The sequence below is a fragment of the Phaseolus vulgaris genome, chromosome 6 (assembly GCF_051622355.1).
Source record: "Phaseolus vulgaris cultivar YP4 chromosome 6, ASM5162235v1, whole genome shotgun sequence".
Taxonomy (NCBI): Eukaryota; Viridiplantae; Streptophyta; class Magnoliopsida; order Fabales; family Fabaceae; genus Phaseolus; species Phaseolus vulgaris.
The window spans coordinates 32,332,296-32,404,384 of record NC_143503.1 but is presented as its reverse complement, the minus strand read 5'-3'; the positions used below and the strand labels follow the sequence as shown (position 1 = coordinate 32,404,384).

Below are 72,089 nucleotides of genomic sequence, written 5' to 3'. Positions count from 1 at the left end.
TATTTTACTTTTCTTGTTTATTACAACTTTATCCAAATGATATCTGAATATTTATTATTATTAAAATAAAAAGAACATATAAATAGAAAATTGAGTTATTGAGGTTTCATTTTAAAATAATCACTATCTCTTTAGAAGTTTCCTTTTTTCTTTTTCTGCATTCTCTCTAAGATTATAACCTCCTCGTTAATTAGTTTGACGATCGAAGTCCGTCATTAGACTCTTGACAGCAAAGACTACAAGACTTTCCGATCAGAATCTTTGATAAAGTAATTTCATTTTTGTTCTTCTCTTTGAGTCAAATTTTGAACTTGTTAAGCTTGTCTCACTCTAGGATTTGCATGTGATTCTTTTAGCTTCAGAATTAATCTATGTTAGCTTAAGATCCTAGTGATATATTTTTTTTTATGGTCACTAAAGGGGTGACCCAACCCTTATACACAAATTAAGAAGAGAGATAAGATAGGACCTCACACCCCCAACCTATTCTAAACTCCCAAAAAAGAACTACCAGTTATGCCTAATGATATAGTTAGATTTTTTATTAGGATATGTGATGCAGGTTAAACTTCCCTTAAACAATTTTAGGATTTGGAGCTCTTAGTGAGCATTTGTTCAAGTTCAGGTGAGGGAATCTAGTTTTAATTTTAAATAAAACCATAGGTTAGAAGATCTAGATGTGGGGGTGACGTGGTCACTAGTTCCAAATTTGGTTTGCAGAATTGAATTTTTTATCAGTAATGCAGGGTATTGTTTGAAATAAAATGTGAATATGTTGATTTTGATATGGATAATTTACGGTAGATGTTTTTGTTTGAATATGAAAAATAGGTTGATTTGTATAGTTGATATAGTGTAAGTTGCTCTTAAAGTGAATGAATTATTGAAATTGTTTTTGTTTGACAATTATGATTCTAGGCAAAATTATGCAGATTTGTCTGCATATCTCGCTCAAGCGAGAAATAATTCTCACTCAAGCGAGAAATAATTCTCACTCAAGCGAGAAATAATTCTCACTCAAGCGAGAAATAATTCTCACTCAAGCGAGAAATAATTCTCACTCAAGTGAGAATATAAAGAAAAGATGGTGTACTCTCGGGTCCGTTTTCGCTCAAGCGAGAAGGAATCTCACAGGCAAAAATGGGGCGAATTTTGGAGTGTTATTGGGTTTAATCTCACTCAAGCGAGAGAATTTTCTCTTAGACGAGACTCATTCTTGCTCAAATGAGCAAATTTTCGCCTAGACCAATAAAAAAAACTTAAAATTTTTATTTTTACTTTTGAAATCCTAGTTTATTATTTCTTATTGTTTTTTTAGTGAAAAATCTAAATTTTATATAAAAATATGATTAAAGAAACTTAGTTATGTGTTTAAGTGAATTTTGAGATATATTTAGATTGTTTACAAAGTTTAAAATATGATGTGATTGAATGGTGTATTGATGTGTTAAGTGAAGTATACAATGAGGTGAAAGTGTTATCAAGACATAGTATTTTCATAAAAGCAAATATCGTGTTGAGATTGTTATTGGGTGTCTTGATTTGTGAGTATCTTGTGAATGAGATGATCCTAACTCTACTGATATAATGGAATCACATAGATGAAGTTATTCCGTTGGTGAGAGTCGAAAGAGGTTCATATGACTTTGTTTGTGGTTAAAATATAATCTGTTTTTTCAGGTCATACGAATTTATCCTGTCATATGAAATGATGAGATATTGAAATAATTATGCGCATGACTGTTTGATTTCACAACGAGTAATATGATAGGGGTAGGTCTCTGGATGCTAATATAATAATTAATTATTTTTTATTTTTAAAATTAGTTTTTATTTAATTTTTTTTATAGTAGTTACTTGTAAAATCCAATTGAATTCTCTTTTATATTATATTTGTTATAAAAAAATTGATTTAATTAATTATATTGATAAAAAATAGATCTATCTTTCAACTCTTGGAATTAAAAAAGATTACTTTTATGAAATTTCTTGAGATTAATATAAGTTTTATGAATCACGGACTTAACAGTTTCAAATCCTAATTAGTATCTCCTCTACCTTATTCATTCAATGGATAACGCTATGTTTTGCAAAGTTGATGTGACTGTAATACAGTTAACTTTAGGCTGCATGATTACCTTGAAGAAATAGGCCAAAATTCTTTTGCATTTGTCGGCGGAGTCCTTTAAAAAAATTTCCAGAATTGGATTTTACTATTACTTCTTTTTAAACTCTGAAATATTTTACACCATCAACATTGAATTCAATATAGTTTTTTAAATATAAAGCAAACAAGTTCATCAAAATCAATTCAATCAAATTCAAAACAAATAAACCTTAATTCTCTTTCGATGGAAATTTGATCAAGGAGCTTGATAAATCCTCAACAGTGCCTATCATGGGTTGTTCCACTAATTTGATTGGGAAGCCGAGAATTGAGTTGATTCAAAGTTTTAAGTAAAATTATATTCAATATTCTAATTCGCTACATTTTCATTAAATTGGTTTCATTTTTTTTATTTTTGAAATGTTTATTTCTTTACAAATTTTCCAATATAATGTTTTCTGTTAATTTCTGTTAAATTAACCCATATACAACATAATAAAAAATATTTGATATATTACATAAAATCAAGGTTATTTGTAACATCCCACTAAGTACTAGATTAGTATTAATTATCATATGATATCAAGAATACACATTCCACAAATTTATTAAATATGTATAAGAAACCATTTGACTATCCTTCGTATCAAAATGCACATAAATTAATATTACAAACACTGCTGCATTCTACTCTTAAAATAGTGGTACGTTAAATTAGATTTAGATATATGCACATGTTATATTACATTCACTAAGTTGTCACCACAATAAAGTTACATAATAAGACATAATTCACTCATATGTCAGGATAAATCCATATGATTTACTAAATACAGTTTTTTTACACTATACCTTTTTCGACTCTCACCACCTAATATTTTCCTCTAAATAAATCCAATATCAGTAGAGTCAAGATATTTCATATACAATCTCAAATTTAATACACAATCTGCACATCTCAAAATAGTATTTTCTCCATATAAATAATCATGCTTACAATTCATCATAACTATAAAAAATCAAATAATCAATATATTGATTAACATTCACATCCAAATCATTTAAATCAACAAACAAATAAGTAACGAATAATTTTTTGGTTTCAACAAAAATTTGTTTGGTTGAACGAAAATCTAACTTAGAATAAGATTAAATTTATGCTTTATTTTCACTTTAACCAAAAAATAACTCAAGTTAACTTTTTACCTCATTTTTGTTTGAGTAAAAGTAAAGCTAAGAGAAAATACTAATTTCTTATTATATTTTTACTTGAGTAAAAAAAAAATGCTTTAAACATTTACCAAAAAATAATATAACAATTTTATGTTAAGTTTTAACTAGTAAAAAAAGGAGTAAAAAAAGAGTTGAAAAGAGAAAAAGGTTGATCATAATAATAAGCTGTTCATTTGGTGGCTTTGTTTTAGGCACAGTGATATGGTGTGATATTTGGTCTTTCACGTGCTTTAGGATCTCGAGAGATATAACACAAAACCAAATGATTGTAGCTAACTGCATAAAGTTGAAGCAACAAATGATGTTAGTTGAACCAGTTTAAATTTTTTTGAAAAAAGTCTTGAGAGGAAGCAAAGTTTGACTCCTTAGTTAGTCTTTTGGGATTGCTAAATGTTCAGCTATACTTTACTCACATGAGTGAAAAGCAGCAAGTTGTTCTTCTTGCTTGGTGTTCAGAAAAATGTTGACAATAGAGACAAAAGCAAGATAAAGTTCACACTGCTTTTGTGCTAATGTCAAATTCTTCCCTTCTACTCCAATCTCATCAATAATGTACTAAGGATATTAGTAAATTGATTTAACAGGGTTATTGAAATTATTATTAAAATAATAAACTTTGTATATTGATTGATTTTTTCTTCTATACTCTTTGATTTTTATTTTCTTAAAGTTTGTAAGATTTTTTTGGTTGATATTTATCAATGTTATTTATTAATTATAATTATTTTGATTGACATTATTAGTCTAAATTTTTTTTATTAACTTTTAGTTAATACTACGAGAAAATTATAAAATAAAAATTAATTTGTATGCACTAAAAATAATTAGTTGTTATAGTGACTAAATTAGAGACTATTTAATTATTATAACAATTAATTATTATTTTTTTTAAAATTAATTTTTATTTCATATTTTTCTTGTAGTAATATTAGTTAGCAAGGAAACCTAATTAACATTGAAAAAAATAGTATTGTAAATATGAGACACACATAATAACGTTTGAATATATTGTATAGTCATAACAAACTTAATTCTAGTTAAGTTTGTTAATATTATTTTATTAATTTTATTTATTAAAGTATTTATGAATTATTTATAAATATTTAATTTTATGTTTAAAATTTCAATAAATTTACCTGAATCTACATGAAAAGAATTTACAATTCTTGATTTAATTTTAAATCAAATATAAATTTCTATAATTGTAAATAATCTTATAACTTTTTAGAATTTTAATTTACTTTAAAATTTTATATTGAGAAGACATATTATGTTATACAAATTTTCAATAGCAATAAATTATTCCCAAGAGATTGATTATCTAAATATACTATAAAATTGTTAATATCATGAGTTTTTGGAAAGGTTAAAACTCCATGTTAAAATATTAGGAGACAATAGATGTATCAAGAAGTTGTATTTGAGTCTTCTTGTCGAAATACAAATAGTGAAATTTAGCTATTATTGTTTTAAAAGGAAAACAATAACAATGATGATGATGAGTAGATAACATATGTATTAACGAGTAAAAGAATTTTCTAAATAAACATATTTTGTATAAATGAATAATATAAGTTTAAGAACATTAATTATGCCAATTTTAATTAATATATAATATAATATAATAGAAGTTGTAAGTTTAATATAATAAATCCACAACATTATGTCAAAAAGTCACCTTAAAGTTCATTAGTGCTACTAAAAATTATTAAGGAATATTTGGACCATTTTTTCTACAAGAATTTGTATAAAAAAAGATGAAATACAAAAATTCAACAAATTAAAAAAAAACTATAAAGACTAATTTATATATAAACTAATTTTAGTTTTTGAAGAACTTAATTTTAATTTTTTAATATTATTTTATCTTAAAATTTATTCTAAAGGTCATCTCAATAAAAAAAATTGAGTTATCCAGAAAAAATGGTGTTAGATATCATACACTTAATTGCAAGACTTTTGAAAAGTTGATAAATTTTATATCCTAAGGGAATTGTCATTAGTAATTGTTATATATAAATTCAATGTTAAAGGGGGAGGGTTATAGAAGTATTAATTTAAGAAAGTGATCTTAATAGTAAATGAAGTCAAGGTATAAAAGCTGTAAAATAAGTGTAAAATGTTTATTTCTTAATTGAAGAATTGTTTGAAAAGTCAAAGTGAGGAACTCTTTAGTGCAAAACACGAGGTCAAGCAGTCGAGGTTGAGCAGTAGAATCACATGTGGCTAACAGTCCATGTTTTCGAGGCAATACCAATTCGAGAAACTTAGAATTATGTTCTTCATCATCTCTCTTATTCAATCAATTTAATTAAACTTATTTCAACCATTCTAGGTTTCTTACAAATATATTGTACAAGTATGTTTTGATTGTATAAGTTAATAGATTTTATTTGAGATGTTTCATTTCACAAATTTGGCAAAGTAAAAAATTCTTTATTTTGATTTGTATACATCATTAGATTTTGATAAGGTTAAATTCATGCTGAAGTAATTAGTATTGTTAAAAAATTTGATCTATTAAATATAAAGTTAAACTTGTATCAACAAAACACTATCAGGACAAGACTTAAAATAAGTTACTTGTGTAACAATTTGAATTAAAAATAATCAATAGCACGGATTGTTCTTAGATGATGAGACAATATGTTAAAGAATGTAGAAGGGTAATTTTTGTTTTTCTAATTTTTAACACTTAATTAATAAATTGAGATAATAGAAATGAATTGGAGATGTAGTTCTAGTAATTTTATAATTTATAATTTATAATAATATATAATCAGAATTCTCATGTTATTCTACTTTACTTAATATTTGAAAATTATAGTACAAAAGTTTGATTTTATTTAATTAAATTCTTTATTATAATATAACTTCAATACAATGTATAATAAATAATATATCTAATTATCTTATCTTCGTCAAATAAATAAATTTATACAAAATAAAATTTTTATATATATATATATTATTTATAGAAAATGATAAGTCGCAGACGGAATAAAAATTGTGTACATATATGTGCAAGAGTTGCGAGTTTATGTGAATGATAATTTATGTTAGATACTTGATTAATTTTAAGAAAATGTGTGCGAGTTGATGACTTTATGTTTGTAATTGAATTTTAAATTATATAATTTTTTTTATAACTAGCTTTCCCTGTATTTAGTTTTGTGTTTGTTTTATCTATCTACGATGATCGTGTATTTTCTACGGAAGTAGACGAGGCTTTCCGCGAGAGAACTTTCTGATGAGCAAATAAAAGATAAATAATTATTTTTTATTAATTTGAATTATTATATATATATTGAAAACTCGTGCACATTATAATTTTAGATGTAGAAAAAATATAAAAAATGTTACATATAGCTTATTTTTAAATAATTTTGAACAGTGTAAATGATTTTGAAGTTTTCTCTTTTACACAGTTGATTATATAAGATATTTTTAGTTAAAAACATGGTTATAAGAAATAAAAATAAGTGAGCTAGTATTGATTCAAAAATTGGTAAGGGGAAGGATTGATATCTTACAGTTTTGTTTTTGTTGATGATGGCATGTCTTTTAGCTGCAGTCATAAACTGCGGAAAAGTTTTTGTAGTTAGAAATTGAAAAGATTAGTATCAGTACTAATTACTCATTGTGTCTCTGTGCAAACCAAGGGAAGTTAACAAGTCCACACTCCACACAATAATACACTCTAAATTCCTAGTCTATGCTTCAAGTTCCAAGTAACTCAACCCTACTATTATAAATTAAATCAACATAATATTCTACTACTCCTTCTACACCAGACAAACTGCTTCATCCCTCACTGCACACCATCATTATTCAACTAATCACACAAACTAATAATGCTCTCATTAATATATCTTTTCTTTTTCTTCTCAAAAAACAAGATATTCTACAATCCATGTTAATCCCATACAAAATTTAATTATTACTACTTCCCTTTTAAATTAATATGTATTTATTCAACCATTTTTACCCCACTCTCCATTCATTTTTTATTTCTTTCTCATTTCTCATTCTCAACTTATTCTTTTCTATTTCCATCCTTTATCATTTGTTTCCTCATCATCATTTTTTTTGTTTCTAATTAATCTTCTTAATTTTAACAGAAGAAAATACAAGCATACATGTTTATTTTCTTCAAGTAAATAATTCAGAAAGGAAGTGGGCATTAAAGTTTTACAAATAAAAAAAAAAATCAGAAAACTTAACTACTTGAAATAAATTGATTGAACTGAATTGAAATAAAATTGAAAATTGAAGAGATGAAAAAAGTTGATTAAACTGAAAGGATGAGGAAACATGAGTAGTGAGGGACAAAGGCAGTGATGATTGTTGTGTAGTGTGATGAAGGTCAAATTCACATGGTCTCAGTTTTGTTGGATTGGGTGAATGAAAATGAATATGAATAGGAATATGAATATGGTAATACAATACAACCTTGGTTTTGGTGTAGTTGAGACTTGAGAGAGTCTTCTGACTTCTTGTCTCCTATAATAACCAAAATGGGCCTCCCAACTTCAAGTACTACCAACTTATCTTTCAATTTTTTTTATTTTATTTTATCAGTACACGATTTTGCCTATATATTATACCCAAAAGATTTCTTATTAGTACATAATTCACATGCATAAATTGTTTAAAATAAACTTTTCAATGTTACCCACTATCTTGAAGTTCATCTTTTAATTGATTATTATAATATGTTAAAATATATATTGGTCCGCTATATGCACAGTCTCTGGTTATTATAAAATAAATAGTCATTCCATCACAAAAACTAATGATGATTAGATCAGTTACGCGGCAATTATTCAAAAGAAAATCCAAAACAAACTCTTTGTTTATTTGAGTAAACTTTGAGTGGAAGAAAACAATAAGTAACACTCTCTTTGTGAATAGTGGCAGATGGATTCAAATCGGTCGGATGGGCCTGGGCCTGAGTCTAGTGATATGGTTTCGATGTCAAATTTCTCAACTCATAATATTTAGATTACATATTTAGATTACATAATTTAGAACTGTATTGTGCATTATAATGGAATAATTAGCAGGACAATGAAATTGTTGTTGGTGATCATTAAATAAAAAGATATTTCATAAACAATATATAAATATATAAATAAGTGTAAATTTTATTTTATAAGTCAGTTTTATAAAATTGAATTAAATTTAAAATTTACCTTTTAATAATGTATTAAAGTTGTTTTTCACACTCCCACTATTTCTTACATGATTCATGAATTTAAACATTATCTTATAAGTCAATTTTATAAGGTTGAGTGTGTTACTTAACAAAATGTTTCACTTTTTGAAAAATTCTTAGTTGTAATAAATTTGAATCGATAATAAATTGTGTATTAGAAAAGAAAGGTGTTTGAAGAATTACCATGGGAATCTTGTATTTTAAGTGCATTAATGAAAGGGTTTGAGGGGTGAAGTGTATTATTGAGTTGGAAAAGGTTAAAAAAAGTTTGGAAGGGAGTGAGTGGTCCCATAGGTTGAGTAGGTGTTGGATTTACTATCTCTTTTGATGAAATGCAATGTAATCAATGAACCAAAGTGGTCCTAATCCTACTATTCCTATTACCATCACATTATCATCAAATGCCTAATCAAACTTAATTCATACAAATTCAACAGATAAAACTATTAAATAAAATTATCAAACCATCTTCACTCCTCCCATTAATTCACTCACATTTTAATCACAGAATGTATATTATTAAACCTAACGGGATACTACCAAAGATACACTACATGTTTCTCAATTGATTAAGTAGTAAATTTTAAGAAAAGATAAATCTCATTCATCATCACTAGTGCAATAAAATCATTAAGTACTACCTAGACAAAAACAATTAACACTAAATTGAATAAATTATACACTATTTTATAAACTAAATAATTATTGGTATCTAAAATAGTTTATAATATTAATATAAATTTATGAAAAAAAAAATTAATTGGTAGATAACATTAATTAATAATCACTTTAAATTTTAAATTAATCTTTAATTAAAAATTAAGGATTAATTTAAAATATAAAATAATTAGTTTTAATTACTTTATACTTTTTATTAATAATAAAAATTACTTTACATATTATTAATTTTTTTAATTTATAAAATAGTGTTTTAATTATTTTATTATAGTAGAATTAATAAGTTTTTTTATACAGAGAAAGAGAAAGAGAGTGAGAATTATTATTTTTTATATTTTTTGAAATATATTTTTAATTAACCCCTCTATAATTCGTTCTTGAGAATGCACATATAATTCTCTATCTCGGAAAAACTTATTTTCCTTAACTAATAAAAAGATCTCATTTTCTCATAATTGTTTTTTCTGCCCATATTGCCCTAGTATTTGGACTTTAAAAATAAAAATGACCTCAGCTTGTGTTTTGATGTCCAGGATTTGACCCAAAGATCCAGATTCCGAATGGTGGATCCAGTGAACGTGGATAGTATTAGTAGAAAAGACAATAATTTACAAATAATTGTGCCTTTAATTGAACCTTTATGGTTTAATTTATTAGTTTCTAAATGTTTATTAATTATAGTGTGAGAACATTCCTTATTCAAAATTTTGTTAAAAGCATTTAAATTTATCTGTCATATATAAAATAAGAAAAAATAAATAAAATTCAAAAAATTCAAACATGTTTTAATCTTATTTAATATAAAATAAAATATCCATAATTATGAAAACATGATTTTGATTGTTATGAAAAAAAATTAATACCATGCCATGATAAATTAATTAACAGAAGTGTTCAAGTATCATTCTAAAATGTGTAGAAGCATAAGAAGCAATAAAATGTTACTTATTACTATTTACCACTAAAAAATAATTAAGGTTACGAGGTAGCAGATAATATGTGTAACAGATAATATGTGTAACGGCCTAAGCAAAAATAGAGGGCAGAAACTCTTTCTCTTTTTTTTTTTGTTTTTTAGTTTATTATTTTAAAATTTAATCTGTTTACTTAAAATTGTATTTTTTAAATATGTGGTTGCTTTCTTATTTTATATTTTGAGTTACATTTTATATTCTAATAAATACAGTATTTTTCAATCTAATTTTTATATTATCACCATTAAATATAATACTTTACTAGATATATTACCATTAAGTTTTATTTAAAAAACACTTTTAAAGTATTTAAAAAAATTAAATGTAGTGAAATTAAAAAGAAAACAAGATAAAACCATGACTACTGAAGAGTGAATAAATGTATTTTGACTTTCAAGAAAAATTGAAATAAAGGTAAAACTAAAACGGTTAAATAAAATTGAGAGTTAGAATGTGAATACTATACCACTGAATTATATGGAGTTATTATTATAATACATACACTTTCTCTTACTGATAAAAAAAAAAAAACTTTCTCTTACAATTTTGTTTTGTTTTATAGGGTTGTAACTATATTATATTATATATATATATATATATATATTTATTTTGGTCGCATCGATCCATGAAATAATGAAACAATTGAGTTCATGGACAAAGATAATGCATGTATATTACCAAATATAAAGCTGCAGAATATTTTCTGTCATGAAGTTTATGACAGCGGTTATGATATAATAACCCTAGTTTCTAGTTTAACTGAAGAAATGATTTTTGTGCATGTATATAACATGCCTATCTTTTATTAAAGAACGATAGAAAATTGGATCTCTTTTGATTTGTTATATCTTCACAGCATACTTATAGGCTCTGAGTAGAAGCTTTGTTGCACTTCTATTGCTAGTTCCTCCAGACTTAGTTGACATCCCAGTTCTATCTGCAATATCACGTAAAAAAATGTAATAAGAACTTAAGTTGTAAATAAAATCCATATAAATATTTTATTTGAACCAAACGAAAAATGATTGCAACTTTATTTTATAGTAACTATCGATATTATATCAGTGTTTTCTATGTTTAATTGAATAGGTACGATCACCTTCATCCAAATTTACGGATATTGTCTTGGTATTTATATTCCCTTAATTGAATTTCAGTTCGGAAATTTAACATAAATATTGGACAAAGTTTCAATAGAGGAATCTACAAGGTAGATTGCACGAAATCTGTGCTATTTGGTGAAAAACACATTAAGAAGGTGATAAATAAAAGTGAGAAAAAAAGGATAACTAAATTTCTCAGCATGAAGAAGTGCATAGAATATTTGTCAGACTGTATATGTTCTTTGATAAGTTTTAGAAGCTGGATCGCATTAGTAATATGGGTGCAACATCCCATGGCTAGTTGATCAAAATCAAGAAGTGTTAACACTTTGTGGATTAGATATCGAAAAGTTGTAAGATCTACCGATTTCTCAGAAAGCTAGGTGTTTAGATCATAGAAATGGTTTGAAACCCTAATTGAACTGGGCTATACATTCCAAGTGTTATGATCAATGATAAAAAAACTCCCAAGATTTGGGAATCTCACTGTTATTTTCCTTGATTTTTGTTGTGAGTGTATTTATGAATATATGATTATGTAACTACTATATTAGTGTTAAATATGAATTCATAAAACAATTATGACAGCAATAGTTATTGTTTCACCTTGACCACAAACTGGTAAAGGACAGTCTCCTCCATGCTGCTGATGTTCAGATGAAGAACTTCAAAGGAAAGACTTTCCAAAATAGTTATGATCCTTGCAACTTGACCAGGAATTCTTTGGGAAATGACTTTCAAGATCACATTTGAACCCGATATTTTCACTTCAACATCTGCAACAGAAGAGTTGCAGCTTGCTCCTAGTTCCTTGAAAGAATTGGTCCCAATTATGGAGGAGTTATCAAGTTGATGAAACGTTGGCTGCAGTGTTCGTGGACTCGGACCAGGGCTAGGGCTTAAACTCTTTCTTCTTTTCTGGGACTCCAAAGCCTGAAGAACTTGGTGTAACTCCTTGATGAATTCTATGACACCCCCGATTATAGATGCTTGATCTCCCTAAAACAAAAGGAAGAATAAAAAAAGAAACTCAATTCTAAAAATCAATAAATTGGCAGCATGTGAAATTGTTTTTCCCTCATTGAAATCAGAGTTTTGATGATGATTTTCTCTAGGAGTAACTCTAAAACCGAAGACATACACACAAATATTATGAAGAGGAAAAATAAAAGAAAGATATATAGAGGGAGAAAATACCCTTTTGATATAGAAACATGGGGTCAACGATCTTAAAACTTTGAGATGTTCATTCATCTGTCTTCTTCGGTTCCTCTCGACAGCTATGTGAGACATGATTTGGTTGTAGATAAGTATGGTTGAGCTCTATCTCTTGGTTTTAGCTAGTTAGTTATTTTCACTGCAGAAATCAAAGTGTGGTGTATTTATAGGAGGCAAATTAAGAGTTGAAGTGGTGAGAAAAGAAAAGGTAATAAATGCTATAGGTTGCTTTCCCGTGAAGTATTCTTTAACGTAGTTTACTGATAGACATACATAGACAGAATCACTCTTTCTCTCTCTTTCCTTGCTTATAAACATTACGCGTCTCACGTTTATGATCTTGCGTCAATTACGTGCCCTCGTGAGTTAAAACAGGGAGATGGTTATTTTCTCAGCTCTCCCATGCATTTTTATCTGTTCCATTTCCTTCATTCATGCATGCCTTGCCGAGGCCTTCATCGCTCAACTTAGAAGCATGTTGCAACCATGCAATTATTCCCAAACATTGTTGGGTGTACCAAAATCCTTTGCAATTCCAGTGATCGGTTGCAATGTGGTCACTGTGTACATTACACATTCTATTATTTTCTTTTAACTGCAGCTCTCCAAGACTCCAAGAAACAGGAAAATAATGTTTATATACACAGTTATAAATAACAACATTTTTTCACAATATCATTTAGCCCACTTAAAAGATAAAGTTTCAGAATCCTATAATTAATGGGTTATAAATTTTGGGCAAGTTATTAATTAATAACAGGTCGGAGAACGCATGTAATAACATATTATAACATGATTTAGGAATACAGATCACAGGTTTATTATGATAGATATAGTATAATATAAGAATTTTATGAAGTTGAATTATATTTTTTTTTAATATATATTAGAATCATATGATGTATTTTAAAAGGTGTTTGTTGACCTTATTAGGTCATCCCTTATCGATCCGTTCATATGTAATTGTACATCATCAGTGTGAAGATTGAGTTATACTTAAAATTTATTTCTTAAGAATTAAGAAATAATTATTAGTATAAGAATGCTAGATTGAAAGTATATTTTATTTTATAGAGGTGAAAAATACTTTCTGATAATAAAAAAGTTATAAAAAAATACAAAAATCCTTAAATAAGTGATGATATTTTGTGTAAGGGTCTAGAAAATAACCTTAGAGTAGAAGTGGTATATTTTAAATGATACCTGAATATTTTATTATTAAAATGAAAATGACATATAAATAGAAAATTCAGAATCACCATCTCTCTAAAAGTTTCCTTTTTCCTTTCTCTCCTTTCTCTCTAAGATTCTGATCTCCTCGCTTATCAGTTTGGCGATCAGAGTCTGCCATTGGACTCTTGGCAGTGAAGACTACACGACTGCCTGATCAGAATTCTTATAGAGTAAGTTCAGTTTTGTTCCTCTTTTTCCTTTTCTCTCCCTTCTCTCTAAGATTCTGATCTCCTTGCTTATCAGTTTGGCGATCGGAGTCTGCCATTGGACTCCTGGCAGTAAATCCTATAAGATTGCCCTATCAAAATCTCTGATAGAGTTAAGCTACTTTTAAAGATTTTGGTAGGTTTGGAGCTCTTCGTGAGCATATGCTCAAGTAAAGGTAAGGGAAACTAGTTTAAAATCTTCAATAGAACCATAGGTTAGAAGATTTGAATGTGAGTATGACGGGGTCAACAATTCCAGATTTTGTTGCAAGATTTCTTGTTCTGAATAGATTGTAGTTTGATTGAAATTGAAAGTGTTGTGATTGAGAATTGGTTGCTTGATTTAAATGGTTTTGGAATTGGAAATCATATATATGTATAAATGGACATAATAACTCAATGATTCAATGAGAGTGATTGTATCATGCTGAACAGGAACTGTCCATGTAATGTGTAGATTTATAGTTTAGGAATTGAATGAGATATTGACTTATAATCTAATAGGTATATTAAGTTATACAGAATTTTTCTGCATATTTCGCTCAAGCTAGCCAGTGCTAGCTCAAGCTAAAAATTCTGGGTGCTCTTTGGAGGATTTTAGCCCAAGCTAGTGAATTTTAGCTCAAACTAAAATTCTGGGTGCTCTCTGGAGGATTTTAGCTCAAGCTAGCAAATTTTAGCCCAAGCTAAGAAATTATGGGTGCTCTCTGGAGGATTTTAGCTCAAGCTAGTGAATTTTAGCTCAAGCTAAAATTCTGGGTGCTCTCTGGTGGATTTTAGCTCAAGCTAGCGAATTCTAGCTCAAGCTAAAGTAAAATAAAATAAAATAAAATAAAATAAAAATATTAAACTAATTTTTATTTGCTTTTAAAAGATTGATCTATTTATTTCTATATAGTTTTTCTTATAAAGTATGTAAACTTTTATTTCATGTATAGTTAATTGAAAATCTCTTTAATTAGACATTTATATGATTAGTCAATGAATTGTTGTGTATTTTTGGATATTCTAAACATTGGTATGATTTGATTGTTTGATGTTGGATATTATGAGGTTCAAAATATGAAGTCTAATCAAGACATATTATTTTCAGGAAACAAAATACCGTGTTGAGATTGTTATTAGGGTGTATTGATTTGTGAGTGTCCTGTGAATGAGACGATCCTGACTCTACTGATATAATGGAATCACATAGATGAAGTTATTCAGTTGGTGAGAGTTGAAGGAGGTCCATTTGGCTGAGTCTGAGGTTTGAAAGAACTTATCAGAGCAGATCAAATGGATTTACCATGTCATATGAAGATGATGAGATATTGAGATGATTATGCGCATGGCTGTGTGAGTTTCACAGCAGTAGTATGACAGGTGCAGGTCTTTGGATGTTAATTTCAATACACGAGTCTTCCGGAAGTAGAGTCAAGTGTCTATGTGTTGAGTCAGTAGAAGTCTGACATGTGAAAAGATGAATTATGAAAATGAATAGACACTTGATGATTTGAGAAATTGTATGAGACTTGATGAATTATGTTGATTAAGTTGACATGAAATTATATAGAAATTTCTTAAATAGCTAGCTTACCCTGTTATTTGTTTGTGTTTGTTCCTTTATCTGTGATGATCGTGTTTTACACGGGAGCAGATGAGATTGTAGGTAATAGAACTTTTCACTGAGCAACTGGAGTATTGGATAGATTTACCTTGGAATGCTTTGTTTCTTTTGTTTTTATTTTTATTTTTTATGTATATATTAACTCCCTATGAAGAGGGATAGATACAAATATGATAACCTAATATATGTTTACATGTTAATTAGATATTGCATTGGAAAAAAAAAATAGGGATGTTACATTTTTCCTCTTGTTTATTTTTTTAATTTAACATATAAAGATAAAATATTTATTAGAGCCATTAGATTAAAAAAAATAAAGAATGAAAATGAATTTAAAGTAAAATTATTCTTAAAATAACTTGATTTATCCTATATATATAAAGAGTTTTTTAGAATTAAAACGTAATCGACAAATATACTATAGAATTATAATAACATAAAATTTTAAGGATATATGATTATAATTTAGTATTCGTGTAAGGAATAAATTATTTATCAGTAACACGAAAATGGATTTTTTTATGATATGAACTTGCAACAATTAATTATCTATACTACTTAGTTTTTGGTAGAGGAAAAACAAAATAAAAGTGAAAAAAGGAAAAAAGGAGAAATATAAAAAAAAAACTAAAATTAAAATTGTTTGCTGAGAAAGAAATGACTGAATTTTTTTATTACTAATTTTATTTATTATTAATAATATTATTGTATAATATATATATATATATATATATATAATTATGAGATAAAACAATTCATAATATTTTTTCCATCGTAGTTAATTATAAGTAGAACATAATTGATCTTGTGGATAATTTTCACGATTTTCGGCATAATCTTGCAAGGAAAGTTCGTTGAATAGGTATCGTTGATTTAATTTTAAACTTTTAAGAACATTAAAACAAAATGCCAAAATACGTAGGAAATAAATTTAAACAGTATCTCTGTTTGGCACCCCAAGGAGTCGTCTTAAACTAGAGTTCCAAGACAAAAATTGACCAACTGTGAGATAAACTGTGTTACCCTCTCCATGTTGGTTTGTTTGTATGATAATTACACAGAAAAAAAAAAGACACACAAAAGGTTTAAAATTTAAATTGGAGGAAAATAACATATTTTATTTAAATATAAATTTTTATGTCTATTTTATTTAAATATAAATTTTTATGTCTATTTTATTTTCATATTTTAATTAATAAAAATAAAATATACTGTCATTATTTATCCTCTATATTTTTCTCTCTCTTCTAAATAGCGCACTTTTTTAAATGTTCCTATTTAACATTAACTTTATATAACAATTTATATTATACGAAGTTAGAAGGGTTTTTTTTATGCAAGAATAAAAAAATATTGAACACGTAATTATATATGTATTGAATAGTTAAGATTAAACATTAAATTAAAAAAGAACCACATAATTGTAATTGAAAATATACACTATTACAAAATATGAATTCAACGATTACTTATAAAGATTATAAAGATGATTCGGAAAGAATAATTATTGTAAAAGAAATGATGAATTTTTTGTAATTTTTTTAAAATTTCTCTGATTTTAACGACAATTCTCACTTCAATTATTGTTATATGTTTGTTTCTATGTAAATTGTGACTTTTTTTTTGAACCGTAGTTATATATGTGTTTTTGGGAATTTTTTTTCTGCATGGGCTCTTCAATCTCACTTCATCTTCTTTCTCTCACTCTCTTCACCTTTACTACATGAACATCCTTTAATTCTTTTACATTTTTGAAATACTTGTTAAAATAATAAAAATTTTACTTTTTCGGTTACTTCATCTTAAAATTAATTTCAAATTTTAAAATAAAAATATTGTAACCGTACTTTTCTTTTTAAAAAAAGACAGAACCCTCCCCCTGCACCTTTTTTTTTTTTCTTCTTCTTCTTTTCTTCCTTATCTTCATTTCTCTCTCTCTCCATATTCTCTTATCTCCCTCTCTCTTAATTTTCTCTTCCAATCTTCATCTATTTTAGAATCTGATCGGACCACGTTGTAGCTGGCGAGTTAAGGAACATTTCTACCCGATCAGATTTTTAAACAGAAAAAGTTCATTTTTACTCTAAATATCCTTTGTTCTTTGTTTTTCCTTAGAATTTAGTCATCAATATTGGTGGGGTCAATTGAGAAGTTTAATCCTCTCAACTTATTCTACTCTATACTGAATTTTTGTTATGTTTGGATAACTTGCATTAGGCCCGTAAATCTTGAAGCTTATCCAGACGGTGGGAAATAAAATTATAAAAGTTGCTTGGAAAGCAAGCAATTGAGGTAAGGGAAGCTAAATTTAATTTTTTAATAGCACCCTAGGATAGAAGATCTGAATGCAGAAGGGACGTGGTCCCAATATTCAATTTTTTCATGTAGGGATGTTGTGTGTTTATATATTGGGTTGTTTGTTTGTATATTATTTAAATTTAAAAATATTATATTTTGATGATTTAGTATTAAAGTGTTATCTTTTCTTATGTCAAATAGACTTTTGAATATTGTGGATCACTTTTTGAATGATATTGTATGATGGAATTGTATGGAATTGAATTCATACATTTGGGATAATGTATGGACTGATGTTTGTTGTGTATTAAGTATTGATGCCTATGTGGTAACAGAGATCTCCGAGCTTCACTGATGATCTAAGTCACATAGACTAAGATATCAGGTGGTGAGAAGCTGATGGGGGAGTTCATGCACACCGTGACATATGAGATGCACGGCTTGGGTTGTATTGAACTTACCCTGATCCTTTCTGTTGGATTCGCTGGTAATCTTTGGATCAGGTGTTAGTCTCTGGTAGGACTTACTTAATACGGGTCTTCCGGAAGACGTTGATTGTTGAATATTCTGGATGTGTAGATCCATGTGAGATCTATGTGATTGATTTATGTTGGAATTTGAAGATTCAATAATTGAGAAATTGGCCATGTAATTTTATTTTCTCTTTTAATTTAATTCCGTATATTATAAAATTTTATTTTCACTAGCTTACCCTTACTTTTTGTGTTGTGTTTAAACTGCAATGACTGTACTATGTACACGAGCAGATGACCATACAGGTGCAGGAAAACCTTAGAGGTTTCAAAGTTTTATTTTGAGTTATGGATATGTAAATATTTGTATTTCTATAAATCCTAATCATATGTATTAGGAATGTTTTGAAAAACTCCAAGTTTGTATAGAAATACGTAGAACTTGTATTGAAATATTTAGATGTTATTTTCTGGGGTGTTACATTTAATGGTATCAGAGCGGTTCATCCTTAGGATAACCTGAGGGTAGTGGGTTTATTCTGTTTCTCCTGCGTGTAGATTTTTGTTTAAGTCTAGCCTCAAGACTTAATTAAAAGTTTCTAATAAGATGTTTGACAAAGTTGTTTTTCTTGAAATCTTGTTTGTGTTCGAGTCAAGTTAATTGTTATGAATAAAGATGAAAGTATTAAGAATGAAAAGAATCTTGATAGAGTGGTGAGGGTGCACACTCATGACTAGATCAAGATTGTTTTCTATCTTAATTCTAAGTAGCTAGAGTACATTTTAGAGATAAGTCTTGATTGATTTTGTATCTATTTTGTGTGATGATTTCTTTTAAGTTAATTTGTCTTAAAGATGTAGTTGGAAATTTTTAGTAATTTCTAACCCAATTCTTTACGTGCTTAGTAGATGGCACGTAGACCACCAACTCCTCCTCCACCAGTAGATATGCCCAACTTAGCTCGGGCAATAAAGATGATGGCAACAACCTTGCAACAATAGAGTGCTACTATGGCACAACAACAACAAACTACCCTTCATCAATTAGAAACTACTAGATTAGCAGCTGAAGCATCTCAGCTTCATCAACAACCCCATACCTTTAGTTTGAAGGATTTTCTGAGACACAATCCGCCCATATTTAATGGCAAGGTAAATCCAGATGGAGCAGACCAGTGGGTGATAGACATAGAAAGAATCTTTGAAGCTACTCAATGCCCTGAAGAGAGAAAGTTATCCTATGCCATTTATGTACTAACTGAAGAAACTGAATTCTGGTGGATAGGCATGAAGCAAATGATGGAAGACAGAGGAGAAGATGTCACTTAGGAGAACTTCAAAGTAAGATTCTTGGAGGAATATTTTCCTGATAGTGTCAGGTATGCAAAAGAAATTGAATTCATGCAGCTGGAACAAGAAAATCTTTTAGTCACTGAATATGCTACTAGGTTTAAACACCTAGCTAGATTCTACACCCATACCATGACTGAGGCTTGGAGATGTAGAAAATTTGAGTTTGGGTTGAAGCAAGAGCTTAAAGAAGTGGTGATTCCTATGTCCATTAGAGATTTCCCTACTCTAGTGGAGAAAGCAAAAGTAGTGGAGAGTTTGAAAAATAGTAGCAGACTTGCTAAGACTCAAGTGGGAGGACGACCTTCTAAAAGCATGCCTAAATATGAAGATAGAAAGAAACCTTATTTCAGACCTCAATCTTATAGCAGCGGAAGACCCAGTTCTCAATCACCACCTAGTTTCAAATGTTTTAGATGCGGTGGGCCACATGTTGTTAGATTTTGCCTTCATTCAGTGTCAAATGTGACATGTGATAGATGTCACAAGTATGGTCATGCAACAAAAGACTGTTGTGTCCAATTGGGAGCTCCAAATTCTGGCGGAGTGCAGAAGTACAACAAAATAGTAATCAAAAACCCAAAACTGTTGGCAGAGTTTTTGCTATTAGTGGAGCTGAAGCTTCACAGTTTGATAGCCTTGTTAAAGGTATTTGTTCTATCCTTGGAACACAGTTATCTGTATTGTTTGATTTTGGGGCAACCCATTCTTTTATATCTTTTGATTGTGCTAAGAAGCTTAAGTTGTCAGTCCGAGAATTAGAAATTGAGTTGGTGGTATCTACAACAAGAGAAGGTATTATAGTAACCTCTTCCATGTGTACTGAGTGTCCAGTAATTATAGATGGGCAGAGATACAAACTCAACATGATTTGTATACCTCTAAAAGATTTGGAGGTTATATTGGGAATGGATTGGTTGTCTGCTAATCATATCCTTATAGATTGTGGTCAGAAGAAGTTAATTTTCCCTAAATTAGAAAGAGTGCAGGTTATCTCAGCTCATCAGTTTGAGAGAGAGATACAAGAAGGTGCAAAATGTTTTATGCTTTTGGCTTGTTCTATAGTTACTGATAAAGTACAAAAAGATATGTTTGTAGTTCAGGAGTTTATGGATGTATTTCCTGATGAGATTCCTGGACTTCCACCTAAAAGAGAGATAAAGTTTGAAATAGACTTGATTCTTGGAGCAGGCCTTGTTTCAATTTCTCCATACCGAATGGCACCAGCGGAGTTAGCGGAATTGAAGAAACAACTAGAAGACTTATTGGAGAAACAATTCATTCGACCTAGTGTTTCTCCATGGGGAGCTCCAATGCTATTAGTGAAGAAGAAAGATGGTTCGTCACGTTTATGCATAGATTACAGACAATTAAACAAGTTAACAATAAAGAATAAATATCCTCTTCCTAGAATTGATGACCTGATGGATCAGTTGCATGGGGCAGTTGTCTTTTCTAAGATAGATTTGTGCTCAGGCTATCACCAAATTTTAGTGAAAGCGAAAGATGTTCAGAAGACTGCTTTTAGATCAAGGTATGGTCACTATGAATTTCTGGTCATGCCATTTGGTGAGACCAATGCTCCAGCTATCTTCATGGATGATATGAATCGGATATTCAGACCTTTTCTTGATAAGTTTGTGGTAGTGTTCATAGATGATATCTTGATCTATTCTCGTACAAGGGAAGAACATGCAGAACATCTTAGAACTGTCCTGAACATTTTGAGAGAAAAACAGTTATATGCTAAACTTTCAAAATGTGACTTCTGGATGTCAGAAATACAATTTTTAGGACATGTCATCTCTGCACAAGGAATATCAGTAGATCCTTCTAAAGTGGAGGTTGTACTTCAGTGGGAGCGTCCTAAAACAGTTACAAAAATTAGAAGCTTTGTCGGGTTAGCAGGATATTACAGGAGATTTATAGAAGGTTTTTCTAAAATAGTGGTTCATTTGACCCAATTGACTAGAAATGTCATCCTTTTGCATGGACAGAACAATGTGAGAGAAGTTTTGAAGAGTTGAAAAGAAGATTGACTAATGCTCTTGTATTGACAATCCCTGATACCAATCAATATTTTAAAGTTTTCTGTGATGCTTCCTATCAGGGATTGGGTTGTGTTCTGATGCAGAATAAGAAAGTTGTTGCATACGTTTCTCGTCAGTTAAAGGTGCTTGAAAGAAATTATCCAACTCATAGAATTGGCAGCAGTTGTCTTTGCTTTAAAAATATGGAGACATTTTCTTTATGGAGTTAGTTTTGATGTGTTTAGCGATCATAAAAGCTTGAGGTATTGGTTTGAGCAGAAGGACCTTAATATGAGGCAGAGGAGATGGATTGAATTTTAAAAGACTATGATTTTCAACTAATATATCATCCTGGGAAGGCAAATGTTGTTGCAGATGCGTTGAGTCGTAAAAAGATACAAATGTCGTCGCTTATGATTAGAGAGCTAACATTGATTGAAGATTTCAAGAGTATGAATTTGGAGGTTTCCATGTCTTCAAATTGCATTAGTTGTAATACACTTGTTATAACTAATGAATTTCTGGAGAAGGTGAAAGAGAAGCAGTTGGAAGATTCAAAATTGAAGAATTTCTTGGACTTATTAAATACTGAAAAAGCTAAAGACTTTTCTTTAGGAGTGGATGGTATTTTGAGATTCAAAAATAGAATGTGCATACCAGAGGATAATGAACTAAAGCAAACAGTGTTATCTGAAGGTCATAAAAGCAAACTCAGTTTACATCCAGGAATGACCAAGATGTATCAATATCTCAATAAGTTTTATTGGTGGCATGGCATGAAGAATGATGTAGCTAACTTTGTAGTTGCTTGCTTGACTTGTCAGAAATCAAAGATTAAACATCAACGTCCTGGAGGCATGTTAACTCAGTTAGACATTCCAGTGTGGAAGTGGGATAGTATCTCAATGGATTTTGTTACCCACTTACCACGTACTTTGCGGAAGCATGACTCTGTTTGGGTTATAGTGGACAGGTTGACAAAGACGACACACTTCCTACCTATAGACTTGAGAATCTCTATGCGGAAGTTGGCTCAGTTTTACATAGATGAAATAATCAGATTGCATGGTGTACCACCCTCCAGCATAGTTTCAGATAGAGATCCTAGATTCACCTCCAGTTTCTGACAAACACTTCAAGAAGCTTTGGGGACTAAACTCAAACTTAGTTCAGCATACCATCCTCAGACTGATGGACAATCAGAGAGAACTATCCAGTCCTTAGAGGATTTGCTTAGGACTTGTGTGTTAGATCATTTGGGCAATTGGGATGAAATTCTACCTTTGGTAGAATTCACTTACAATAACAGTTACCAAGCTAGCATAGGAATGGCTCCTTTCGAGGCATTGTACGGAAGAAAGTGTAGGACACCTCTATGCTGGTTTCAGGATGGTGAGAGTGTGTTAATTGGACCAGAATTAATACAACAAACCAATGAGAAAGTCAAAATGATTTAGGAAAGATTGAAAACATCTCTCAGCAGGCAAAAATCTTATGCAAATCAAAGAAGAAGACCTTTAGAATTCTCTGCGGGCGAGCATGTTTTTTTTTAGAGTTACACCGTTCACTGGTGTAGGAAGAGCACTCAAATCCAAGAAATTGACTCCAAAGTTCATAAGACCTTATCAAATTCCCAGGAGAATAAGCTCTGTGGCTTATGAAATTTCTTTGCCTCCTCCTTTAGCTAACATTCACAATATTTTCCATGTATCTCAGCTAAGAAAGTATGTACCTGATCCTAGCCACATTCTAGAGTTTAATTCCATCCAGGTCAAAGAAAATCTGTCATTTGAAGTGAAGCCAATCAGAATTTTAGATTCACAAGTGAAACAACTTCGTGGAAGGAGTATTCCCATGGTGAAAGTATTGTGGGATCTCATCTCTGGAGATTCCACTTGGGAAATTGAAGAAAAGATAGGAGCATCATACCCTAATCTCTTTCTTGGTAAGTTCATTTTCGAGGACGAAAATTTTTGTAGTTGGAGATAATGTAACAGTACTTTTCTTTTTAAAAAAAGACAGAACCCTCCCCCCTGCACGTTTTTTTTTTCTTCTTCTTCTTTTCTTCCTTATCTTCATTTCTCTCTCTCTCTCTCTCCATATTCTCTTATCTCCCTCTCTCTTAATTTTCTCTTCCAATCTTCATCTATTTTAGAATCTGATCGGACCACGTTGTAGCTGGCGAGTTAAGGAACATTTCTACCCGATCAGATTTTTAAACAGAGTAAGTTCATTTTTACTCTAAATATCCTTTGTTCTTTGTTTTTCCTTAGAATTTAGTCATCAATATTGGTGGGGTCAGTTGAGAAGTTTAATCCTCTCAACTTATTCTACTCTATACTGAATTTTTGTTATGTTTGGATAACTTGCATTAGGCCCGTAAATCTTGAAGCTTATCCAGACGGTGGGAAATAAAATTATAAAAGTTGTTTGGAAAGCAAGCAATTGAGGTAAGGGAAGCTAAATTTAATTTTTTAATAGCACCCTAGGATAGAAGATCTGAATGCAGAAGGGACGTGGTCCCAATATTCAATTTTTTCATGTAGGGATGTTGTGTGTTTATATATTGGGTTGTTTGTTTGTATATTATTTAAATTTAAAAATATTATATTTTGATGATTTAGTATTAAAGTGTTATCTTTTCTTATGTCAAATAGACTTTTGAATATTGTGGATCACTTTTTGAATGATATTGTATGATGGAATGGTATGGAATTGAATTCATACATTTGGGATAATGTATGGACTGATGTTTGTTGTGTATTAAGTATTGATGCCTATGTGGTAACAGAGATCTCCGAGCTTCACTGATGATCTAAGTCACATAGACTAAGATATCAGGTGGTGAGAAGCTGATGGGGGAGTTCATGCACACCGTGACATATGAGATGCACGGCTTGGATTGTATTGAACTTACCCTGATCCTTTCTGTTGGATTCGCTGGTAATCTTTGGATCAGGTGTTAGTCTCTGGTAGGACTTACTTAATACGGGTCTTCCGGAAGACGTTGATTGTTGAATATTCTGGATGTGTAGATCCATGTGAGATCTATGTGATTGATTTATGTTGGAATTTGAAGAAGATTGAATAATTGAGAAATTGGCCATGTAATTTTATTTTCTCTTTTAATTTAATTCCGTATATTATAAAATTTTATTTTCACTAGCTTACCCTTGCTTTTTGTGTTGTGTTTAAACTGCAATGACTGTACTATGTACACGAGCAGATGACCATACAGGTGCAGGAAAGCCTTAGAGGTTTCAAAGTTTTATTTTGAGTTATGGATATGTAAATATTTGTATTTCTATAAATCCTAATCATATGTATTAGGAATGTTTTGAAAAACTCCAAGTTTGTATAGAAATACGTAGAACTTGTATTGAAATATTTAGATGTTATTTTCTGGGGTGTTACAAATATCATATCTTTAATAATTGTGAATGTTTGTAGAAAATAAAATATTTATAATAAAATATTTATGTATAATCATTCAATGAGAGATAACATAAAAAGACAATAGGTAGAGAATATAAAATAATGAAACATTATTCTTGTTAGAAAATGGAGATAGATTTTTTTCTTAAAAGTATCCTTAATTTTATTTTTAATATTGTCCCTAGTTTTAAAATTAAAAAATATTTAAGGATGTAGAAAATTTGTAGAAGGTGGCATAAAACAATATAAACATGCAAGACTATAGAAAAAAAACATAATTGAACTGTTTTTATTTTTAAAAAGCTATTCTGAAAATAATTTTCAGAACTTGCAAATGTTAAGTCAAAAATATTTTTTTGAGTAGAGTAGAATTGTTTTATAAAAAAATTAAATTAAAAGAAGAGAATAGAGAAATATATAAGGTTCTACTCCCATCTCAAACGGTCTGCAAGTATGGGAGCAGTTCATATCCATGAATGGATTAAATTATGTTTTAATTGAAAAATATTATATGTAGCTTTGTCAAGCAAAGTTTTCCAGCCCCCTCAATAATGAGTGCAAACCATGATTAGCACTTTGCCATCAAGGAAACTTTTAAAACCACCATTACAATTCACAAAATAAAAATTGCTCAGAACATGATAACCTATTTTAGAAACATATATATGTATATAATTAATAAAGCTTTACAACTTTGTAAATCTTTAAGATCAATTAAGAATAGTGGGTTAGGAAAAAAGCTAAGAGAGGCATTTTTTATCCTGCAATTATAACCTACTTTTTTGTTTAAAAAAATACCCACTTGTCTAATTTATTGATTCTGTTTACTGGAATGAACTACAAGTTGTTCTCTTGTCAGCATCGAGTCTTAAAAGATCATTAAATTGTCAGTAAAAAATAAAAAATTTAGTTAAATCAAATTTATGGTATATAAAAAAAAACCATTCATAAAAGAAATAAGAAATTACTGCACTGACATGTTAATGTTAATATTTCTACTATGTATTTATCAAAGATTTTCTTCACTTTTCTGCATCTGTGGTTATCACTGGTGCCCACCCAATGAGACTTTAACCTGTACAGATAAAATAAGAGAGCTATAGCAAGATATTAATTTATGATGTATATCACTAAAGTAATGATGAGAAATGCTACCTTATGCTTTTTAAAATTAACATATATTTTTATTGACAATAAATTTTTTTAATAAATGGGAGTAGTAGAAATTTTTTAATCAATGAGTTATAATAAAAAACATTATAGCCTAACTGGCTAAACAAAGTGTACTTTAAAATGTTCATTCCCTCACCACATGACACATAACAGCAAGCAAACCTTTGTATACATCAAACCAAATATACCAAAAAAGTCATACTGCTAAGATTCTTGGTGACAGAGAAACCAATAATGCTTCTTGTACCAACAAAACTACGTACAAAGATGTTATAGTTAAGAAAAAACCTCAAAACCCAAAATATAACAAATTCAAACAAAGTAAAATAGCTTAAGATTAATCTGTTACAGCTCCCATAAATTAACACCGTTAATTAAAAAAAACTTATCAAATCTATTATTTGTAATCTAACATATAGACATTCTAAAGAAGAAAAAACTAAATCTAAAAATGATCTTCATCGTAAAACCAAAATTTCACATAAGGAACCAAAATGATATTCTAGAGGAAAAATAATTATCGAAAAATTACACTATTAAAAAATTATTAAATAAAAAAAAATTAAAGACAAAAATAATTAGTTGTTATATCGATTAAATTACTAAAAAAGTTATTGATATCTAAATTAGTGTTTATAATTGATAAATAGTTTATAAATTGGTATCTAGCTAACTATAAATATTTTAACTACCAATTATTTTGTAGTTAAAATCTTGATAGCTAATTATCAATAAAAAAAATCATAAAATAAAACAAATTTTAAACACAAAAAATAATTAGTTATATTGATTAAATTATATACTATTTTAGAGACTGAAAAAATTATTGATTTCTAAATTAGTTTCTATTATTGATAAATAGTTTCTAATTTTATATCTAATTAGCTACCTAAGTTTTAGCAACCAATTATTTAGATTCTAAAGTTGGTATCTATTTAGATATCAATTTAGAAATTATTTATCAACAATAGAAACTAATTTAGAAACCAATAATTTTTCTAGTCTCTAAGATAATATCTAATTTAGTCAATATAGCAACTAATTATTTTTAGTCTCTAAAATTGATTTATATTTAATGATTGTTTAGTAGTGTATATATCAATGTATAAACTATTTATCAATGATAAAAACTAATTAATTAGATAGCAATAATTTTTTCAGACTCTACAATAATATCTAATTTAATTAATATAACAACTAATTATTTTTAGTTTTTAAATTTTGTTTCATTCTAATTTAATGATTCTTTACACTGTTAATTGAAGTTTTCTAAAAGTGGTGTGTTTGATTGTTATAATGTTCGTTTATAGCTTAAATATCATACTTCTCATTTTGAATATCTTGAAAGAGATCATAATTACAAATAAAAAAAACCACACATGATCATTGTAAGCAAATCCCTCAAATAAATTAGATTTGTAGTATTTGATGGGAAAAAAAATGTCCATTGGTTGGTAATTGACACAGCCCGAATTTCTCTTCAATGAGAAAAAAAAAACTAGTTTGGAATAGGTGAAATGCAGAGGATTTTATGGTTTGTTAGTGAGGTTAATCACCGAGACTACCACTAATTAAGAACCAAACATTGGACTATGTATGTATCATTTTCCTTGAAAAGAAAAGGAGTATGAAGAGAGCATGTTAATGTCACCATTGACATAATGGTTAATATACACGTGACTAACCAAATAAATATCACATGGTTTTGTGAAAGTACAAATTGTCTTGGTTATCTATAATATAGCACTTGGACACATTCCTGGACCAAATAAAGAGCTCCTCTTTGCACTTGGACAGTTTCTTTAACCAAATAACCACAGCATTCACTTGGACACGTTCTTGGATCAAATAAATTGCAAGTATTTGTACTTGGACTCATTCTTGGACTAGATAAATAGTTTGCACTTTAAAAACTTGTATAGCAATATAGTTTAACCAATAATAAGAAAAATTTGAATTCATGATTTTGTGAGAAAAAAGAAGAAGAGAATATATTTGTAAATAATAAATATTTTCTTTCTTCAAAATGAAGAGATCTAAAGGGAAAAAATTTATTCTCATTTATTTTACTATTATAGTTATTTTTTTTTTTACTTTTCAAATTGTAAGGTTTTTTAATATTAAAAAATAGTATTTTTTATTTATTTATATAAGATATGATTTATTTTATAATTTTATAATATACGTTTAATATTTTAAGAAATTATTTGAATTTTTGTTTTTATTTAATTTGTTGTTGTGTTTATATTAATATATTTTTATGTATAATTATTATATTTATGAGTTATAATTTATTCTATTATATTTTTTTATGAAATTCTTTTCTATTGTTAATTACCTTATATAATATTTTTTTCTATAGTACTTTTTATTTTTCATTATTACAGAATTTTTAATATTAAAAAATAATATTTTTATTTATTTATATAATATCTGATTTATTTTTAAATTTTATAATTCATGTTTAATATTTTAAGAAATTATGTTAAGTATCTGTTTTTATTTAATTTTTTGAATACATATTTTTTGAATTGTAATTTTTAAATTATACCTATTTACATTTAATATATATTTAATTTTTAATTTATAAATATGTTTAAAAAAAACTCATTTCATTATTTAATTGTTTTAATAAGTAAGGATAAATTTATAAGGTAACATGTTACACATTTAAAAAAAAATTCTTTATAATCATCCCATCAATCACACTCGTTAAAATATGCTCGAAAATGACTCTGATACCATATTACAAAGTGGACTTTAAACTCAACCTCATAAAATCGGGGCTAATTCTCCCTACACCCAATCAAATTGGACCTGCACCCAATTGCATTTGTGAAAATACCAAATTACCCTTAATGAAAATGAAATTAGGATTTAGTGATTTCTGCACCCAATCACATACTCAAGTTCGTTTCTGCCATTCTCGCACCCAACACCATCTCTCACACGAGCGTTCGCCTCCTCGCATCTTGGTTGACATTTCTCCGGTAGCGTAGTGTTGAGTGGAAGGACCCCTTGAACAAAGATGAAGCTAGGAGTGCGAAGGTCCTCCATTGTTGCGCGAAGATATGAGGGCATCAACGCACCCTACAAGCTTTTTCAAAATAAACATGACAAGGATACAATTGAATTTTAAAATGTTCGTTGAGTGCCACTCAAAATGGATTGGGTGCGGGAAGAAATTGCCTAAAACCGACTCATAAGGTGAGGTTTGTATCCGCTTATATATAATGAAATATTCTTATCTCTAGTGAGATCTCCAACACATCCTTATCCATCTAGTGTCTCAAATCCCCACACATCTCTTTTCTAATTAAACATTTTCTAATTAAACAAATAGCGTTTTTCACACATGTTTTTTTGTAGGATTAGTTTGGCTCAAAAGTTTGATGTTTCCGTTGAGTTGAATATATAATTACCCATACTTAGTCATGACCTACTAACGAATATGGTCTCAATGCATATTTTTATTACAGTCCATGTCGTGTAGATTTTGAATGAAATCTTAGTTGTCTTCTTCCTAAAAACTGATCCATCACACAAAATTTTATTCCAGAAAAAACAAAAGATGCGGCGAATCGAATATCTTTTGATTCGTTGAAGATGCTTCTACCTCAAGGAGACAGGGATATATGTGTACACCAATAGTTTTCTTTTCCCCACAATGAAGCTTCTGGAACCAGTTTATTCACTGTTAGACAACTCAAATAATCTTAAGCTTTTCTAAGGCTTCTGTGCAAACTCTACAAAGTATTGTTTCATTCTTGGTGACATTGGTTTTGTACATTTTAAGCTTCTAAGGCTTGATAAATCATAATTCAAACCTCAATTTAAAGTTAATCAATTTACCATATATTAAATCAATGTAATAAGACAGTTTCAATTTTAATCTTATTATTTTTCTGTTAATAATTTATCAAATTAGCTTAACATCCCCATTTCCTATTTTGGTAATCTCCCTGACATGCATGACTAGAGTGAGAGACCTTTAATGTCTGTGATGTAAGAGATAAACAATTATAGTAATTTAGATTAATTAATTTTAATGGTGGAATCCAGAGGCGAAAGAGGACCATTATTGTGTTTTAGTCCCAGCAGAAAAGTTGATGGAATATTCGCTTTCTCCATTAAACTCTATCTGTGAAATCACAAGGGAAATGAACAGTTTCACTATCACAATTGCACAATGATTAAGGCAAAATTTACTTCTTTTTTCTCTTAACTTCACCTAAATTTCTGTAACATTCCTTTTACATGTATCATCTTTTTGAAACAATTTTGTTTGAAACACACTGAAACAATAAATGTGAAAGTTTCTTTTAAATATAGATTTAAACTTTGATTTGTTAAGGTGAAACATAAAACCTTAGACTCAATCATCGTTATAAGTTAAAAAATATTTTAAAGGTAATAGAAGTTGCATACTAAATAATATTAAATAATTTTAATAAATTTTATGTTTTAATAGTATTCATATATTTTTATTTCTTTAGGATTAATCGAAATATGTAATAACACATATAAGTCCAAGTGTCAATTGTAATAATTCTTCATAAATTTTTATCTTTAAATATGTATACGAAGTTTATTTTTTTTTATATTACCTTGATTATAATTATAGCGTAATTGATGTCATCATAGATGTGTAAGAAAATGTTCATAGAAAATAAAAATAGATGGAAATATGTTTATTGTAAGAATTAAAATGTTTACTATTTAGTATTCTAACTAGATAACTTAATTTAATTTATATATTGATTATTTTATTTTGTTTAATAATTATTAAATAATCTTCTTATTTGAAATAATGATAGTTTTGCTATAAAGATTTGTACAATTATATATATATATATATATTTAAAGTTGGAGAAGTGGGACCACTGGAACATTGACACCGCCATCAAGCTCCACATATAAGATAAAGGCTGTGACTAAACAACTAAAATACTCCACATATGAGATAAAGGTTGTGACTATACAACTAAAATAGCACATGGTTTTGTGCCAGTACCAAATCTTGGACCAAATTCTGTTCAACAAATTTCAATTGAAAAGACTGATAACGTATATATTTTAACTAACACATTTTTAATACCCTCTCTTAATATATTATTATTATTAAATAATCCACAAAAATTGTACAGATTTTACTTTTTAATAAATGTTCTGGTATAATATGTGAAGACTGAACTAAAACATTTAAGTGTATGTTTTTTAATTTATAGTTCAAAACTTATGTATAGAAAAAATTTCTTTCTTGGTCTATTAATTGTTCTTTTATACTTAGTATATAATATGTTTTTTTATCTGTCACTATTTTTTTTTTCCAATTACCTTGAAATTAATATTAAATATTTGGATCAAGTAGGGAGATACTCTCCATATTTTTTTTAAAAACATTTAATAGTTGAATATGTAGATAACTGATTTTGATCAACCTTAAAGACCAAAGAAAAACTTCAACACTAAATTGTAATAATTTGGTTGGAAATACTTCATAAAAATAGATGAAGGTTTTACATTGAATAAATAATAAATAAGATATAATATGTGAGAGACATTATCAGTGACGCTCTTATCCCTTATGCGAGATTTTGAACGAAAACTTGGTTGTCTTATTCCTAAATTTTTTAATACTTCATATGTGGCTCTCAGTGAGTTGAGGGAATCAATAAGACGCGGTTTTTTCGTTAATTAATATGTGAATGGTGTAATTACACGCAACTCCCCTTAACACGGTAGCATTTCATGTTGCATTGCAAAAAAAAAAATGTCAATTTCTCCTCTTTGATGACTTTCAATCTTGGTTTCTATTTAGATGAAAGTGCAGATTTTAGATTTTAAGTACAAAAAGAGTGTTTACGGTGAATGAACAATTTCCAGTTATAGAAGAAACAAGACAGACGCAATATTATTTAAAATTCATAACACAAATAAAAAGAAGTAATATTATCTTAAAATAATTTAAATTATGGGTTTACTTGTTTGTTGAAACAACTGACACAGAAGTGAGAGAGACAATAAAGCTACCGAGACAGTGTTCTCGCGGATTTGATTATCTAGTACTATCTAATTTGTGATAAGTGATAACATTTCTGTTTGAGTTTTCATTGGATTAGGTTGGAACTTATACAAAAATATCCAAAATCAACTAGAAAATAGAAACAATTCCCTTTTTAAAAGTTGATTTGGTTAAAAATAAATTATAATCAAACACAATTATTGATAATAACAAGTTTACTTTTAATGCGTCAGAAAAAATTAAGCGTGTACGAAATTGCTTGCGTAATCATTAGAAGTATGATCATACTAATATTGATAATGATTTACAACTATTTTTTTTTCATAATAATACAGTAAGAGATGGAAAGTAATTAGAGCAGTTCGGATTGGATTTTGAAATTATTGAATTTGGATGGGTATGGAAGAGGGGTGAAATAGAAATATGGAGAGTATTAAGTGGTATCTAAAGAGAAAAAAAAGTAAGAAGAGGGCTTACACAGTTAATATAGAAAATATGAGAAAAGCAAGGTATGATGGAGGGTGATAAGCGCTTGGAGCATGAGGGTGTGTGTAACAGGGAGGTCCATGTAATAAGCAACCCACCGACAAGATAAGTCGGAGTTAAAACTTGAGAGTTTATCCCAAAGTATAATCATAGGATTCTAAAGGGTGCCAAAAATGTGTAGTTGTGGGAGCCTGGCCCCTGGCCTCTCGAAGGGTCCTTATTGTAAATGTGAATGTTATTATTTGTTGGCAATAATAATAATAATAATTATTATTATTATTATTGACGTAGAAGGGTGAAACGCGTAGGCTAATTATGTGAGTTGGGAAAGGATAAAGGGAGGAAGTTGGGCGAATGAAATTAGTTTGTCTGTTTCCTAGCTAAAGAGATGGATGTCCTTTGGCATTATAAGGAGGAGTGAGTCATCAGTTTCACATGCCTATTACGTTTCTTTATGTTTATGAAGAGAGAGAATAATAGAAGATAAGCACAAGGAGTGTCATCTAGTCAGCTACACCAAATAACTTTCTTCCCTTCTCTTCTCTTCTCTTATCCCACCCCAACCCCAACTATATTTCAACAAGCCGCGGCGACTCAACACCGCTACTCTCAAAAACCTATTTCAACTACCAACTGCTCTCACTCTCTCCTCTCAACTCCCATGGCTTCCTCTTCCCTCCTTCTCCCGCTCTCTCTCGCCCTTCTCTGCCTTCTCTCTGCTACCTCTTCTGCCTACAAGTCTTCTCTAACCCTCCCCGTCACCAAAGACCATTCTACGCACCAGTACTACACCACCCTCTCTTACGGCACCCCTGTTGAGGCCGCAAACTTTGTGCTTGATCTCGGTGGCTCATCTCTCTGGGTTGATTGTGCTTCCCGAACCGCCCCTTCTGCATCTCTCTCTCCCATTTTCCACCGTTCAGTTCGCTGCCTCACAGCCAAGGGTCCTGAAATCGAGACCCACAGGTGGCTCTCCAGCCTTGCCAACCCTGTGGATCAAGACCAAGCGTGTCAGATTCCTGCGGAGAACAGCATCACGGGAAAAAGGGTCGGCGAAGGAGAGCTTGTGGAAGACCTCTTTCAACCGTCTCACCAGCTTCTCTTCACCTGCTCACCCACCCTTCTCTTGAACGGTTTGGCCGCCGGGGCTAAAGGCATGGTGGGTCTCGACAGATCTCGCACCTCTTTCTCGTCTCAGGTTTTTCACACCCTTGGAACCCAGAGAAAAATCACTCTTTGCCTCTCCCCATCTTCTGGGGTTGTTCAATTTGGGAACGTGGCGCACGAATCCCAACCCGGCTCCGAAATCCTCAGATCTCTCACCTTCACGCCGCTGCTCACCAACCCAGACCAGAACCACCCTTCCATCAACGTTAATTCCGTCAAAATCAACGGAAAAAAGGTTTCTTTCGATGCCCCGTTGGGCGGGGGGGCTCAGCTGAGCACGGTGGTGCCCTACACCACGCTCCAAACCTCGATCTTCGCCAACTTCGAGAGCGCGTATTTGAAAGCTGCTTCGATTTTGAACATGAGCAGAGTGAGTCCCGTTTCCCCCTTTGGACTCTGTTTTTCGTCCAACGGCGTAGGAAGCTCACAAATGGGACCCAATGTGCCGGTTATCGATCTGGTGTTACAGAGCGAGATGGTTAAGTGGAGTATCCACGGAAGAAACTCGATGGTGCAGGTGAGCAAAGATGTTATGTGCTTAGGGTTTGTGGATGGAGGCGAGAACCCTAGAAATCCCATTGTTATTGGAGGGTATCAGCTAGAAGATGTGTTGGTTCAGTTTGACTTCGATACTTCCATGGTGGGATTTAGTCCTTCCCTTTTGACGAGGCACGCCAGTTGCTCTGATTTCAAATCTGGATCTTCTGCTCAACCCATTTCAGTTTAACCATAGTTCTTGTGACCATAATTAATTATCCATACCATATAGTTTTGTTAGGTTAAGATGAGTTTCGAGGAGTTTAACAGGTTCTGTAATAACCCTTTTCCTTTTACTCCCCTGCGGTATGTGTATACACTGCTTATGTGCCCCTCTATGGCGATGGCATTTTTGGTTATAATATGTTTTTATATTTTAAATCCAAATACTTTTTCTCCATTGTTGCAATTTTGGGTTTGATTGATAAGAAATGCATTTTTAATTGTGGAATGTTTGATAGTGAGAAAAGCATATCCGATATAAGTCATAAGTCAAACTAAAGATACAAATACAGCTCATAGCACACAGTTTTGTTCTCTTAAAATAAGCTGAAAAACCGTAAAAGAATATCCTTTTATTCCCTTCAAGATGCCGTCTTGTGCACTCCTAACAAGCTTTTGGGACCATTTTTCTTTGGTTTTCAAATAATCTCAAGAGAGCAGGTCTACAAAGTACAGCCACACTGCCAAATAATCCGTGGCATAAAATTTTCGATAATATAAGCTTCATAATACAGTTTCTAAATTATTTTAACTTAGACTTAAGGTAAGTCAAATAGAATTACAGAATTTGATTCATTCTTACATCTAATAATTTTATTTTTGAATTGGTAGAAGCTTGGAAAATCAGGTATATGTGGATAGGGTATCGGGGGTAGTAGTTTTAATTCCCACTTATAATTCGTTGGGGACATGTGTACTTTTATCAATTTACTTGTATATAAACTTAATAAATCAATTATAAAATTTTACTCTTATGTACCAGGGTATAATTTTTTATTTTTTTTTATGTATGCATATACTAATTTGTTATACTAATTTGTTTAATATTTTTATGAAAATTGAATGTTTTGAATTTAACATGTGTTTATTTATTTAACTACAGTGAAGACTTCATAGTGCTAATAGAATAAGATTCAAGATATCATTTATCAAATGTTAATTCCTATTTTTTAATAATATAAAATAACATTAAAAATGTTCAAACATAACAGAAAAAAAAGCATTTAAGCATACAATTAAAAACTAAACATATATAGTTGACTCATTAAAACAGCGAAAATATTATAAATATTTTTTTTAAAATTTAAATTATATAATATTATAAATAATTAGTATTGTGACCTGTGCTGTAGATAAATACGTTATTATATTTACAATGCTTAAAAAAAATTGAAAGTATTTCTTTAACTTACTTTTATTAGTTATAAAAATTAAAAAATTATGTAAATACATATTTTAGACAGATTAAAATTTATTTTTGGGATTTAAATTTATTTATTTATATTTAAAACTTTAATCTTGGATTATTTCTGCAAGACACCTTCGTTAAGAAAAAAGATATAGATATATACAATCAGCTTTTTGTTGTTATTTTTCACAAAAATAACTGCATTATTTCTTTATTCTATCACTTAGGATATAAGAACTTGGTTGGAGCATATGAAAAGTTTTTCACACTCCAATAACTGTTTTTTCACCAAGAAGTGTGAAGAACAGTGAAATAGAAGGTGATGGAAAGGTGTGAAAGTAAGGGAAATGAGGAATTTGAATTCTTAATAGAGAAAAAAAGGATAGAATTTTTACTACTTTAAGGACCACACGCGATTCACAAAAGGATACTTAAAGAAACATTTTTTTTACTTGTATGGTTGGAGATGCTCTATAAAGTAATTTATTTTTCTTAGTTTAAAAGATCAATGAAACTTATTTATGAGAAAAAATAACAACACAAATATGTAAAAACATATAATTTATAAAAGTTGGAGAAACTGTAAAGCGCACCGAAAAAATAAACTAAAAATATTATTTATTCTCACAAAACAAAATATTATGTTATGCATAAGTAAAAAAAAAAAATTATTTCTACATTTTCATTGCTTCATAAATGTAATTTTTAATTTAAAAACTAAATAGTAAAAAAATATACTTTTATATTATATTAATTAAACATTCAAATATTCAAACGTGATATTAAAACATAGTCTTAAATTTTAATTTTCCAATAAATTTCGTTCCTAAATAAGTGGCTATAGGTTTGGAAGACAATTTGTTGTGCTAGTGGTATCCTCAGCATATTCCATTTCTGTTGGTCACATTAGAAAAATATATATATTATTTGTCTTTTTAAAGATATGAATGAGAAATAGAATTTAAAATTATGAAAGTGGTGAATTCCAATTTGTTTTTATTGTTGGAGTTATCTTCCTCAAACTTAATTGGCTACACCGCATCGTCACTAGCAGTAACGATTTTTTTAAATAAAGTTTCTTCCCAGGCTTTTCTTTGGATGGAGTACTAGGCAAGATTGTTGTGATTTTACTACCACCTTGTCACGACACGTGTAGAAATGGAAGTTCAGTACAAGTTACTGCAACATTATCTTGTAAGACGAGTATTGTACGAAATAAATGTTGGCAATTATTATTGGGTGACTGAGTAGAAAGTTAAAAAATAAAAATAAAAAAATGAAATTGAAATTATAGTACGAACTCGTATTTGTTTTGACACGCGGATAGGGATAGCGAATCGGACAGGAGTTGTTGTTGATAAGGGAGGGAGAAATGTGTGGAAAATAGGGAATGAGTGAGCGTGAAAAGGGTGGTAGGTACAGTTTCATTCACCTTTTCGGGTACTCTCACTTTACATTACACACGCCACTTAATATATTACGTGTAATGTGTTAGGTAATGTCCCAATTGTTATTCTTATTGTGTTGTTTTGGACTTAGTTGGACTTATAGAGAGGTAATACTTGGATGATGATTCATTCATTAATCCGATTTTAGCTACTCGAGCATTTTTCCGATGACCATGTTTAGCATGAGTTTTAATTTGATAAAAAATTGTGATAATTTACCAAACTTATTAGAGATCTAGGATCGTAAAAGGAAGAGGTATATATATGGTTGGGTATAGCATCCCTTCACGTTCGTAAAAGCTGTGATTCGTAGAAACTGATAAATGCGTGGATATTGGTCCAGTTGTTAGCCATTGGGTATGTTGTGTAGCTGTATGACTTTTCCGTGTTGAACTAAAAAGGGAATTTTTACTCTTCATCACTTTTCAATGCCTTATCAACCCTCCACTTCTGCATCCCAACACTGCTTCTTTCTTAACTCACTATACTTGGAATTTCAACACTGGCTATTTTGAAGTGCAGTAGCAATTATTCACAGTTTTGTGTGTGTGCTGCTTAATCAAAACGGTGCTTTGAGAATGTTTATGAATGAATTAATCAGAAGTTGAAGCAGATGCAAGGTATTCATGAATAATCCTCTTTGAAGACACATTGGTGGAGTTTTGCTTTGTTGATCCTTTCTTCTATGTAAGCTTTCGCATATGGTGCTTAAGTGGTGCGTCTTTAGATAATATTTTTTTATTTAGGGTTGCTAAATTGAGTTTTGTTGATATAATTTAAAAGATTAAATACACATTAAAATAAATTATAACGATCATTTTAAATTAGGTTTTCCTTTTTAAAACCATTGTCAGACATACAAACAATGCAGATCAACAATCACATTAAAAAAAACTACCTTTAGGAATTCTCCTTTTTAATGGATTTGAAGCAATCTATGAGGTTTAAACATCATTGAGGTAAAAATTTCCACACTATCCACTCGACCATTGTTAAAAAATGATTTTATTCTTATGTTTACATATCTCCTCTATCATTCTTATCTACACACTTCATCCAAACTCAAATATGACGGACAAATGTATCATCAGGTGCAGATTTGTTAAGAGGTAAACATGTCAAGTTTTCAAGAAATATATTTGTTTAGACAACACGACTTCTCGATCTAGTATGACATAACAAAATTTACATTAATTACAAAGTAAAACCTGATTATTTATTAAGAGTGTAGTTAAGAAAGTATTAGGCCTATATGAACCCACTTTAATCCTCTTTGAAGAAAGGGCTCATAGAAAAACTCTAAATAGATGAGAAAAAAGGTAATTAATGTTTAACTCTGAACTTATAACTTGAATATAATCACATCTAACTTTATCGTTCTTTTTCAGTATTCCCACTTTATCAAATATAAGATCTGAGTGATCGAAAATTTGAAGAGTCTGACTGGAGATAACATTTCAAATCAATAATGTGGTATATCTCATCTAGAATTCAAAGTACTTTGTTGATAATTTTATTCTCATAAACTTTGGATCGCAAATATTACAACCGTTTAGTATTACGTGCAGATGGAAGCAATACAGATAAAGAGCAGCATACACAATGCAAGTGTATTGGGAGTTTTTCCTTTCAATTAAGGTTAACACCCTCTTCCTTTTCTGCTGGGTTCCAAAAGGTCAATGTAATTTTTTGAAATCCGTTATTTTATATGGCAATGCCAAAAACCAACATTGTTGCTGAATGCAATCAATGCTCTGAGGTTTTCGAGTTGAATAAATAACTTTAATTTTAGATAAATGAGAGTTTTTAAAGTAAAGGAAGTTTTAGGTAGAAATATCCTACTAAAGATTTGCATTCCGTAGTACTTGCAAGTCTTAATGTCAAAGTCAAAAGTCAAAATAAGCAACTTCGTCTCTGAAAAATTCAATGTTTAGAAATACTGGGTGCTCCTTTCCGTTTGCTCACCACCTATCACAATTGTATTTATGATCTTGAAGAGGATAGAGAAAGTAATTAAATTCAAATTTAGTAGGTATTTTTAAAATGCTAATTAATAGATGTTTTAAAAGACATGTTACTCTAATTTCAAATTTAAAATTATTTCCAAGATACTGGCAGATAAGCTTGCTCCTGTGGCTGCTAGAATCATTTCTCCTAATCAATATGGGTTTGTGCAGGGTAGACAGATTCAAGATTGCATTGGTATTGCTTCTGAAGCTATTAATATGCTTTCTAAAAAGGTTAGAGGAGGTAATGTGGCTTACAAAGTTGATATTTATAAAGCTTTTGACACTCTGAGTTGGAAGTTCTTATTATTAGTTTTGAAACGCTTTGGTTTTCACCCCTCGTTTGTCAGTTGGATTAGTACAATTCTCCGTTCAGCTATGCTTTCTATCAGAATAAGTGGTAGTTTGGTGGGTTTTTTTCCCTGCAGTCGAGGTGTAAGACAAGGTGATCCATTGTCTCCTTTACTTTTTTGTCTTGCAGAGGAAGTTCTTAGTAGAGGTATTTCTAAGCTTGTGAATGATAAGAAGATTTTAAATATGGCTAGTCCGAAAGGTTATCTCACTCCCTCTCATATTTTGTATGCTGATGACATTTTTATTTTCTGTAGGGGGATATTAAGTCTCTTCGAAATTTGAGTACTTTTCTTAAAACATATAGTGATTTTTCTGGTCAATATATTAATAACTCTAAAAGTAGTTTCTTCACCATGGATAATTCTCCAAGATTTGTCACCAAAATTCAAAATATTCTTTCTTGTAGTCATGGTTGTTTGCCTTTCAATTATTTAGGAGTGCCTATCTTTGTTGGTGCTCCAAAGTGTCGATTTCTTCAACCTTTGGCTAATAAAGTCAAATTGAAGTTAGCATCTTGGAAAGGTAAATCTCTTAGCATGATGGGTCGCATCCAGCTGGTCAATACAGTGATTACTGGATTTCTAGCTTATAGTTTTAATATGTATAAATAGCCAGTTTCTCTTATTAAGCAAGTTGAGCAGTGGTGCCGGAATTTTATTTGGACTGATGATATTATGAAAAAAGGTATCGCTACTGTTAATTGGGCGAAAATTTGTTCACCTCTTAAGGATGGAGGCTTGAATATTATTAATCTTCATCATGAAAATAATTCATATCTTCTTAAGCTTGCTTGGAACTTCGCTTATAGCAACAAACCTTGGTCTTTACTCTTGAAAGCCAGAGTTCTTAAATCAAAATACGAGTTTAGAATGGTTTATAGATCCTCCTCTCTTTGGCTTGGAATTAAACAATTTTATTCTATCATACTTGATTATACTTCTTGGACTGTTGGTACAGGTTCTTTTATTAATTTCTGGAATGATAAATGGTGTTCTACTACTTCTTTAGCAAATATTGCAGGGTTATCTGATGGGGCTAACATTCCGGATACAGTCTCTCAATTTTGGTCAGGTTATGATTGGAATATTCCCTTATCTTTACAGCAGATGCCGCATTTTTTTAATCATATCATGGTTAGAGAGGAACAAGATATTCCTAATTGGATTCTAGATGAGTCTGGTCGTTTCACTCTTAAATCGGCTAGGACTTTTTTCTTGGAACCAGGAGTTCCAGGTGGTTGGGGTAAGTTCATTTGGTCTTCATCTATTCCGCCTTCCAAAACTTTAGTACTCAGGAAAATTTTTCATGGGAGACTTCCTACAGATCTGCATATTCAGAATAAGGGTTTGCATATATGTTCTATGTGTACGCTTTGTGAAAAGCATGAAGAATCTATTCAACATCTATTTTTTGAATGTTCTAATGCATTACATATTTGGAGTTGGGTTCGACAGATTTTTCTTACTTCTCATTTCTCTAATAAGGATGATCTTCTTTCTTTTATTAAGAGTGATGGTAGTCCTTTGGTTAAATTGATTAAACTTGCTGTGACAACCTTTTCTATATGGATGATATGGTGTATGAGGAATTATGCTAGATTTCAGGATAAGATTGAGGTTTCTAAGGCTATTTCGGTAATTAAAGATTTAACTTGTCTAGTGGAAAATTCGTCTAAAGCTTCAATGAAGAATGATATGTTGGATTTCAACGTGATTAAGTTTTTTGGTATTAAGACTCGTAGTGGGAAAGTTCTTCATCCTCTTCCAGTTAGATGGGAATTTCCTTCACCAGGCTGGGTTAAAATTAACACTGATGGGGCTGCTAGGGGGTATCCTGATCTTGCTACTTGTGGAGGTATTTTTCGTGGGAGTATGGGAGAATTTATTGGTGCTTTTTCAGGGTTTCTTGAAGTTCAGACTGCTTTGGTTGTTGAGTTTTATGGAGTTATACATGCTATGGAGGAAGCTCAAAAGATGGGACTTACTAATGTTTGGCTTGAATGTGATTCTGTCTTGGTTTGTGCTGCGTTTGCTGCTAGGACTACTGTTCCGTGGATGCTTCGTAATCGATGAAATACTTGTCTTAATTTCTGTAGGACAATCAGGTTTAGGGTTACTCATATTTTCGTGAGGGAAATGCATGTGCTGATAAGTTGGCTAATTTAGGGTTCATTCATAGACAATCATTTCATTGGTATAATAGACTTCCATATAGTCTGTTCTTAGAATTCTTTATGAATAGGTATAGTCTACCTATGTATCGTTTTTGTTAACATGTGGGTTTTAGTCTAGTCCCCCCATATTTTTGTATTTTCTTTCTTTTTTCTTTTTTTTAATAATACTTTTTTTCATGTGATGGCAGATGATTGTTGTTACTTGAGGTGTTAGCCTAGCTGAGATGTCAAGTTGCATAGTAATGCCTAACATGAAAACTTTCATTAAAAAAAAAAAGACATGTTACTAACATTTTTTCATAAAATACATCTCTATGAGTGCAAAATTATCTTCTAATAGGTTTGAGTTTTTAACATAAATAATTAAGTAATTTATAAAACTTTATAAATATGAGTGTCAGCGTGTGCATTCTATTATTTATCTCGCATTCTCTTTGTTTAATATAGTAAAATAAAAAATAGAGATTAATATTATAATTATAACTCGACAACTTCACAATCTTTTCATCTCAAAGTTATAATCGTTAATTCTTTTTTGGTTATTGTTATGGTAAAGAAGTTTCTCTCTCCAGAGTTTAGAAAAACTTAACCATAGTACTTTTGCATAAAAATTCAAGTGTTATCTTTATTTTGATCTAGGTATCTATGCTCATACTAATTTTTTAAAATAATTTTGGTATTAATCAATTATTGCCTTACATTGATTTTTATTGTTTAGGGAATTATTTTTCGCTAAAATATCTATACTGCTTATTTCTCTTAAATTGTCTATTTATTCTCAAAGTTTTTACTAAATATGATCTTAAACTGTTGATTTAATGAAAAATTTGATATTTATATTTCACAAAATTTGTATTTTTTTTAATTCTTATAGTAAATTTAGTTTTGATTTTTAATTATAGGTAAATTTGGTTCTTATTATTTTTTAGATAATTTTGACCCTTTATTTTTTTTAGATTGTTAACTTTATTCAGTTTTTAATTCAATTACTCGGAAGTTCTTTTGAATTTTAAAATCACACAATAAAATTTTATTAAAAAATGAATTATAATTATGGTACTTTTACAAAATTGTGAAAACAGATCAGCTATTGAATATGATAATTTTTTAAACTATTAAAATTAAAAATTAAAGAATATTTTTTTTTTAAAAATAACAGACCAAAATTACTGGTAAATTAAAAATTAAGAAACTAAAATTTAAAAAGATAGAAGCCAGAATTCCATATTTTACAAAATACAAATATCAAAAGTCTAAACAATTCCCACCTTTCATTTCAAATATACGTGTACTCTTCATGTTCATGGAGAGAGATAAAATCCAGGACACTCACCTGATCTGATAAATTCCATATTTTGTTTTGTAAAATGATATTTTGAGACTTAAACCTCCCTCTACCCTCCAATAAATATTAATATTTTAATTATTTATAATTTTTTAATTTTGAAAATTATTTTAATATTTTGTATTTTAATTATATTTTTATTAAGGATTTTTTTTTTATTTTTATATATTTTGTATTTTAATTATATTTTTATTAAGGATTTTTTTTTTATTTTTTTAATTACAAATATTAATATTTTATAGTGAGTGTAAAGTGAAACAAGATGTCAAAATATCATCTTTCTATCTTTTCAGTTTTTTTCTCTTTAATTTCAATCTAATATTGTATTTTGATTATATTTTTATTAAGGAATTTTTTATTAATTTTTTTAATTATAAATATTAATATTTTGTAGTGAGTATAAAGTGAAACAGAATATCAAAATATCATCCCTTTTCTTGGGTCATGATATTTTGACACTCTGTTCTACCTTACACTTACAACCAAATATTAATATTTGTGATAAAAGAATTAAAAAAAACATTTTCTTAATAAAAATATAAATAAAATGTAAAATGTTAAAATAATTTTTAAAAATTAAAAATAATTAAAATATTAATATTTATTGAAGTGTAAGGTGAGTGTAAAAAAAACATTTTTTTATTATTATTAACAAACTGTAAATCATTCATATTTTATATTAACAGAGTTCTACATCTTCAGGAATTGAGCAGATGCTGCCCACAGCTTACAGAAGTTCTCTATCAATCTTATAAAAATGCCTTCCCTTCTAAATGGCACACATGAAAACACTAAGGTGTGTTTCCATTTACAACAAAGCAAACATTTATTCTTCAATTATCCTCAAAACATTAAATGATAGAAGCTACTACATATTCTTGAACGTGGCTAACTTCAACGCGTCAAAAGCACATCTCATTCAAGAGTGAGAACACGTGGCATTGTGGAGCAAAAGCGAAGAACTGAAGCTTAATTTAGAGGAAGCCACGTCAAACACCAAATGGTTGTCCTGCAACTGATATCCTCCGATCACAATTGAAGCTTTCACAAAAGACATTACAGGCTCTGTCCCTCCATCAACAAATGCCAGACATGCAACATTTTCCTTTGCCATAACCATCGAATTGGCTCCATGAATACTCCACTGTGCTCCCCCTTGCAGCACCAGATCAATAGTTGGCACAACTAGTCCTGTTGCAGAATTACCAATTTTTGTTGAATCGAAGCATGCCTCAAATGGTGCCACTGCTGCTACTTTCTTTAATCTTATGTCGGAGGCTTTCTTGAGGAAATCGCGAAGGAAAGGCTTGTAGACAGAGGTTTGTAATTCAGTGAATGGACTCATGGTACTAATCTTGGTGCCCCCATTTCCCTTCTTGTCAATAGACAAAAGGGAAGGCTTTAGGTTCACAACATGCCCATCAATCTTAACTGCTTTCACGTCAATGAAGTATTCGTTGGAAGCAACACCGTCCACAGATATAGGACCTGTGGAAATGGGGTTGACAATGAGAGGGGTGGTTTGGAGAAATTTGGATATTCCTTGAGGATATTCCCCAGTTCCAACAAGCAAGTTGGTGAAACCTTGGTGGTTTAAAGAGGGTAGACAGAGAGAAAACTTGGAAGGAAGCTTATTAGCGGATGCAAGCTGAATTGGTAATGCAAATTGCGACCTTGAAAGGCCAATAATTCCTCTGCTGTTTTTGGGTAAGCCATTTAGCGGTGACTCGTCATTGGTGAAGGATGTGAATCCATCTGTGTCAATACAGCTAGAAAGCAAGCCAGACACTTTCTGTTGAACAATGAATATGAAATCTTCAGCTAAGCCACCACCGAAAATGAACTTTGCTAATGGATTGATTGTGTTAGCGGGACATGTGTTGTTTGTGCAACCTGGTTTGAAGGGACCATTGCAGCCAACACATCCAACGTCGGGGCATTGCTTTGAGCCACAAGCAATAGGACGGTAGGAAGAAGAATTGTAATGAGTGTTACAGTCATACCATAGGTTTTCTCCAGCAAGATCAATGGTGAGATCAAAGTTGTGCCTAGGAGTTCCTACACCAACTGAAGTGTAGAACAAATTGGTTGCAGGGTCTTTCTTAATGGGAAGGATAAAGGGGTGAGGCTTGGTGCTGGGAGCATGAGATGCTGATAAGCAACAAACTGAGAAAAGGGGTATTGAGATTAGGAAGAAATGGATGGCAAAAGAGGAAGACATTGCTAAGAGAATGATAATGAATGTTGCGGTGTGTGTAATACAGAAGGCTAAGTTTTCCTTTTATAGGAAGCAGGATGCAGAGCATATCATACGAAGAAGTTCAATTAATAATGATATTTAAGATTGCTGTTTGGTCAAAAAGGATGGCTATATAATCCAGACTTTATATTTTGGATACTAATCTAACACAGCTGGCATACATAGGTTGTCCTCCGAAAGGGAAAGGGAAAAAGGATAAACTTGGATTCTTAAATAAAATACTGTTTCATCTTTGAAAATTATAAATAAATGTCAATAGTTTTGGCAATATTCATATAACATTCATAAAAGATTAATTGCATTTCTCTATAATTTTCTACAATATAAATTATCGTATAATTGTAACTTTAATTTAACAAAATAATTATTTTTATTCTATTCTTTTTGCAAACAATTAATGTTTAGAAAAGTAAATGATTTGGTTAGGAAGAAAGTAATTGATACTTACTAACAAAGATATCAGTTACCCAAATTTTATTCTTAAAATAGTTGAACTCAAACGAACAAATTCATGTTTTTTAGCTCACCGAAGCTAAAAAAACTATAGGTACAAAAATGACATGTTGCTATTTTCCCTCCATCAACAAATGGCAGGCATGCAACATTTTACTTTCCTAATACCATCCGATTAGCTCCATGAATAGTCCATTGCACTCCTTCTTGTAGCACTAGATCCACAGTTGGCACAACAAAACCAGTTATGGAATTGCCAATACTTCTTGAATCGAATCATGCCTCAAATGCTACTCTCTTCAGCCTTCTATCTGCAGCTTTCTTGAGGAAATCTCTAACAAAAGGCTTATAGACAAAACTTTGCAATTCAACAAAACTAGTGACGGTGTTAATTTTGGCTGCCCTCGTTGCCCTTCCCATCTATGACAACGGAGAAGGCTTTAAGTTCACAACATTGTCATCAATCTTAATTGATTTTACATCAATGAAGTATTCAGTAGATGGAACACTTTCCTCAAACAAAGTACCTATTAGTTTTGTGTATCTCATATAAATAAATAAATAAAAAAGTGATATATTTTATTAATAAAAAATTGTTAAAAATTGTGTACTATATTTACATAGCATATAAAAAAATAAAAGATAAAAAGAAAATAATAGAGCAGTTATACTTATTGTTATAATTGATAGAGTAGTTTTAAGTGATAAAATAGTGTCGATATGTGTAAGGCCCATAAGGCCCAAACTTATCCTTTTTAAAGGACCTTTGAATATATGAATGGTTTTGTTGCCCTAGATTTACTCTAGATTTTGGTGCATGTGATGCTGATAAGCATGATGAAAGTGAAAAAAGGGTAATAGAGAAAACAATGACAATGAAGTGAAGGGTATAAGAAGTCATTTTAGAGGAAGGCGTGAGGGTCTGTTGCATGTAACTAAAGTCATTACATTTATGACTCTTTGATCATATTATTGGTAGTGTTTGGTCAAAGAGGATGGCTCTGTGGTGTAAATGCTCAACTACTTTAATTGGGCCTCACTCGCCCAGACTTGGTCCTTCACATCAACGCAACTAGCCATACCATACCAATGAATTTTTAATATCTAAAAGGATCACTCTTTTGAATATTTCATATGCAATTACGTGAATGATATATTTAGTGATTTGGCTTTTCTTTGTTCATAGTCCCAAAGTTTGATTATTTTTTTCTATTATTTATTTTATTTTATTTAGTCATTTTATTCTCTTATTTTATACTGTATTCGTGAAATTCATGTGATATTTCTTTGTACAATCAAACAATATTGCAAAAATTTATTATCGTATTTATCATATATAATAGTTTCAATTTTATCCAAAGTAAATGAATATAGGTTTAATGAAATTTAAATCCAAACTTCAATTAGATTAAAATAATCTAAATTAATTTGATAATGGATATAAAATTTAAATCGAATCCTAGCAAGGTATTGAGGATAATAAATGCTATGTTCTTCTTTTATAGCTAGCGAGGCCTTAGGGCCCATTGCATATAATGACTCTTTGATCATATTATTAATTAGTAGGGCTTCTTCAAAGAGGATGGGTCAATGGTGTCAATACTCAACTTGTTCTCATACCACTTCTCCATGCAGTTTCAAACTACTGGGTTCATAAATTCATCTATTGTGTGTGTGACTTAGTCCTTTATTCAAACAAAAATTCTTCTCTTTATTTCTAATAATTAAAAAATAATAATTTATGATTTGACGGTGAAAATATAATATTTATAAAAATAGTTTAAATATTTTTTATTTTTTATACGCAACATCCTTTATTTAAAATTTTTGAAATTAAAATTGTTCTTATCAGAAATGTAAATGTATTCGGAAAATATTGTAGTGAATTTTCAGATCTCGGTATTTCTCTATAAGGTTGGTTTCCAAATAAAGGAGATGTTTACTTGAAAAGGACTTTCTCATGTTTAAGTGTATAGGTCAAATATGAGTGTATTAAACAAGATATTTTTAAGAAAAATTGTTTTTATAAATACTTCCGATAATGACTTTCAAATTGACCTTGTGATAATCCTTATAGAAAACTGATAATCACCACTAAAGACATTTCTAACTTTGCAACGGATAGCTACAAAAAATTAGTTTATGTAATATTTAAAATGCAAATAATAAATACTCTACTAAAATATTTTTATCCTTTATCAACTTTTGTAAATGTCTTATTTTTATTTTGAGATTATGGAATATTGATCTTAGGGATACTAGTACATTGTTGGTCTAATAGCTGATATGCCAGTTGTCATAATATGTACCTATTTTGGAACGAGACATAACTAACGAAACAAAGAAAAGAAACTACATAAGGATGTTTATTTTTAAAACTAAACTTTCTGAAGTTTAATTCTAAAAGTGTTTATTTTTAAATTAAATTTCAAAGTAAGATCTAAAAACATTCCAATCTTAAATTAATTAATTCTTTAGTATAAGAGAATTAAATATTTTAGAAACTAAATTTATTAAAGTGAGAAGTCACTTCCAGGATCTTTTTCAGAATTAAATAGGAGTAATTTCAAATTAACAGTTACAAAATAAAGAGCAATGTTCTTCAAACACAATTATCAGTGCATTCTCATAATTTACCAACCACGATAATGCATAATGCGGGTAAATTCGTTATGAAGTACCATTTACACTTTTATTTCTCCATTTAGCATATTTTTATTTTTATTTTCCTATCTAGTACCATTTTGTTTTTATTTCCTTATTTAACACTCTTTTATTTTTTATTTTCATATCTAGCACCATTTCAAAAATAAATAAATAATAAATTAATTTTTTTTGATAATTTTAATTTTAAATGTATTAAAAAATAAATATTTTTAATGTTTAAAATAATTAGAAATATAATTATTAGAAATATAATTAATGAATAAAAAAATGAATTTTTATAAAATAAAAAATTTAAAATGTTTAGTTTAAAAATTATTTTTTTAAGAATGAAGAAAATAAAAAAATTAAACTTTACAACAACATAAAAGTTGAATCTATAAACATAAATTAATATTTATTTTTATTATTATTGATGATGTAATCATGTTAATTTCAAGTAAAAAATACATGACATAATTATAAAAAAACCAAGTTGAATAAGGACTGATATGGACATAAGAGAACAACATGATCGAACAAAAAAATGTTCATATTATCAAATACCATGACACACATAAAGAACATGTCCCAACATTACTGGATTGTGCACTTCTCGTCATTAATTATGTTTCATTTCGCACAAACTATTTAATGTACCATTGAAGAAAATATTAAATGAATGACAATCTTTCATTTATTTTTCCTTTTATGATCAACATATACTTATTTAGTATCATCTTATATCTCTTATATTTATCTTATTTGGACTTTTTTTTATATATTTTATCTTTATCTTATTTTGTTTTGCCTTTATTTTATATCTTTTATGTTTTTAGTTTTTTTTTTTCTGTCACTCTTTATTTATTTCTGTTTTTTTGTTTTTATTTGATTGTTGTTGTTTTTATTTTCTAGACTTATTTATTTTTGCATTTTTTCTTCTCATTTTTAAGCATTAAGGGTAACATTTGCATTAGTTTTTTTTTTTTTTAGGATTTTGCATTTAAGGTAAACACTTTCAATATTATTTGTGTGTCCTCTATTAATTAATACTAATTAATTTGTTTTTTTTATAATTATATCATGTATTTTTTTACTTGAAATTAACATATTAAATCCTCAATAATAATAAAAATAAATATTAATTTATGTTTATAGATTCAACTTTTATGTTATTGTAGGGTTTAATTTTTTATTTTCTTCATTTAAAAAAAAAATAATTTTAAACTAAACATTTTAAATTTATTACTTCTTTATTTTTATTTTGTAAAAACTCATTTTTTTATTCATTAATTATATTTCTAACTATTTTAAACATTAAAAATACTTATTTTTTAATACATTCAAAATTAAAATTATCAAAATAATAATAATTTATTATTTATTTTTGAAATTGTGCTAGATAGAGAAATAAAAAATAAAAAGATGCTAGATAGAGAAATAAAAACAAAAAGGTATTAGATAGGGAATTAAAAACAAAAGAGTGCTAGATGGAGAAATAAAAGTGTAAATGATGCTAAATAGAAAATTGAGCCGTCATAATGCATTCCCTGTTATCCAATTATCATGCTCGTCCTTATTATTAAAAAAAATCAAAAGAAAAACAATTAAACAAGTCGTGTTTTTTTATAGCGATTTAAAATAAAAAAAAAAGTTAAAATTATAACAAAGTTATATTTTTAAACATGTTTTTACACACAAAAAATTGATGTATAAACTTAAAAGCAAGAATTCAATAAAAAAAATTCTGAAATATATAAATCTAAAATCATGTTTGGATGTACTATTTCAAAAATTTAAATTAATACTTTGAAACATAACTTACACATTTTTATAAAAGAATAAAAAATAATAAATCTAAAATAGAAAAAACTGATCCATACCCACTTGTACCGAAAGTTTCTGACACAGAAAAATTAGCATTTTTTTTTTGGAAATTATCTTTTGACACCATTATTCATTACAGAAAAATGATTCTTTAACTGTGTATAAAACAAAACCCTCTATTTTACAACCTATTATTATAATATAATAAAAGTTATATTAAAATATGAAAAAAATATAATTAAAATAATGAGTGTTGAAGTACATTATTTTTTTTTGAACAATGTGAAAGCAGTGGCACTCTTCATTAAAAGCAAACAACTTTGTTATTTTACTCCTCGAAATCCAAAGATAGTTTCAATTACATATTCTTGAAGGAGTCATAAGCACATGTGATTCTATGATTCAAGAGCGAGAGCACGTGGCATTATGGAGCAAAAGTGATGAACTGAAGCTTAATTTAGAGGAAGCCAGATCAAACACCAAATGGTTGTCCTGCAACTGATATCCTCCGATCACAATTGAAGCTTTCACAGAAGACATTCTAGGCTCTGTCCCTCCATCAACAATTGCCAGACATGCAACATTTTTCTTTGCCATAACCATGGAATTGGCTCCATGAATACTCCACTGTGCTCCCCCTTGCAGCACCAGATCAATAGTTGGCACAACTAGTCCTGTTGCGGAATTACCAATTCTGGTTGAATCAAAGCATGCCTCAAATGGTGCCACTGCTGCCACTTTCTTTAATCTTCTGTCGGAGGCTTTCTTGAGGAAATCGCGAAGGAAAGGCTTGTAGACAGAGGTTTGTAATTCAGTGAATGGACTCATGGTACTAATCTTGGTGCCCCCATTTCCCTTCTTGTCAATAGACAAAAGAGAAGGCTTTAGGTTCACCACATGCCCATCAATCTTAACTGCTTTCACGTCAATGAAGTATTCCTTGGAAGCAACACCGTCCACAGATATAGGACCTGTGGAAATGGGGTTGACAATGAGAGGGGTGGTTTGGAGAAATTTGGATATTCCCAGAGGATGTTCCCCAGTTCCAACAAGCAAGTTGGTGAAACCTTGGTGGTTTAAAGAGGGTAAACAGAGAGAAAACTTGGAAGGAAGCTTATTAGCGGATGCAAGCTGAATTGTTAATGCAAGCTGGGACTTTGAAAGGCCTATAATTCCTCTGCTGTTTTTGGGTAAGCCATGTAGAGGTGACTCGTCATTGGAGAAGGGTCGGAATCCATCTGTGTCAAGACAGCCAGAAAGCAAGCCAGACACTTTCTGTTGAACAATGAATATGAAATCCTTAGCTAAGCCACCACTACCGAAAAGGAACTTTGCTAATGGATTGATTGTATTAGAAGGACATGTGTTGTTTGTGCAACCTGGTTTGAAGGGGCCACTGCAGCCAACACATCCAACATCGGGGCATTGCTTTGAGCCACAAGCGATAGGACGGTAGGAAGAAGAGTTGTAATGAGTGTTACAGTCATACCATAGGTTTTCTCCAGCAAGATCAATGGTTAGATCAAAGTTGTGCCTAGGAGTTCCTACACCAACTGAAGTGTAGAACAGATTGGTTGCAGGATCTTTCTTAATGGGAAGGATAAAGGGGTGAGGCTTGGTGTTGGGAGCATGAGATGCTGATAAGCAACAAACTGAGAAAAGGGGTAATGAGATTAGGAAGAAATGGATGGCAAAAGAGGAAGACATTGCTAAGAGAATGATAATGAATGGTGTTGGTGTGTGTAATACAGAATGCTGAGTTCTCTTTTTATAGGAAGAATGATGGAGGGGATATCAATATATTATTGGAAAATGTTTTGTTAACACATCTTTGTCCACTAACACATACATACTTAGATGTCGTAGATGTGATTTTGGGTGAAGATGTGGAAGGTTTTTTTTAAATTCTGATGGGAGTTATGTTATGTGTCATTTTTGTAAGAGTGCAAGAGTTTAATGTTTGAGTACGGAAGCGAAAGAGTTTTAAATGAAAGGAAAGGTCGAACAAAAGAGAGAAAGAAGCAACGGCCTCATCAAATGGAGGGACAAAGAAGGAGGGGAAAGCACAAAACAATCAGTAAACAAGCGAAACACAAACCATAAACGTTTTTATTGTGCGGTTGTCGTTGCTTCTTTGTTTATTGTTCAAGTATTCAGCGTTATTGGGTCATATATTACACCGATTAGATGACTTAACTGGTGTAATACGCATATATTACACCGGTTGAATGACTTTAACGATGTAATATACTCATCAATGATGACTCTCTATTATATCATTATATTATTATTTTAATTATTTTTCTTTTATATTTTAATTTTAATATAAATTATTGATATATATTATTGTATTATTCAAATAGGTTGTAAAGTGAGAGTGTTTTGTTTTATATAATATGAAAGAATATTTTTCTATATGTTATTCATGGTGCTGGTTTTTACTTTTTCGTCAGTAACAGATGGCTAATGCAGATACATCTGGCATAGGTGCTGTCTCAGAAAGGGAAAAGATACATGCTTTGGTTCTTAAACAATGGGACGCTGCATTTGATTTAGTTTGTAATACTCAAAGATTATCTGAATATGTTTGACATTATTTATTTTTTTAATTAACTAAAATTCATCTTAAATTTAAATTAACTAAAAAAATTATAATATATATTTCTAATTCAAATTTAGTTTAATTTTTAAACTGAAATTCAAATGCATATTTATTCTTTTAAAAATGATAGAGCTCAATTACATTCATAAAAGAAAATAGATTATTTGGGTAATATAAATTATTATGAGACAAATGTAACTTTAATTTTAGATAAAGTGAGAGTTTTTAAAGGAAAAGGGATTCTAGGTAGAAATATCCTAATTAAGATTTGCATTCCGTAGTACTTGTAAATCTTAATGTCAAAGTCAAAGTCAAAATAAGACAAATTGGTACGTGAGAAATTCACTGTTTTGAAATACCGGGTGCTCTTATGCAAAATTATCTTCAAATAGGTTTGAGTTTTAACATAAATAATTAAGCTATTACAAAACTTTATAAAGATGACTCTGGGCATGTGCATTCTCTTTGTTTAGGATAGTAAAGGGGTAGCACCCTCTTTTATTCACAACATTAAGATTCACACCTTCCTCAACCAACACTTGTACCGTCTCCACATCGCCACTCTCCACCGCCATATGCAAGGGCACGTGACCTTCCTCGTCTTCAAATTCCAAGTCCAAACCCGCTAATTCAATAAGCACCTTCATCACATCCTTGTGCCCTTTAAAAGCCGCTGCATGAAGCGCCGTCAAACCATATTGATCACGATACTTCACACTCCCACCACCTCTTCGCAACAGTGCCTTCACTTCATTCGCCTCTCCATTCCTCGAACCTTCAAATATTGCTTCTCCCACCTCCACCACTTCTCTCTGAGCACAACAAAAATATGAAAACAGAGCATTATAAGTGATGGGCCAATTAGGTTGGGTTGTTCGCTTTCACTTACAGTTGTGTTCGTATCTTCCGCCACGTGTACTTCATCAGAGGCGTTGGGGCTGGGGACTATTCTCAAGCCGGCTTCCAGGAGGAGGTGGACCATGTCGTCCGGCTCCTGCAGCTTTGTGGCGGCGCCGAGGAGCTACTCGGCTTCGGCGGGTGACAAATCCGCGAGCATGGAACGCTGTCGTTTGATTAGGTTTCTAACCGCGTCCAATTCTCCGCGCGTGACGGCATCGTTAAGGAGGAAGGGTCCCACGAAGGCCACCTTCAGTTTGATGTCCCGAGTTTTGAATCCGTAGGGGCGAGAGGCGAACCACGAGTTGATGGAGTCGGGGTGAGTGGACCCGGACGAGTTGGCGGCGAACTCGGCGGTTTTCACGAGGAAGCGGTTGGAGGGGGAGCGAGGGAAGGAGCGAGGGAGATGAGACTGCGGCTTAAGGATGACTTTGAAGGTGGCGAAGGATAAAGGGAGAATGAGTCCACAGGGTGGGTTGACAGAAACTTTTTTGGCGATGAGGTTTGGATCTTGAAAGCCACTGGTGAGATTGGGTTTAGAGAGCGAAGCCGCACGTGGCTCGGCATTTGCAGTTGAGTGCGAACTCTATTCGCACCTCTGCGGGCTCGCACACTTCCACCAGTGCCTCCTCCATCTACCAAAGCTCTCTCTCTGCGAGATTGGGATTGGGCTTGGTAGTTGGTGAGTGAAGTATAGATGGAACAATGAAAATGAGAGTCACGTGACAATGTGATGCGCGTGTCCATTTTTTATGGGTTTTTACCTTTTTCTAACGAATTCATCTTCGATGAACAAAAAACGAGAAAAATCGTTGACATGTGGAGCCCACTCTAACAGTCGGGAGTGAGTAAACATCACTGCTACTCCTGTTATAGTCATGCTTGTAGCACGGGAAAATTCGGTGCACTGAGGGTAGCTCTTTGTTTGCCACATTCGTTGTTAGCAATAGGCGTGTTTGTTGTTACTTGCTGCATTACATTATAAGACATTACATCTGCGGGTAGAGAGTGTTGCAATGCGAAGCGGAGGAGGGAGTTTTTTTTGCAAGGTTTGTTTTCAAATTCTTCTATCTTTGCCTTTTCTAATTTAAGATAATAAGAGGTTTTGCTACTTTGGTGAATTGTATATACAGATAGTTTAATTTCTCTTGTATTGAAGATGTTTACTCACACCAGCTTCTTGCCTGGAAGGCTCCTCTTGGTCAAATATGTCCGTTTCTGCTCTGTATTTATTATAAGTTATAACTCTGATCCCAACTGTTCTCTGTTACATCACTGATTCTATTTCTTTGTTTATGTGAAGCAAAGAGATCCTGAACCCATCGGTTCCTATGGCTCTTAGACTTTCTGGAATTCTCATGGGTGCTCCACAATTTTATCTTCTGTTTCAATTTCTATTTCAGTTAATAGGTAGAAATGTAGCGTATCTCCGCGCCTCTGCTTACTGGTTGTTGCATTTTTATCAGGAGTGGTGACTGTGTATGAGAGAAAAGTGAAGCTCCTTTATGGTAAACTTTGAATCCCTGTTTTCATGATTAACCTAACATTGTAACATTAAAATGTTGAAAGTCCTTTACAATTCTTTACTTTTACCCGTTTTCTGGTACGCAAGCTTAACTTTGACATTTTCTAAAAACAAATAAAAAAAATAAAATTCACACATTATATTTTCATATTCTACTATATAATTAAAAAACAACATACAACACTTACTTAGTTTCGTGGTTAAAAGTATACAACACTTACTTGGTTTCGTGGTTAAAAGTAAAAATGAAAGAGAGAAAAATATGCAATTTTACCATCTCAACAAATTTTATTTTGCAATGTTTAATTTTGAATTTAAATTTTTTTAATTAAAAATAGTGTTATCTCTTCTTATCCTTTTGAAATATAAAGTTTTAACTACTCACAAATGTCTCCTTTTATACATTTTTAAAATAATAAAATAAAAATAAAGGGAGAAATCCATATATATAGATGGGTGATGTAGATGTATAGAGTGAAAAAAGTTATATATAGAGAGACAATACATAATTTAGAAGAGAGAGATAAAGAGATACAATAAATAATTTAGAAAGAGAGAGGGATAAAGAGATACAATAAATAATTTAGAAAGAGAGAGAGATAAAGAGATACAATACATAATTTAGAAAGTTCTACATTTTCCTGCTAGCAATTGTAGCAGATGCTGAGCACAGCTTACAGAAGTTCTCTATCAATCTTAGAAAAAATTCTACCCCTCTAAATGGCACACATGAAAACGCTAAGGTGTGTTTCCATTTACAACAAAGCAAACATTTATTCTTCAATTATCCTCAAAGCATTGAAAGATAGAAGCTACTAGCTACATGTTCTTCAACGTGGCTAACTTCAACGCGTCAAAAACACACATCTCATTCAAGAGTGAGAACACGTGGCATTGTGGAGCAACAGCGAAGAACTGAAGCTTAATTTAGAGGAAGCCACGTCAAACACCAAATGGTTGTCCTGCAACTGATATCCTCCGATCACAATTGAAGCTTTCACAAAAGACATTACAGGCTCTGTCCCTCCATCAACAAATGCCAGACATGCAACATTTTCCTTTGCCATAACCATGGAATTGGCTCCATGAATACTCCACTTTGCTCCCCCTTGCAGCACTAGATCAATAGTTGGCACAACTAGTCCTGTTGCGGAATTACCAATTTTTGTTGAATCGAAGCATGCCTCAAATGGTGCCACTGCTGCCACTTTCTTTAATCTTCTTTCGGAGGCTTTCTTGAGGAAATCGCGAAGGAAAGGCTTGTAGACAGAGGTTTGTAATTCAGTGAAAGGACTCATGGTACTAATCTTGGTGCCCCCATTTCCGTTCTTGTCAATAGACAAAAGGGAAGGCTTTAGGTTCACAACATGCCCATCAATCTTAACTGCTTTCACGTCAATGAAGTATTCGTTGGAAGCAACACCTTCCACAGATCTCGGACCTGTGGAAATGGGGTTGACAATGAGAGGGGTGGTTTGGAGAAATTTGGATATTCCCAGAGGATGTTTCCCAGTTCCAACAAGCAAGTTGGTGAAACCTTGGTGGTTTAAAGAGGGTAAACAGAGAGAAAACTTGGAAGGAAGCTTATTAGTGGATGCAAGCTGAATTGGTAATGCATGCTGCGACTTTGAGAAGCCTGCAATTCCTCTGCTGTTTTTGGGTAAGCCATCTAGAGGTGTCTCGTTATCGGTGAAGGATGGGAATCGATCGGTGTCAATACAGCTAGAAAGCAAGCCAGACACTTTCTGTTGAACAATGAATATGAAATCCTTAGCTAAGCCACCACCGAAAAGGAATTTTGCTAATGGATTGACTGTGTTAGCAGGACATGTGTTGTTTGTGCAACCTGGTTTGAAGGGGCCGTTGCAGCCAACACATCCAACGTCGGGGCATTGCTTTGAGCCACAAGCGATAGGACGGTAGGAAGAAGAGTTGTAATGAGTGTTACAGTCGTACCATAGGTTTTCTCCAGCAAGATCAATGGTTAGATCAAAGTTGTGCCTAGGAGTTCCTACACCAACTGAAGTGTAGAACAGATTGGTTGCAGGGTCTTTCTTAATGGGAAGGATAAATGGGTGTGGTTTGGTGTTGGGAGCATGAGATGCTGATAAGCAACAAACTGAGAAAAGGGGTAATGAGATTAGGAAGAAATGGATGACAAAAGAGGAAAACATTGCTAAGAGAAAGATAATGAATGGTGTTGGTGTGTGTAATAGAGAATGCCGAGTTCTCCTTTTATAGGAAGAATGATGGAGAGCATATGATATGGAGAAGATCTAGTAATAATGATATTTATGATTGCTGGTCGGTCAAAAAGGACGTCCATACAATGCAGACTTCATATTTTGGATACTAGTCTGTCTAACACAGCTGGCATATATAGGTTGTCCTCCTACGAAAGGGAAATGGATAAACTTGGGTTCTTAAATAAAAAACTATTTCATCTTTCAAAATTATAAATAAATGCCAATAGTTTCGGCAATATTCATATAACATTCGTAAGAGATTCATTGCGTTTTTCTATAATTTTCTATAATATCAATTATTATCGTATAAATGTAAGTGATATAGACTTAGTAACAAAACCATCAGTGGCCCAATTTTTTTTCTTAAAATAGTTAAACTCAAACGAACAAAATCACGTTTTTTTTTTATCTCAGCGAAGCTAAAAAAAAATACAATTTAAAAAAATCGTCGTATATATAAGAGAATTAGACATTTACTTTAATAAAGCTAAGTATGGCTAGTTAACATTATTCATTTTTTAAAATTAAAATCATGTCATACGCAAATTAAAAAAACCATATGCAAAACTTTAACAAAAAAATTCTACTATCAAATTAAGTGTAAGCTAATATTAATCTATAACAAAAAATATTTTTCCGACAAATGAAAAAAAAAATGTCAAATCAAAGTCTACATGATTATTGATGGAATAACATGTCATTATATTTTCTTTATATTTTTTCTTAGGCGAAATATGCAGAGATCTTTTAATAGGCTAAATATTTTTGTCCTTATAAATATGGGAAAAAAATTAGCCTCTTAGTTTTTCAAAAGTAAACTTTTTGTCCTTTATTTTTAAAATGGGTCATAATAAATTTATTCAAAGCCGTGAATTTGAACATAGGAAATGGTTAAAAAAATTTAAACAGATTCTCTAGTTAATTTTAAACAGATGAAATATGTATAAGAAACTGCAATTTCTAGGTGAATTGAAGGTTCTCTCCAAAGACAGCCACTGTCCATGACTTTATCCCATTCCAACATTTCTTTTTCCACTGAAACAAAGCCTATTAAGAAAGTACTTTCATAACTTACTTCTCATGACACCCCATACGTCACCAAAAACGTCATTTTGTCCGTAAAAATACTTTCTAAAATCTGAAACACATTCTTAAATTATAGAATATGCTAAAAGCACATTTCAAAATTTTATAATACATTCTAAAATCTGAAATACATTCCAAATTATAAAATATGCTCAAAGCACATTTCAAATTTTATAATTCAGAATTTAAATTTTTAATTTAACATACTTGCAGAATTCAAAAAGAAAAATCAAATATCTTTTGAATTCTACAATTCATAATATTTTTTTTCTAAGAAAAATTCAACAGGGATTATGAGTTATAAAATCCAAGATATTCCCAAATCTAACTATAATTCAAAATCTTTTTTTTTTAATTTTTATATTTTAAATTGTAGAATTTAAAAAATATTTTCGAATTTAAAATTACCTTTCTAAATTTTACAATAAAAATCTTATTTTTTTTCTTAAGGAAAATATATTGTGGATTAGGGTTTAAGGAAACATTCTAGATTATAAAATCCGAAAACCGAAAATACAGCGGCCACTCGAGCGGGGCAAGAGGGGCAGAGTGAAGTTACCATTTGAGGAGCAGATGTCCCGGCTGGTAAGGGAAATGAATGAAAGAAGCTTCTCCAATAGGAGGCATGTGTTGAGCATTTGTTTCCTTTGGCAGCTGAAGTTCCAGTGCCATTTTAGTTCTATAATCCAGATTTTTGTCCTATCACCCATTCCAAAATGAAAAGATATTTGAAGTATAGGGTGTCAGAAGAAGCTATGAAGGTGCAGGAAGAAATAACCTGAAAGTAAATGAAGAATTTGGCTTTTCGAGGAAAGAAATGTATAGTAAAATTCCGTTTAGGTGCTGAAGAACCTAACATGTAATTATCACGGCTGAACTTGCATACTTGCCGGCCAGCTTCAACCGAGCTTGCAGATACCATAGCATAAATTTTCCACATTTTCCGTGATTTAATTAAGCTTCACATCGTAGCTGTTATGGCACTTTGAAACCTCATTTGTAGTTGCCAATTCAATGAAACCCCATTTTCTATCATTTAGAAATAACAGTAGTAGCTACGTAGGAAGGCTATAAAGTTTAAACAACAAAGAAGAGGGTAGCTCTAGAAAATCTAATTAATCAACTGCCAATTCAATTTTTGCCAATTTGTTCTGGAAGTTTAAGATACAAAACTGCACTTCTAACTGATAAAATTTAATAACTGAAGAAAAGTAAACAAATATGAGATACAGAAGACAGGTGGTGCCATTCAAGTCTAAAAAAATATAAGCCAAAATTAACAAAAATCCAAGAGACACACCGGGCTACATGTACATGCACCGTGTATGCCAAAATTGGAATACCTCATTAAAACGCTTTCAAGGCATACAATCAGCTTTTGCTCTGGAAATATGTATTTCTACTCATCTGTCACGCATCCGCTAGAAGCAGATTTCACATTTTTAATATACTGGGCCAGGACAAACAATGTAGGATTAGAAACACTGGGAAGAAAAAATTACTAACAAAAGTGTAGATCATATTTCGATATATAAAAGGTATCGACGTGCATATTTAAATTTATCCAGAGCTAAAAAACAAATACACATTTAATCATCTACTAAAGAAGAAAAAAAATGCAATTTCCCATCCCAATATCTCTCAGTTGTTATTCTTAAGTGCTTCATGTTGCTTCAATGACACCCATCCTTTGGAAGTTCTTAGATTTTTTCTTAATTTAATTGTGTTTGACCACAGCGACACAAACTTAGAAAATCCATGACCCAGGACAAATCTACCCATAGCCAAGAAAACTAGATTGTAACAGCTGAAAATAGGAGGACCAGAGAGTAGTATTCATATCACATGGATTGAAATGTATAGAGACCTCCATAAAGTTAAGGCTACTTTTTTCCTTCCAATAGTTTCAAACCACATACCTTGTACAGAGCTCCTTGGTTAGCTTTATATGGAGGAGCAGTCCACTGTTTCCTGCGTGCCTCCATCTCCTCATCTGATACCAAAGCATCAATTCTCCTTTTCTGGACGTCAACGTTGATTATGTCTCCATTTTTAATCAAGCCAATTGGACCACCTTCCTATAAAATCAATCAAGCTAGTAAAGCATTATAACATGATCTTCAACATTTAAAATCCGACATAGTACTATTGCACCCAATACAATTAAATAGCTTGAATGTTGGAACTAAACTGCGTTTCCAAAGAACAAAGTTTAATACCAAAAGGCAGGCCTAGATGGTTTTAGAAGTATAATTTTTTTCTAAATGGACAAACACACTACGATTACTTCCTCTGAATGAACTGCAAAAGTGTGGATAGTAATTCCAAAAGATTGCTAAAGCAACTTCTCTGGTCCCTTGAAAAGAAAGTATTGCACAATATACAATCATTGGCATTGATTAGAAATATTTCTTTCTCACTCGAGTGTCTTAAGTTTCCTCACAATTAATTTCCTTTAATCATTTGATATGTTGTTCTCACTCTTAACACTACTGCTAAGAATCTCAAGAACAGTCATTTTGGCCACTCACAGGGTTTAGAGACGAAACAAACCAGGTGCTTCTCATAACACTGATACAAACAGTACTTATGAGCAGAAAGTTAAAAAGACTTTAGCTTGACCATGCAACATATTATTACTTGTGGTAAACATTTTTACTAATAATTAAGTGCAGGGACTAATTATGACAAGCATTTAGGGTAATAACTTACACATATCAAACAGTTCATACACTATGCATCTGATTATAAAAAATATTCAATTCACCTGTGCTTCTGGGCATATATGGCCAACCACAAATCCATGTGAACCTCCTGAAAATCTTCCATCAGTCAATAATGCAACTTCCTGCAATATCAAAAGACAATAGCTTAAGAAATGTCAATCCACATAGGTTCATTATCATGATTCATAATGCTTGAAGCAAGGCCTTTCAGTTTCTACTAAAATAATAATGGCCGGAGAATCTCTGTACATGTGTTTGGCTAAATAGAAATTTAAAAATAAGCACTCAGGTCAATTGAGTTTGTAATAATGAAGATAAAACTCAACAGGTCAGTTAACACATTCCATAGTCATAATGGACAGGACACTATTACAAACTAAGTAAATAGAATAAAAAAGACGCAAAACAAACCTTTCCAAGCCCTGCACCCATTATTGCACTTGTTGGTGTTAACATCTCAGGCATGCCTGGACCACCCTTGGGCCCCTCTCCCCTAATTACAACCACTTTACCCTGAAGAAATAGAAACACAAAAAATCTTATGTCCAATTTTCCATTTTACCTGTCACCTATTGTGGTTATATCCATGTCAAACCAAACAAATACTGCAACAAAATTGCGAAATAGATAGCAATCAATTCAACCAAATTAGTGATCTGTATAGTTCCAAAGAAAGATTTGGCAACATGCACCAGAATCAGAACAAAGGTTAATCACTGAGACTAACAGTTAAAATAGAAGGAACAAACCTAGTTCTTGTTGCTGCTCAACAAAAAAATATATACAATTCAGAAAAACGTTGAAAAATGCCATTTCTCTTGAATAGTTACTTATTTTAAAAAGATAAAAACCTATAGTCTAACAAGTAAACCCTTATGACTAGAGTGATAGTGTGCCTTTGCAAACATTATTTCTTTATGATCTTGATTTGTGAAATTGATTTATGTTTAAGTTATTTTTCTCAAAAGGAAGCTTGTAAAAAAAATTATATGTAAAATTTTCAATCCAATACCAAAGGTTGACAAGCACACATGAAATAGAAGAACTTTTGGACATTGCAATTCTTGATACTTCATTCAAACCATCTTCAGTCTTTTGACAGCCCTACAGCTAGAATTGTCCTTATATGCTGAGTTTTAGGTGAAACAGGAAAAAAAAACCTTAAAACTAGAAGGATCCTCTGAAATGGCAGAAATCATCGCCTCCTCTCCTTCAAACACAAGTGCAGGACCTGTTGAATAATACTTGTATTAATAAAAAAATGTGATAAGGGAAGATATAATTTGCAAATCAAATCTTTTAGATATTCAAGAAAAGAGGGCATGAAAGTTCACCAGAAAAGTACAGTCCTTCTTTTCCAGTAATTTTAGCAACGGAACCCTGTGGTGCAAGGTTTCCATATAATATTTGAATGTGACCTGTCTTCTTGATGGGATTTTCTAGTGGCCTTATTATTTCCTGAATCATGCATCACAGAAAAATTGCAATTTGTCAAGAGATCAATTTATTAGAAAAAGATACAGTTCAACGGAAACATCATACTCATACCTGCCCTTTGGACAAAGGAGGGACAAGTTCTGTATTTTCAGCAAGGGTCTTTCCAGTGACTAGAGAGGAGGTATATGTATGTTAGAGATAAGTGTAACTTTTGGAAATTAACCTTCTGTTCTTAACAGACTAAACACAAAGGCATGTAACATACCAGTTAAACAGTCACCATCTAAAAGGCCTTGCTCAAGAAGGTAGCGGATAACTGCAGGGGTCCCTCCAATCTACAAAAGAGAAGTAAAAAAAATAAGAATTTTGAGCAAGAATAATAATGACAAAAGAGCATATACATCATATGACTGGGACAAATTGATCAGAGAAGCAATGCTCAATTATTTAACAAAAGCATCAATTGCATACCTTGTGAAGGTCTTCCATGACATATTTCCCACTAGGCTTAAGATCTGCAATGAAAGGAATCTCATCGCTAACCTTCTGAAAATCATCAAGAGTCAACTCAATGCCAACAGACCTGCCAAAATGATTACACTTGAGGTTTCCTCTCAGTATTATTTTATAACAACAGGATCCCTGGCATCAAACTTCACTCACTTGGCCATAGCAATTAAATGTAGCACAGCATTAGTAGATCCACCAAGTGCCATAACTATAACCATTGCATTACGTAGTGATTTACGAGTAATGATATCTCGGGGCTTCAAGTCCATCTTCAGTAACTCAAGTAGATATTTCCCAGCTAACCGACACTCATCCAACTTCAGTGGATCCTCAGCTGGTGTAGATGAGCTGCAGGAACAACAAATAAAGGTAAGCACATTTCTAAAAGAAAACAGAAGAGAAACTTACACATAACTTACCTATAGGGAAGAGACATTCCCATAGCTTCTATTGCAGAAGCCATGGTATTAGCTGTATACATGCCACCACAAGCCCCAGCACCAGGGCAAGAGTTGCGAATAACATTTTGTCTTTGATCCTCACTAATTGATCCACTCACAAATTCTCCATAGCACTAAAGGAAAACCAGAAATTAATGGAACATGATTAACTACATTTGCATTAGCTCGACAGTACACATCAAACCTTGATGTTCAGGAAAAACAAATTTATATTTTAGAGTATATTTCCTATGTTAAAATGAGTGCAAAATAAAAGGAGGAGAAAACAATTCACCACAAACAATGAAGAGATGGGATGATATTAAAAAGAAAAAGTCTTCTTACCTGAAAGGCAGACACTATATCAAACGTATTGCCCTGAAAATGACCAGGCTGAAACAAAAAATAACAATAATAAAAATTAGAACGAAGATGAAAGACAACACCTGACTCAAAAACCACATAAAAAGGGGGAGGGGGATGAATATTCCCACACCACGTTCTCTTTCATCTCCTTTTTCACATAATTTTCCTCCTATCTCTTTCTTCTTCTATGAAGACACAACTCATCGCATCTGTTACCTTATCCTCTTCTATTATATATTCCTTTCTCTTCTTTCCACCTCCTTCCAACTCATTTGGTGTATACCATTTTACATTTTCCGAAAGAAAAATACCACTCCCAATAAAAATAAATAAACTATCAGTAACCTACAGTAACGGAACAACAGCAAAAAAGTTACACATGTAGCAATAGCACATTCAGCTCAGAGAAAATTATTAATTAGAAAAATGGCCAAATTCAAGACAATGGATACAATTAAAGTGATTTTACCTTTATAGTCCCCCCATAAACCATGATACTAGGTCTGTTGAGCCTGCCCATGGCAATGATAGTACCTGGCATCTGTAAAAGCGTAAGATACACATACACACACATAACATCAAGAGCGAAAACGCGGCGCGGGTCTTACATTTTTGTCACAGCCGGGAATGGAAATGTTAGCGTCGTACCACTGCGCAGCCATAACGGTTTCGATGCTATCGGCAATGAGGTCCCTGGACTGCAAGCTGTAGCACATACCTCTGGTGCCCATGGATATGGCGTCGCTGACGCCGACGGTGTTGAAGCGGAAGGGAACCATGCCGGCGGCGGCCACACCTTCGCGGACAGCTTCGGAGAGGCTGAGGAGATGCATGTTGCATGTGTTTCCCTCATACCAGACCGAGGAGACGCCGACCTGCGGTTTCGCCATGTCCTCCTCGGAGAGTCCTACGCCGTAGAGAACCGCCTGAGACGCGCCCTGCGACTTCGGCTCCGTGATTCGGGAACTGTACTTGTTCAACTTGGCCGCATCGGTGGCGGTGTCCACCGCAATGGAGGCTCGGACGGAGAGAGAACATGAACGAGAATTCGATCTGACAGATTTCGGCGAAATGGGGATAACGGTGTAAGTCGGAGAGAAGAGTGTGGACTGCATGCTGAAGTGAAAGAGAGGCGCAACGCAAAACACTTCAAAGGGTTTTAGGGAAAGAGATTACAGAGGTTCCGTTCCACCACTAGTGCGCGCACGGGAAGACTCTCTTTAATAGTGTGATACTTCGTCGTTTTATCTTTTCAGAACTTTAGTGGAGCTCTGATGAGCTTCATTTCTTACACTCCTGTTTTTATTTAAGATCACGTGCGTTTAATTTTTGGAAAAAATATGTTTTCTGTCAAATTTAAATATATTAGTAATATGGGCTTGCTTTCCAGCGAAGGTTGGGCTTCAATTACACCCCCCATCTTTGTGCTCTACACAAAAAGAAGTTGAGTATTTCTTCCTGCACCCTATCAAACTTCTTCATTCACCCATCAATTTTTAAAAATAATGTTTTACCTTTTCTTTAAATGACTTTCAAATTATCTTTTCTGTAAATTTTCCAGAATATACTTTTTGGAATTCAAAAAATATATTTTTGAAAAAGAAATTTCAAAATAAATTTTCCGATAGTTCAAAGACAGAAACTAAAGTACAACAAGATAAGCCCAATTTTTTCTCCAAAGAAAAATGAAAAAAAAAACATGTAGAGATATAAGGAAGGGAAATATAGGACTTTTTTTAGTAGAACATTTTTCCTTAGGCATACAATATTTTTAAAAAAATATTAAATGCATACTTTCGTTTTAACATGATAACATATGTTAAATTAGTTCGTGATTGTCTTATGAATGTGTCGGTTTCATGATAAATAATGAGTCTTTTGTTAAGGAAATTTAACTGAATAAGATATATAAGTTATGAAAAACTCTTAGTTGAATAACTTAAGTGAATTATGATAAAATCTTTTACATGTGTCTTACGAATAAAAAACGGTATTTTCAGTGAAAATTTAATCAACTTTGAGGACTAAATTGGAATGAAGTTGGCAAAATAAATTATTGAACTAAGAGAATAGAATCTGAATTGTCATTAAAGCTAATATAGTCTACTATATATTACATATGTACCTATTTTAGATACACGTTCTTATTAAAAATTAAATATATTTTTTTATCAAATTCTTAATATATGAACCAAGTTATCCGCAACAATTAAGAATGAACACATCATCAAATAAATGATAAAGTAAATAAGAATGGAAAGAGTGAGTTGAAGTGGTTTTTCTTAACATGGGATTTATTTATAGGTTAATATAGCTTTATATGTTGAGTTAGTGAACTAATTAATTATTTACTGTTATTTTGACAAGTTACAACTTACTAAGTATTAACCACCAAAAGAATATAATAGATAATAGAAGTCAGAAGAGAAACAAAAATCTTAAGTAGATAATTTTTTGATAAAAATACAATGTTACATAGTACATTACTGATTGAAAAATATTTATTTATATTAAATAATAAATATATTAGTTAATTTAATTACGTACCAACAAAACATAACTACTTTAATTTAAAATATTTCTATTAATTTAATTATATTAATTAAAAAACTCTATTATTAATATTAAACTAATCATAATTAAAGATAAATACTGAAAAATGAATGATTAAAAAATTTATAAATTTAAAATTAACAGAATTTGTAATTACTAAAAATATATTAAATTCTTTATTTAATAAGAAATTATCATGTAAAATAAATTTATGATTGTGCTATATAATTATTTTAAAAATATATTTTTATCTGCTATTTTAAAATTAGGATTTGAAGTAGTTTCTTATGAGCTTGATAATATATAAAAATAAACTCCAATATAAATCCTTATATAGTGATACACTATAAATGTTTGAAAATAATTTTGTGTGCGGTGGAAATACATTTTGAATCTTGGGCCACAGATTTAAACACTTTCACAACCGTTTGGAAGAGAATTTTCAGAAACAAAAAATCATAATCATGTGGTTCAAGTTCAGTCTTCACGTCAATTCCTTACGCACATCTTCTTTTGGTGTTTGAAAATACAATTATTATAAGAATATAAATCTTTCATCAAATTATTAAAATTTATCATAAAATAAAATAGTTCAAACATATTTAGGGATGACGGACTCATTTTGTCGTGGTTAGATAGATTCAAAAGAATGGCTTGCTACGTTAGTTCGTTATTTTTTCTAATTTTTTTATTTATATATATTGTGAAAAATATATTCAATTATAAAAATATTTTTAAGTTTTTAATAAGTTAGTTAATTTTTTCATTAAATAATTAAAATAATTATTACATATTAAAGTATTTTATTATAATTAATTATTTCAGTTATTATATTATTATTACATATTTATATAATATAATAAAAAAATTAAATAATCTTTTACTTCAATTCCTAATTTTTTAAAAATTAAACAAATGGATTCTCCTGTCTCCATCTTGTCAGTTTGGCAGGACAGGCATGGTGGACCACTGCGAGTTAACAATCCAACTACTTAATTGTTACATCTAAATATATTTTTAAATATTCTTTGTTATAAATGTTAATTAATGTTTCTAAGATAAGAGTTAGAAAATTGAAAACCTAATTTTATCATCAAAGAATATTATTATTGTAAAATTATCTTTATTTTAATATACATTTAAAATTATTTTTTAATAATAATTTTTATTAATACTTTATTAATTAGTACTAAAAAATCATTAAATAAAATATAATTTCAGAAAAAAATTAGTTACTATATTAATTAAATTAAATAATATTTTAAAAATAAAAAAATATTAATATTTAAAGTATTTTCTATTTTTATAAAAAATTATAAATTGATATATAATTAACAACCAAGTTTTATATATGGATGTAAAAATGACTTGGTCAACGGTTCCAAATTTTATTTGTAAGGATTGATTGTTTTTGAGTAATTGTTTGAATCTAAAAAATTGGTTTATTTGTGTAATTGATATAGTGTAAGTTAATATTAAAGTGAATGAGTTATTGAATTTGTGTTTTCTTTGAATCTGGATGATTTAAATTGGGTTAGATATAATGATGATATATAGATTGATAGAGTGGATTGATGAGAGTACTACTACCATGTTGAATGAGATATTTGTGGTTTGAATTGTTAAATTGGGTTGTACATATATGATGAAATTAAGTTGAGATCATGTATTTTGACATAATTATGCATATTTTCTCTATATCTCGCTCAGGATTCTTTTTTTTTTTTTTTCTAAAAACATAGTTTATTATTGTTTCTCGTGTGCAAGTTTTAAATTTTATTTTAAAATATGATTAAAAGTAATTACTTGTGAGTTTAAGTGAATTTTGGTGATATTTTTTTAAAGTTCATATGTGATGTGATTGAATGATGTATTAATGTGTTACATGAATTATGGAATATGATGTGAAAGTGTGATCAAGACATAATATTTTCAGGAAAGAAAATATTATGTAGAGATTGTTATTAGGGTGTATTGATTTATGAGTGTCATTTGAATGAGACGATCTGACTCTAATGATATAATTGAATCACATAAATAAAGTTATTAAGTTGAAGAAAGTCAAAGGATGTTCATTTGACTTAGTTTGAGGTTTGAAATAACATTACAAGAAAACATATAGATTTACCTTGTCACATGAGATGATGAGACTGTGTGTATTAACAATAAATAGTATGACAAGTACAAGTCTTTGTATGTTAATTTCAATACACGAGTCTTCCGAAAATAAAGTCAAATATATATGTGTTGTGAATTAGTATAAGTCTTACATAAGACAAGTAAATTATCAATTGATAGAACTCTTATGATTTAGCGAAAATGTATGAGAATTGATGTTTTTGTTTTAATATTTAAAATTATATTTATATTAGAAGTTTTAAAAATAGTTAACTTACCTCATTATTTGTATTGTGTTTACTTAACTTAATATGTCATAATGGTGTATTTACACACACAAAAATGAAAATATTTTTTTTTTCTTTTAAATATTTTATTTTAATCTTATATTTATCAATATAGATGATTTTTTTAATCAAACTAAACATTGAAGTAATCACCTGAATAATTGTGTTTCTTTTAACCACATAATAAATTATTTGTGACTAAAAATATATTAAAACTAAACTTGAAGCATTATTTTCAATAAAAAAACTATTTTTTAACATATTATTAATGTGAATTGGAAAACATACTTGTCAATTGATACATAGTTCTTATTTTGACAAATCACCCACAAACCACAATTCATCTAAATCATTATGGAATATTCCCATGGTGAGAACAAATTCATTATAACACTCCATGCTAGATCAACAACATGAATCATTTTCTTAGATCCATCTATCGTCAAAACGCCACCAACCAGTTACTACATTAATAATCCAAATGTATAAGTTGTTAAAATATCACTAAGAAAAGTCAAATAGTCACCAAATTTAGTAATTAAATTAATTTAGTTAGAATTAGTAATTAATTTAGAGAATAATAATCATTTTAGTCATTTTTATAACTTCAAAGAAAGGATGTTTAGTCACGAATTATCATTCGCTAATCACTAGCTATGTTCAAATATTATTTTAACGACGGAATTGAATATGAATATGCGACATAATAAATTTTAGCCGCTAAAAGTATAACTAAAGTTCCAAACAGAACCGCAAAATATACTAGTCAGAAAGATTTGACATTGCAACCTAAAGAGCATAAACTAATTCTATATACATTTGATATTAATTTTTACTTGTTTCGCTAAATCATTATAAAAAAAAGTTTGTTATTAAAAAGATAAAATGAAGTTTAATATGTTGATTTTATTATTATTTATAATATTTGTATTATTTTTATTTCTCCTTTTAAAATGTTTAAGATAATACTAATATTAAATTCAAAATGTTACATTTATAATAATTTAAATAGAAAATATAAACAAACATATCCCTTTCACTTAAATCCCATATTTGTTAAGTTTCACAATAAAATTTATCAATTGTTATGATTATTACAAAATACACTTTTAGCAATAATACCTTGATTTGAAAATAAATAAATAAATATTTATGTAAATATGTTTAAATTTAATGATAGATAATAATTAATTTTCTAATATTTTTATATTATACTATTTATTTTAACAATTACATTATTTATAATCTGTTTTAACAATTGTAGATTTTTATTCCCCTAGTTTTTCTAACCATTACATAAGTTAAAATGATAAAAATATTTAGAGGCATTATAATAAAATCACCGTATTTTAAAGTTAATCGATCATGTTGATTGCCAAATGGGTTATTTACATGAAATTTCATCACACTTAAAGGATTCTGCCAACAAAATACAAAACAGAAAAAAAAGAGCTGAAAATGACAAAATAATTTTTTTTTATAAGAATTAAAAAACTAAAATAAATATAAATAATTTAGTCTCTATAAGCAAACTTAAACATTATGTGGCTTGCATTAATAATTCACATCCTGTGTTGTTTCCTCCTCCTTCCTCAATCCTCATCATCAATGTCCTTTGTGGACTTTAAACCTCAACCATACGCGTCATGTCCAACTCATTATTAATATTGTACCTTAAAATATGAAATATATCCCAAAAACAATGCAACAAATCAGACACTATCCAACAAAGCTACGAAATTCTTATTCTCACCAACGCAAGTTCCTCACTCTCCACGAAAAACCTCACCATATATATCATCTACCACCACGTTGTAGTAGTTTAGCTAATAGTTTCAAAGTTTAAGCATGCAAGCACCTTAAATACTCCTGAAAATATTTGATCACCTATCAAAATTCTACGACCGTGATGGTTTGGAATGGATATACATATTGCAAGGAAAACAAAAATATCTAAACAAAAATGCAGAATGCATGATGGAAAAACAACTCTAGCTGGTATTTACCATGTAGTATCTTGTGTTAAAAGTCTCCATCTAGATTCCTTAAAGATTCTATGGCCATGGCATGACCTTACATATTGTTTGTCAATTTACAAACACCTGTTCTTGGATCTAGGAGTATAAAATTCTCTCTTACTTTATAAAAAAAGTTTTCTTTTTTACTCTGTCGTGATTTGTTCATCACAGGCAAAAGTCCAAGTGCTTTGTGAAGATTAATTAACTCCAACGTTGTCATGATGTCATGTACAAGTATCCAATTAAGGAGTAGATTTGTGCGTGATTTGAATAGAGGAGTAAAAAATGGTGATGTTTCTTTCTATGCTGAGTCATGAGAGAATTAAATAATGAAGTCGTGCCCGAGTTACCAAATAATTGTTGTTTGGAATGTAAATCAAGCCAACCATGTGAGAGATAGCTCACCTAATTGTTGATGTGTAATTTAGGGTTTCACGCAAGAGGCAACTATGGCCTGCCAAACACCTTCTAGGTATATACTTTTTATCTAGGTTAGTTGAAAAGGAAGTTTAGCCCAAATAAAAATGCTAAATGGAGTGTAATCAAAACAGTATTTAATCTCTCAATTACAATTATGATGCTGTTCTTGGAAGGATAACTTGGGTTGAAGCTTTAGAGTCATTAAGATTTCTTGTGTGTTCACGAATCCTCCATAAGCATTTTACAATTAAACTCATGTTTGGGAGCCGAAATAGAGATAAAATAATACATTAAACTATTATAGATATATAATTCATGTACAATAAACGAATTTTAAATATTTAACGGAATATTTTTTAATACCACGTATGTGTATTGGATAGTA

General features: G+C 30.5%; 7 protein-coding genes and 1 long non-coding RNA gene across 8 annotated transcripts; 2 read left to right on the top strand and 6 right to left on the bottom strand.

Moving 5' to 3' along the window:
- Positions 1–10,867: 10,867 nt before the first annotated feature.
- On the bottom strand, positions 10,868–12,657 carry MUTE (basic helix-loop-helix (bHLH) DNA-binding superfamily protein). Its single transcript, XM_068641519.2, has 3 exons — positions 12,511–12,657; positions 11,920–12,312; positions 10,868–11,147 (listed from the first exon to the last, which is right to left on the bottom strand). Exons 1-3 carry the CDS (start codon positions 12,604–12,606, stop codon positions 11,061–11,063), a joined length of 576 nt encoding a protein of 191 aa, XP_068497620.1. The 5' UTR covers positions 12,607–12,657; the 3' UTR covers positions 10,868–11,060.
- An 11,161-nt stretch (positions 12,658–23,818) lies between these two features.
- LOC137832265 (uncharacterized) lies at positions 23,819–25,128 on the top strand. The gene is made up of 3 exons (XR_011084528.2): positions 23,819–23,954; positions 24,106–24,180; positions 24,957–25,128. It is a non-coding gene; the product is annotated as an uncharacterized LOC137832265 (long non-coding RNA).
- Positions 25,129–32,630: 7,502 nt separating this feature from the next.
- Positions 32,631–34,940, top strand: LOC137832263 (putative aspartic proteinase GIP2). The gene has a single exon (XM_068640324.2). It carries the CDS (start codon positions 33,511–33,513, stop codon positions 34,741–34,743), a length of 1,233 nt encoding a protein of 410 aa, XP_068496425.1. The 5' UTR covers positions 32,631–33,510; the 3' UTR covers positions 34,744–34,940.
- An 8,977-nt stretch (positions 34,941–43,917) lies between these two features.
- Positions 43,918–45,630, bottom strand: LOC137832264 (putative aspartic proteinase GIP2). The gene has a single exon (XM_068640325.2). It carries the CDS (start codon positions 45,509–45,511, stop codon positions 44,210–44,212), a length of 1,302 nt encoding a protein of 433 aa, XP_068496426.1. The 5' UTR covers positions 45,512–45,630; the 3' UTR covers positions 43,918–44,209.
- Positions 45,631–50,777: 5,147 nt separating this feature from the next.
- Positions 50,778–52,222, bottom strand: LOC137832262 (putative aspartic proteinase GIP2). Its single transcript, XM_068640322.2, has one exon. The coding sequence runs from the start codon at positions 52,178–52,180 to the stop codon at positions 50,876–50,878; it is 1,305 nt and encodes a 434-aa protein (XP_068496423.1). The 5' UTR covers positions 52,181–52,222; the 3' UTR covers positions 50,778–50,875.
- A 1,190-nt stretch (positions 52,223–53,412) lies between these two features.
- LOC137832261 (uncharacterized) lies at positions 53,413–55,027 on the bottom strand. The gene is given in 4 exon segments (XM_068640321.2): positions 53,413–53,887; positions 53,965–54,455; positions 54,458–54,526; positions 54,529–55,027. Coding segments are annotated over 4 exon segments (1,029 nt in total). The 5' UTR covers positions 54,608–55,027; the 3' UTR covers positions 53,413–53,497.
- Positions 55,028–56,079: 1,052 nt separating this feature from the next.
- LOC137832260 (putative aspartic proteinase GIP2) lies at positions 56,080–58,092 on the bottom strand. The gene has a single exon (XM_068640320.1). The coding sequence runs from the start codon at positions 57,669–57,671 to the stop codon at positions 56,370–56,372; it is 1,302 nt and encodes a 433-aa protein (XP_068496421.1). The 5' UTR covers positions 57,672–58,092; the 3' UTR covers positions 56,080–56,369.
- Positions 58,093–59,926: 1,834 nt separating this feature from the next.
- LOC137832259 (dehydratase family) lies at positions 59,927–65,616 on the bottom strand. The gene is made up of 14 exons (XM_068640319.1): positions 64,917–65,616; positions 64,778–64,849; positions 64,288–64,335; positions 63,922–64,076; positions 63,656–63,850; positions 63,464–63,575; positions 63,258–63,327; positions 63,104–63,162; positions 62,890–63,013; positions 62,716–62,786; positions 61,967–62,068; positions 61,597–61,677; positions 60,749–60,907; positions 59,927–60,279 (listed from the first exon to the last, which is right to left on the bottom strand). Exons 1-14 carry the CDS (start codon positions 65,421–65,423, stop codon positions 60,229–60,231), a joined length of 1,806 nt encoding a protein of 601 aa, XP_068496420.1. The 5' UTR covers positions 65,424–65,616; the 3' UTR covers positions 59,927–60,228.
- Between the last annotated feature and the right edge of the window lie 6,473 nt (positions 65,617–72,089).

Bases quoted from the DNA above. Each gene is read 5' to 3' on its own strand.
- LOC137832262 (XM_068640322.2), bottom strand. From the start codon at position 52,180: ATGTCTTCCTCTTTTGCCATCCATTTCTTCCTAATCTCATTACCCCTT.
- LOC137832259 (XM_068640319.1), bottom strand. From the start codon at position 65,423: ATGCAGTCCACACTCTTCTCTCCGACTTACACCGTTATCCCCATTTCG. The intron at 63,014-63,103 runs GTATGAGTATGA...TGCATGATTCAG, and splicing joins CTCCTTTGTCCAAAGGGCAG to GAAATAATAAGGCCACTAGA. The intron at 61,678-61,966 runs GTTTGTTTTGCG...TTGATATTGCAG, and splicing joins TGGGTGCAGGGCTTGGAAAG to GAAGTTGCATTATTGACTGA.
- MUTE (XM_068641519.2), bottom strand. From the start codon at position 12,606: ATGTCTCACATAGCTGTCGAGAGGAACCGAAGAAGACAGATGAATGAA. The intron at 12,313-12,510 runs GTATTTTCTCCC...CTTTTGTTTTAG, and splicing joins CATGTTTCTATATCAAAAGG to GGAGATCAAGCATCTATAAT. The intron at 11,148-11,919 runs GTGAAACAATAA...GTGATATTGCAG, and splicing joins TTTACCAGTTTGTGGTCAAG to ATAGAACTGGGATGTCAACT.
- LOC137832264 (XM_068640325.2), bottom strand. From the start codon at position 45,511: ATGTCTTCCTCTTTTGCCATCCATTTCTTCCTAATCTCAATACCCCTT.
- LOC137832263 (XM_068640324.2), top strand. From the start codon at position 33,511: ATGGCTTCCTCTTCCCTCCTTCTCCCGCTCTCTCTCGCCCTTCTCTGC.
- LOC137832260 (XM_068640320.1), bottom strand. From the start codon at position 57,671: ATGTTTTCCTCTTTTGTCATCCATTTCTTCCTAATCTCATTACCCCTT.